The sequence below is a fragment of the Pristiophorus japonicus genome, chromosome 7 (assembly GCF_044704955.1).
Source record: "Pristiophorus japonicus isolate sPriJap1 chromosome 7, sPriJap1.hap1, whole genome shotgun sequence".
NCBI lineage: Eukaryota > Metazoa > Chordata > Chondrichthyes > Pristiophoridae > Pristiophorus > Pristiophorus japonicus.
Window position 1 is genome coordinate 169,901,973 of NC_091983.1, and position 72,089 is coordinate 169,974,061.

Genomic DNA, 72,089 nt, shown 5'->3' on the forward strand with positions numbered 1-72,089 from the left:
ATTTCCTGCACTGGTATAGCACTGCTTGGAGCCTCTGCTGCTGACTCCCATCAAGAGTATGCAGGGTCAGGGGGAGGTTCCCTGATTTGCATGCCCTCAGCAGGCTTATCTCTGGCACTCGCCCAGCCCCACAGATCAGGAAATTGGCCGACTGCAGTTGGGGTTGCCTGGTTGGTTTCCCAACTAAAAAGATGATTTTATGGCTCTCGATTCCCCGATAAAAGGAAAGAAAAAAAAAATGGTGCCTACGAGTCTTTTAAGGGCCCAGCGTAATGTCGAAATCTCGACTCTCAACATAACTGAAAACAAGTGAAACTCAGACATTAAACAGGCCCGGTAGATGTTCCTTTAATGGATTTACTTGTATACAAGGAAAAGTCTCTCAGAATCAAAGGCTCTGCGAAGACTTCTAACAGTAATACAAAAACACACGAGCTTTATACAGAAAACAGACAAAGAAGTTATGGTTCCATCATGTGTATCAGTTCTGCCCTTGCTGGTCAGCAAATACAGATAAGGAGTTCTTCAATCACCTTAATTAACATGGTTCCTTGTTTCAATTTCCTACTTATCTATACAGCCTTTATCTGGAACTTCTAAGATTCATCATTGCGACAGTTATTACTTAGGAGTATAAGACTAAAAAGAAAAGGGGCGCTCTTTCTGTTAGGGAGGATCTGTTCAAGGTTCCCTTGCTCACAGAGAGCTCCCAAGCTGCTAAATTAATTGGCCATCAATCAAGGCTAATATGTTTATACAGAGACATGCTGTCTGCTGTAGGGACTTCTGGGAGAATTGGGATTCCATTTTTTACTACAAAAGGGTACATTTAACAGAAAATGTAACTTTAAAAGTGAATTTCCACAGTAACGACTAGTATGCCTCTTTGGCATATTGGTCCCCACTTGAACACCAGGACAAGTGTGGGCAAATTCCCAGCCTGAGTCCCTGCTCTCCAGCCATGCCCTGTGACATAGGTGACCTTGTAAGGGTTTTAGGCTTTATAAGGCTCTCCCTGGATATTGGCAGTGCATGCCAGGATCTAGTATATCCAGATTCTCCCCTGTTTTCCAGCCATGCTGTCACGCTCCTGCCAGAGTTGCAGTGGGAATGCACCTTGGAATTTCTGCCCCATTGTGGATTTTTTCCCCCTGTGGGGAATCATCTAACCTCCACTCACTATTTCGCAAGAGAGCAGAAACTTAATAACATCGAGGCATTTCAGTTCTGAATTCACAACCCACCACTCTGTCACTGCGCATTGTTGTTCCATTATACTGGTTGTGCTGTCATGATCGTGGGGCCCAGGAGAGACGTGAGTTTGGGATCCAGGGGCAGCACGGGCCAACCCATACTGCGATATGTGTGCGCACTAGGTCTGTGCAGCAGAGCTGGTCTCCAGTTGTCTTGGTTAATCCTTGCCACTGGACCAAGACCTTGCTCTGTCAAGCCCATGTGGTGGCTGTTGTGCAACGGCCACCACACGTTTATATATTTAAAAAAATCCACGCACAGGTATCTTCCACCTTTCAGGATGTATTTCGGGACCTGGAATATTAGGTTATTTATTGAAACACCTGTGAACTCATCCCTTTTTGGCATGGAAGCAAGTCATCCTCGATACGAGGGACTGCCTATGATGATGATGATGATGTGCTGTCATGGTGTAAATGTATTTTAAAGGCTCCAAAGGAGTTTTCCCTATGTTGCTTCCACATAAAAATTGAAAGACAAAATTCTTGGCTTCATGTATACTTCTGCTGTTGTGACTTTGGGTATAGTACATGGAAAGAATGGTTCCACTCCATTTAATTGGCACATTAAGAAAGCCTTGCATTTCTATAACACATTTCATGACATCAGGACGTCCCAAACATTATACAGCCAATGAAGTAGTTTTGAAGTGTAGTCACTGTTGTAGGAAACGCAGCAGCCAACTTGTGCATAGCAGCTATTTTTCTCCTACTGTTGGGCCTACAAATTGTGTGTTATCTAAATGGGTTGTATTTTGGAGCCAGCAGGGGACACATTGGATTTGAATGTAAATGCCATCCAATCGATTTAAGTTTACAACTATGTAGGATGTAACATAGTTTGTCAAATTGTTTGTGAAATACTATAGTGATCATAATTTTGGATTGTCTCTCAACTTTTCCTGATTTTCTTTCAAGCTGGTAAGTTAGGTTTCTTTGTTAAATAAAGAAAACTAATTAATTTTATTATATCACTTATAGGACTTTAAAGGTCCCCTTTTGTCTGATTATGAATTTGACTGGGATCGTGTCCTCCAAAGCCAGGGAGATACTGGAGTGTTCCTGCAATACACTCATGCAAGGCTGTGTAGGTAAGGCATGCATGCGAAAGAGTCAAAAAAAACCTGTAGCAGGGTATGAAGGCGATGGAAAACAATTACCGATGCAAAGCATCTAAATGGGGAAAAATTACAGGGCTATGGGGAATGAGCAGGGGAGTAGGGCTAATTCGATAGCTCAAAGAGCTGGCACAGGCACGATGGGCCAAATAACCACCACCTGTGCTGTATCAGCGCTCCTCCATTTTGGCCTCTTGTGCATGCACAATTTTAATCACTCCACCATTGCCGGCCATGCCTTCTGCTGACGAGGCTCTAAGCTTTGGAATTCCCTCCCTAAACCTTTCCGCCCCTCTACCTCTTTCCTCTTTTTAAAACGCTCCTTAAAACCTACCTCTTTGACCAAGCTTTTTTTCATCGGTCCTGATATCTCCTTACGTGGCTCGGTGTCAAATTTTGTTTGATAACGGTCCTGTGAAGCGCCTTGGGATGTTTTGCTATGTTAAAGATGCTATATAAATGCAAGTTGTTGATAGGAGCAAAATCCTCAACTATAAATATAGCTAATGAAATTTTTAAAATTGCACAGTACTGTTTCCGATAGTACTTCAATAATGGCTACCATTTGATACCACCTACACCCGTTACTCTGGGTATGGCACCTATACAGCGGTAATATTGAATACTCCAACTCCCTTGATTTCAGAGGAAATGAGGAATGTTTTATTGAATACAGCCATGCTACCTCCAAAGAATTTCCACTGGTTTTGCTATAGTCTATTTAGTCATTCTTCTTCCTGACTAATTATGAAAGACAACCACTTATGGTTTTAATGGAGGCAGGTCAGGTGGGTGGCAGGCGACCAATCTGATCTCACGAGACTGGTTGGTCACTCAAATCTTTTAAGCAAGCTGCGGCCTCCAATTTCACAAGTTTTTTTTTTAACTGATGAACAACATGTTCAGACAGTCTGGCCTCAATTTTAACACCCCTCCTGACTGGAGGGAGAGGGTTGGCTCAGGTAGTGGTGGGGGGTTCAAATATTAGGATCGGGCAACCTGACCTCATTCCCGCCCCTTTTAAATTTTGAAGTGCATAACTCGAGGCACGGATGAGGTTCCTACAAAAGGCAGGGGGTGACCTAATTACCATATCAAAGTCGCGACCTGGTGACATCATCGGTGCAGCACTTAAATTTAACAAAAGGGAGGTGTTCCAAGCTGTGGGATTCCCAGCTGCTGAACTGAGGTGGGAGCTGCTGGCTCACTAAGGTAAGTGGCTCTTTCAGCACTCCTGATGGGCCAGGAGGAGCATGATCCCTCTCGAGGAAGCCTTCGGCCTCTCCCATCCCTGTACCTCACCCCACAGCCGACCGAAGCTTCCTCCCACCCCCCCACCTCCGATTAAAAGACACAAAAGGCAATTCGGTGGATAAATGCAACTATGCTATTGTGAGACGTGTAACTTTTTTTTTATTTTTAAACTCTTATTTTAGAAATTGTAAGTTACTGAGGAATGAAAATGGCAGATGGAAAAAAAAATTCAGTTAGCATAATTGAGCAACTCGTGGGAACCCAGTGGCCTGATTGCTACACTCACACTATAAAATAGTTGCTATGTGTCACACAGGCATGGCAGGCAGCCCTGACACCGTTAACATTGAGAGATCTTACAGTGCCAGCCGCAGGTACTTCAGGTATTTATAATAAGTTTTCAATTAAATGTACGGCCATGCATTGAATTTAATATATAATAGACCATATATTGGGTTCAATTTTCCCCAGTGCTGTTTTTTGGTGTATTTGAAGAGTTACGCCCTTTTTTTGGGGCCCGACTACGCCAAAAAAACAAGTTGAAAGTTTCCCCGTTTTAACTTGTGAATGTGACCCGGCGCACATTGACCTTAAAATCTGTGGGTGGAGCCTAAGATGTGTGCCAAAAAGATCGGGTTGCCAGAGTAACGCGGGACACACTGCGGGCTGAAGCTGGAAAGTGAAATATACAAGATATTCTGGCTAGCTCACAGCAACCTGCACAAGCACCTTGCACATTGCAGCTTACCAACATGAAAATATTAGAGTCTTTGTGCCAGAAGTCTACTGTATAAATTGAATTGGAAAGGTCCCCCTGCCTTGCCAGTGCCTGGTGCCACTCCTAGCCCGGGCCAAAAGGCCTCCCTCTACCCCCAGAACCGCTACCGCTCCGAGCCTGGGCCGACAGGGTGGACAGACCAGACCAAAAGCCCTAGATTAAAGTGAATTTGAGATTAAAGACAAAAAGGAGATTGTTACAATAATGGAGTTGTACTACAGAACCCGTAAGTAAAAGAGGTTATAATTACCCACTCTCTGCCACTGCTGTCCCGGCCGTGGAACTGGAACTTCTGCACCGATTCTCTTGCCTGCACTGATTTTGTTAACTGCCCAGAAGGTTTTTCAGAGCAACACATATGGCGTCTTAAGAAGAATCGTAGTTGGCCAAACTTGCATAAATAGCCAGAATTGGCTTGGGTGGCAGGTTACGCCCCCAGTGTGGTTAAAAAAAATCATAGCCTAAAAAAAATGAACCTAAGTGAATTACCGCTGGCGCAGAAACTTTGGGGAAACTTGGAGATTTTAATTTATTCCAAAAAAAAATGATGCACACCAAAAAAACGGCACACACTAAAAATACGGCGCAAATAATTGGGGAAAATTGAGCCCATTATATATTCAATATATATTGAAAACTGATGGAGAATTATGAAGTAATGTATTTTGGGAGGTAATGCAAGGAATGTGAGTTATGCATTCAATGGAGAGATACTGAAGGGAGTGGATGAAAACAAAGACCTAGAGGTTTAAGTACGTAGTTCCTTGTAAGTGCAGGTAGATGAAGCCATAAAAAGGACAATAGGATTTTATAAATAGGAACAAACTCCACAAAAGCCAAGAGGTAATTATATATTTGATACCAGGGATGAAAACCTATAGTTATGAGCTTGAGATACTAGGATTATTTCCACTGAAGCAGAGAAAGCTAAGAGGAGATTTAGTAGAGATTTTTGAAAAACAAAATTATATCTACTTGCATCTACATAAAAGGTAAACCTGTACAAAAGTAAAATATTGTGGATGTTGGAAAATTGAAATAAAAACAGAAAATGCTGGAAATACTCAGCAGGTCAGGCAGCATCAGTGGAGAGAGAAACAGAGTTTATGGACCCAAGTTTCCACACGCGCCTAGAACGGTGCAGTCCTGACCTGGACGCCCGTTTTTCGCGCCACAAAGTGCGCCTAAAAAAATCCTCTATTCTCCACCTACCTGCAGGTCCTCTGGTCCTCTGGCCCTCGGCGCAGCGCAGCACGAGCTGTGGGGGGGCGGAGCCAGGTCCCTGCGCTGAAAACAGTGCCGGGACCTCTGCACATGTGCGCAACAGTGGGCACACATGTGCAGTAGCTCCAGGCGCCGAACTGTGTGGGAGGGGCCAGAAGCACGCAGCCCCTAGCCCTGGCTGAATGGCCTCACTGGGGCTGCGTGAATAAGGCTCCTCCCCCCGGACCCAGACCCGACACCCGCTCCCCTCCCCTGCCTCCGGACCAGATCCGATACCCGCTCCCGCTCTCTTTCCCCCCCCCTCCTGCCCCCCCCGACTGGACCCGACCCGACCCACGCTCCTGTTCCTGCTCCCCGCCCCCCCCCCCCCCGACTGGACACAACCCGACCCGCTCTCGCTCTCTCTCTCTCTCTCTCTCTCTCTCTCTCTCTCTCTCTCTCTCTCTCTCTCTCTCTCTCTCTCTCTCTCTCTCTCTCTCTCTCTTTCTTTCTCTTTCTCTTTCTCTTTCCCCCCCTCCCCCGACCCGACCCAACCCAGCGCCACCTACCTGTAAATCTGGAGCTGGGGACGGGCCCTGCCCGAAGTCTCGGGACGGCCCGTTCAGCCTTCGGTCCCGAAAGGCCTGCCTGAAGCACTTTCACACAGGTAGGAAGATGGTTTATTTAATCTTTTCTTTGCTTATAAATGTTTATTCAGGTTGGATTTATTTGTATAAGTATAAATAAGGATTTATTATAGAATTTAATGACTTCCCCCCCCCCCCCCCCCCCCCCACCTCGTTCTGGACGCCTAATTTGTAACCTACGCCTGATTTTTTAATGTGTAGAACAGGTTTTTTCAGTTCTACAAAAATCTTCACTTGCTCCATTCTACTTTAGTTTGGAGTACGTTTTCACTGTGGAAACTTTCAAATCAGGCGTCAGTGGCCGGACACGCCCCCTTTTGAAGAAAAAAATTCTGTTCCAAAGTAGAACTGTTCTACCTGACTAGAACTGCAGAAAAAAAAATGTGGAGAATTGCGATTTCTAAGATAGTCCGTTCTCCACCAGTTGCTCCGAAAAATCAGGCGCAAATCATGTGGAAACTTGGGCCCAATGTTTCAGGTCGATGATCCTTCAACAGAATAGTTTTGACGAAGGGTCATCGATTTGAAATGTTAACTCTGTTTCTCTCTCCATAGATGCTGCCTGATCTGAGTATTTCCAGCATTTTCTGTTTTTATTATTAAAGGTAAATGTGTGGTCGTTAAAACAGATAGATTTATCTATCAGAACTATGCAAATAACAAAACAACTATCTAAATGCGACAATGGTATTAACTACACAAGAGGCCTTGGAGATTTAGGCTGTCTTCTTGACGTTCTAAAGATGCTGACTGTTTCAGCAAATTTGTGAAGAGATCATCTTTAGCCACAAAATGGAGTCCTGAACATAAAATTGATTATTTAATACAACCTTTCGTGCTAGCATTCCTAGCACACTCTAGTAAAGGCAATTAAGGCCAAATAGCCTCCCTCTGCTGCAAATATGTATAATGGTAAAGAGGCTTTTAAAGAATGAAGTAGTTCTTGTCCACCATGAAATCTACATTACAGCACGGAACCTGTTGAGATTGGATTGTAAGTGTCAGTAGATCCGTAGATTATATGGACCTGTTTTCAAACTAATATTTGACACTGGAGATTGTTATTAAATGACCAGCAAATTGGGAAAATTAAAATGCACGATCTGGTCAATGAGTTCTTGCAAAACTGAGTTCAGTAACTGAGACTGATCAATGGCTTCATTGATGCTATCTGCAATGCTAAAGTATCCTCTACTGCCTGTTCTACTAGATATATTTACAAATGCAATTTTTCTTTTAAATTTAGTTTACAGAGAATATGTGAAGATGGAGCACAGACACCGTTCAACCCAAGTTATTTACAAGATCCTCAGGCAATTGCTTTACTACAGCATCTCCTAAGGTACAAAGATGACAACAGACGCAGTTGTTTATTTTTTCATTGGGGATTCTATAATTGTATAATTCCTGATTGTTTTATAGATGTGAGTGATGGCTCCCTCTACTACCTGTTAGTGAAAGTTCTTTCTCTTCTAAGATCCACCTCTGATCGTTTGTACACTATACAATAGGTGGAAATCTTTTGTACTTTAAATTTACACAGCAATCTCGATCATTTTGCTTATTCTGTTCTATAAAAAGAAATGCTTTTAAAAATTATTTTTCTTAAAATTCAGTGCAATATTATGCCACATTCAGTCTGACATAGATTTAAAGGAAATGATAGAGCACTTGAGTGCACTGACTTGAATGGTGCCGGTGGAGGTCTAGGATTAGTTTGCCTGGGGGAGGGGAATGGAGAGGACATTCAAACTTCAGCAAAACTTTTAGACATTTATACACAAAAAAAAAACCCTGTAAAAACATCAACTTTTATTTTTAGAAGTTAGGATCCAAATTAATGTTGTTAAATTGGACATTTCATTAAGGGTTTCCGCCGTGGCTTAGTGGTTGTTGTGGGTTCAATTCCCGTTCCAGGACTTGAACCCATAATCTATGTTGATACTCCCAATGCAGTACTGAGGGAGTGCTGTGCTGTCTGAGGTGCCGTCTTTCTGAAGAGACGTTAAACCGAGGTTCCGTTTGCCCTCTTGGGTGCATGTAAAAGATCCCATAGTACTATTTTGAAGAAGAGCAGGGTAGTTTTCCCCAGTGAACCAGTCAATATTTATCCCTCAACCAACATCACTAAAACAGATGATTCTGGCCATTATGTTGTTGTTTGTGGGAACTTGCTGTGTACAAATTGGCTGCTGCGTTTCCTACATTACAACAGTGACCACACTTCAAAAGTACTTCATTAGCTGTAAAGCGCTTTGAGAGTCCTTGAGGGCATGACACGTGCTATATAAATGCAAGTCTTATGAATTAGTTTTTCAAAAATTCCCAAATAGCATATGGTTTTAGGCGCCTTGTGCTTGAATTGGATTGAGCTGTAATACCGGAGGCTGCCTAGACCCAAGAAGGAGGCCGGTGGGAGTAGGAATGCAGAGGTCAAGGAGATTGAAAGACCAGGGAGAATGAGGTGAAAAAGACAAGACTGCAAACAAAATTGGAATTCTATCTGGGGAACAGGAACTTGTCAGCTGGCACAGGCAGCAAAGACCGATTAAATATTACTTGTTGACCTTTTTTGATGGCGTGTCTGAGAACAGTTCAAACCAGAACCCTCTTTAGGTACAGTTGGAAGAGAATTCCACAGAAAATTGTGTAAGTTGACTCACCTGACTTTTAGGTAAAAATCAGTTTTGTAAAATTGGCAGTTATTTTAAAATACAGGAATTTGAGGAAAATCGGTAAAAGCTGAAAACGAGTGACAAACTATATTCCATATAGGCGCAACCATCAAAAAAATGACACGATTCACCCAGCCAATATGTAAAGGAAAAGCCTCTCATGCACTCATTCATTCTCACAAAGACAAGTGCTCTTACTCTCTCAATGCATGCACTCGCTCCTTTGCTTTCTTTTCCCATCCAAAGCATTTTTGGTATGTGCTTCTTATCTTGCCAAGAGCAAGATATTCTGGTCCTCCAACTGGTTGGAAAAATTATGTGCGCACAAAATTCACATTTTTGGGTCAAATAAAAATGCTTAATCTTTAATCCGGGTCGGTGTCACAGCTGCCAGTCCCTAGATTAATGGTTGGGCCCCAGCCAAATGCTGAACCCATCGGGAAGGTCAAGAATCTGTACAAAAGAGAACCTGGGAGAGAATGGAGTACTGTGCATGGATAGGAGGCCGTTATAAAGATAGTAGACATTTACATCAGAAAACACCCTGGCGAGGTACTTAATGATGGTGCTAAAGCTTCTGGGTGAAGGTGTTAATTGTGCAATGAGAAAGGGTTAATTAATAGCCTTTGGGGAAGAATGACCATAATAGGATAACATTTTTTATTGAGTTTGAAAGTGAATTAGTTAAATCTGAAACTACGATCTTAAATCTAAACAAAGCAAACTACGTAGGTATGAGGGACGAGTTGGCTAAGGTACATTGGGAAACTACATTAAATTTATGATGATCGACAAGCAATGACTAACATTTAAAGAATGAATACATAATTTACAACAAACATACATTTCTTTCAAGACACAAAAACCTCACAGGAAAAATGGTCCAACCGTGGCTAACAAGATAAGTTAATAATATTAGATCAAAGGATTGGGAGGATTTTAGAATTCAGCAAAGGAGGACCAACAAATTGATAAAGAAAGGGAAAATAGAATCTGAGAGTAAACTATGAGGTAGCTAATGTAATCCCGCTGTTTAAGAAAGGAGTAACGCCGCTATTTAAGAAAGGAGGGAGAGAGAAAATGGGGAACTACAGACCAGTTAGTCTGACATCAGTAGTAGGGAAAATGCTAGAATTTATTATTAAGGACATGGTAATAGGGCACTTAGAAAATAATAATAGGATTGGGCAGAGTCAACATGGATTTATGAAAGGGCTATCATGTTTGACAAATCTTAGTTCTTTGAGTTTGTAACTAGTAGAATAGATAAGGGGGAACCAGTGAATGTGGTGCAGTTGGATTTTCAGAAGACATTCGATAAGGTGCCACACGAGATTATTAAATAAAATTAGAGCTCATGAGATTGGGGGTAATATACTAGCATGGATTGAGGATTAAAGATTAACGGGCAGAAAACAGAGTCTCGGAATAAACGGGTCGTTTTCGGGTTGGTAGACTGTAACTAGTGGGGTGCCGCAAGGATCGGTGCTTGGGCCACAGCTATTCACAATCTATATCAATGATTTGGATGAGGGGACCAAATGTAATATATCCAAGTTTGCTAATGATACAAAGCTGGGTGGGAATGTAAGTTATGAGGAGGATGCACAGAGGCTTCAAGGGGATATAGATAGGCTAAGTGAATGGGCAATAACATGGCAAATGGAATATAATGTGGAGAAATGTGAAGTTACCACTTTAGTAGGAAAAATAGAAAAGCAGAATATTTTTTAAATGGTGAGTGATTTGGAAATGTTGGTGTTCAGAGGGACCTGTTGGTGTTCAGTGTACACAAATCACTGAAAGTTAACATGAAGATACAGCAAGCAATTAAGAAAGTAAATGGCATGTTGGCCTTGATTACAAGAGGATTTGAGTACAAGAGTAAAGACACATTACAATTATATGGGGCCCTGGTGAGACCGCACCTGGAGTATTGTGTACAGTTTTGGTCTCCTTACCCAAGGAAGGATATACTTGCCATAGAGGGAGCGCAACAAAGATTCACCAGACTGATTCCTGGGATGAAGGGATTGTTTTAAGAGGAGAGATTGAGCAGACTAGGCCTATATTCTCTAGAGTTTAGAAGAATTAGAGGTGACTTCATTGAAATGTAAAACATTCTTACAGGGCTAGACAGGGTAGATGCAGGGAGGATGTTTCCTTTGGCTGGGGAGTCTAGAACCAAGGGTCACAGTCTCAGAATAAGGGGTCAGCTCTTTAGGACTGAGATGAGGAGAAATTTCTTCACTTAGAGGGTGATGAACCTTTGGAATTCTCTACCCCAGAAGGTTGTGGAGGCTCAGTCTTTTGACTATATTCAAGACCGAGATCGATAGAATTTTGAATATTAAAGGAATCAAGAGATATGGTTATAGTGGAGTTGAGGTACACAGAGTTGAGAGTCTGTGGAATGCACTACTGGGGTTCGTAATTGAAGCAGAGACCATGTAAACACATAATTGGTCTGATAGATGGTTTAAGGAAACTGGAATAAAGAGATAATGGAAAAGGGTGAACAAACGAGATTAGAGACTGCTACTCATGGAGGATAAACACCAAGTCAGACAGCTTGGGCTGAATGACCTTTCCCCATGTAATTCCAGTACTATATAATTCTACGTAGTGGGGGAGGGTGAGAGAAACTCGACAAGGTACCGAAGGAGTCAAAGCCTCAACTAAACTAAAATTAATGTAAACAACTACAATGAGGTCTTGGTCATTCATAAATTTGAGAAAATAAATTCTTAGTGGGAATAAATTAAATGGAGAATGACCTTGACAGGTGGAGAGATGGGTCTGCAGCCCTCTGTTTGCCCTGGATATTGCTTTGAATATTGTTTGTAATCTTGGATTTACAACAATAACAACTTGTATTTATATAGCGCCTTTAACTTAGCAAAACATCCCAAGACATCTCACAGGAGTATTAGAAGAAAAAAAAATTGACACCAAGCCACATAAGGAGAAATTAGCGTAGGTGACCAAAAGTTTGGTGAAAGAAGTAGGTTTTAAGGAGTGTTTTAAAAGGAGGAAAGAGAAGTGGAGAGGTTTAGGCAGAGAATTCCAGCGCTTGGAGCCTAGGCAACAGAAGGCACGACCATCAGTGATTGAGTGATTATATTCAGGGATGCTCAAGAGGGCAGAATTACAGGAGCACAGATATCTCTGAGGAAGAGGTGGCGGGCGGGTGGTTGTGGGGGCTGGAGGAGCTTACAGAGATGGGGGGGGGGGGGTGGCGGGGCAAAGCAATGGAGGGATTTGAAAACAAGGATGAGAATTTTAGAATCAAGGCATGGCTTAACCGGGAGCCAATGTAAGTCAATGAATACTGGGGTGATGGATGAATGGGACTTAGTGCAAGTTAGGACATGGGCAGCTGAGTTTTGGATGACCAAGTTTACGTATGGTGGAACATGGGAGACCAGCCAGGAGTGTGTTGGAATAGTCCAATCTAGAGTCACTTTAACAGAGGCCTTGATGCTATTCATATGGAAAATGTATTTGACAAAAATTAGAAAAGAACCATATGTCATTTATGTAAGCAAGTGATGTTTTTTGATGACTATTTGTGTTCTTACATTTAGTTGAAAAAAAATTGACAACTTTAATGAAGGACAATGCTTGAAAGAGTGCTATGAAATGTTATGGCAAGGAGTTCAGATATGTGGTCTGTTTTTTTTTTAAGATATGATGAAGTTCTGTACCAAGTTTCAGAGGATCTCCAACCTAAACATCTTGTTAACTACCTGATAATGTTGAGGTAAAGACTCTTGCTGTATCAATAATTTTTGTCTCCATGCCTCAAGCTTCATATCTGTGGAATACAATTTTTCTGAAAATTCCTTCAAAATTTCCTTAAAAATCTATATCAAAATCAGATATAATGATGTGGATTTATATTATATTATCATTGGGTTTCATGATATCTTGACAAACCTAAAATGGGCACCTAACAATTACTGGCCAGTAGCAATATGCCATGTTTTTTTCCTGACCACACAAAATGGCCATTTATACTTTTTAATTGTTGAGGATGCAATTAAAATGATTGCTATTCTGCGATGCGCAGATGAACACGCTGCACAAAGTCATCAGAGTAGTTCACAGAATCGCCACCAGATGCAGGCAGGCTCTGAAATGCTGCCACAGCTTGGATTTGGTTTCATTAAATCAACCTGGTTGTTTAGTTTTATTTTCAGGGTGTGGGTGATCCTGGAAAGGCAGCATTTTTTACCCATTCCTAGTTTCACTATGAATGAAAGGCTTATTGTTTGAGAGATTTTCAGAGGCCAGCATTTTACATGCTGTGTTAGAACACAAGGCTCTTCTCCCAAATGACTTTGACTTCATGATTATGGTGCTTAAATTGATTGCCTGAGTCCTTTTGAAGATTTGCCACTTTTAATTTTAAAAAAACATCGAGACTGTAAGTTGGTTGTTTAGTTTTCTCCACCTTTCCTTCTATCCTGAAAAGACTCATACTGAGGTATGGTTCAGTGCACAGCAATAGCTCTCTAGTGTCTCATCCATGAGCTGAGGTGAGCTTTTTGATTGGAGGGTATCGCAACCAATTCTGATTCACCCCTTACCCAACATTCATACTTGAGCACTTTCCAGTTAGCTTGGCCGATTAGTGATCTAGAATAGAAGTCCTGCCTGACTCTCTCTCTCTCCTGCTCGGAAGCCCAGGGAAATCATTGTGTAGGGCTCTACCAAACTGTAAAAAATTAATGCAATAGCTTTGTTTCTCAATACCTTGTTGAACTATAAATGTGCTGAAATATTTCTCTTTTTGCAGCCGTCTTGCTTCTATAGCTCATCGGACTCTGCACGTTAAGGGCAGCTTACCTGAAGTAGCAACAGTTAGTATAACCTATCAAATCTATTCAGCTATTAGAAGATATTATTGCCATGTGTATATATATTTTTTTAAATACTCTATAAACTTAAGGCCGCATGTTTGAATCCTGTGGCTGTGTGCTGCTCTAATTCTCCAGCCATAGTCTTTTTTTAAAAAACTAACTCTTGATTAGAGTACCCAACGGCAATGGATGTATTTCATCACTGGGATTAGCTAGTTGTTATTCAGTACCTTGTAGAGCTAAAATGAGTATTGGTGATGGTGGTTAAGAAGGTCTTCCTGGTCGAGATAGATTGTATGGAGAGGGTAAAGCCTTTTAGAAAATTGGAGCATGGCAAAAAAATAACCTTTAAAATTGGTATAAGTAGCCTGGTGCCATGTGGATGTATCTAAGAGCTAAACTGGATTGGAATGTCCAGAATGGCATTCCAGCTCTTCACTACCATTCTCCAATGTGGTTAGTGTATTTCTCACTACTGCTACAGGTTGCGGCAGTACCGTGCTAAGTAAAGTGGAGTTTACTCATGCTGCTCAGTGCAAGTGTAATTGCTCAATGAGCATTAACGATTACAAAGAGTTTGGTTATCTACTGCCACGATTAACATGAAACTGGCTCCTAAAGGAGTTAGAGTTAACCCACAGTGGTCAGCAGGAGTCAAAGATATTTCAATAGTGAGGTGGGCAGCAGAGAGAGTAAGGTCTCAATGGGACTCCGAGTTCTTGCAATAAAGAGCAGAGAGGCAAAGCTAAATTCTGGTTTTGCCTCTGGCTATGTGCTGTGCTGTGTTGTGATGGAACTTGGATTCATACCCAAGATTCTCCTTGTAGTAAAGAAACCATGTGAGGAGGTGTCGAGAAGAGCCAGGACATTCACAGTTACACTCACTCTACTGGCTGATTATCAGTGTCCACACTTTTAGCCTTTAATCTATGTTAGATGTATGATGTAGCACACATGATAGAGAGGCAACTAAACAATTGAGGTGACAACATAATGTATCAAACAAATAAATCAGAGAAATTAAGTCAATGGACTCTGAACTGAGAAGCTATGGTTTGAATCACAGTCTTGATTAGCATTGCATGGATTATGTCATGGTACCCAAGAATTGTAAATGCATTAACACATACAAACTGGGTTTTATAAAAATAGCTAATTGGCGGTATCTAATTGGGAAAATCGTTTCAAAAAGGTTATCTAGAAAAACTAATAAAATGGGTACTAGTATTTATTTTTCCTCAAACCAAGAAGTATATGTTATTGCCAATTAGTTCATCCAGTATTAAATACTCCTAAGAGATGTCTCACCTCTCCATCTTTATTCTAGGCAAGATTTCTACTTTTCAAGGGAACCTCCTCTGTACTCGCCAATGGAATGAAGCTGCTCGGTATAACTCCAGTGGAGAAGATGTGATTAAACATCTGCTTTTATGTTCTAGCCAATGTAATGAGACTACTCATCATAACTTAAGTAAAGATGTGATTAAATGCACTCGTTTACAATAGCTGATTAAACCAAAAATAAACTTTGCTTTTATACGAGTACCCACAAGGAAGAAGGGGAAACAAGATGGAAGAGTCGCCCTGAAGCTGCCCTCGTACGGCATTCAGCTCAGAGCGGTTGTCCCTCTAACTCGGCTGCAGGCAATGCATTACCCATGGTCCAGAGGGGAGAAAAATGAAGAGTAGAGGAAAACCTGCCTGGTTTCAGACAGTCTATTTCAACAGAAATAACCTTTTGTTAAGTTTCCAGTTGAATTGCGTAATATGTGAGATCATGTACTAGTGAATCAATAATTCAAATTATTACTCTGGGTGTAGTGGGCCAGCCAGGACTGAATTCTTAACATTGAGCAGTATAGTGCTGATGAAGATTAGATCATGATAGTTAGGCTAAGTGAGATCTTGAATATTCAGTCAACACCGAGCTCTGCAAGCAACTTGCTTTAAAAAGCCTTTGAGGTGCTCTTTTTTTTTTTTCTACCCGTTGCACGGTGGCTGTCTAGATGATCCTCTACCATGGATTTCTACCACAGAGGGAATATGGCCAAAGCAGCTTGCAACACCTAGTCAACATTTGTGGTAAGCGTTCTGTTTGTAATTGTGTGATTAGAGATGTTAAGTCAGTTGAGACTAGACGTGGTATACCAAGAATACTACAATCATGCACTCTTTCAAAAAGAAACACACTCCAGTTTTTACTTTCTGCCCTGTCGCACTGATGGGGGACAGCAGGTGACTTGGTCCCAGGCTACTGCCAATGTCGTTCTATAACTGGATGCTGGAGGGTGAATGGAATCAGCCCATGATAGTTCACCTTCCATGTCTTGGAGGGGGGTTGATCTTGACCTCCAGTCTGCATTGTAATCAAGATTGGGATCGTGCATGAAAAGTCAAAGACATGAACCTGCACAGCATGCCGCATGATATTTGGTTTCATTGTAATTATTCAGTATTGCTCATTATGAGAGGTAATACTTCAGTATACCGTCCATTTAGCTCTGCAACCTGGACTTGAATCCGACCCAGATTTCTGGGATAAAATCGCCTCTGAATGAACTTGGCCAGTATTTAGGAGGCACAGGTTTACAGGCTCAAAACAGAATGTTCACAAATGGCAATCAAACCGACCATAAAAATAGCTGGTGTGAAAAATGGTCAGAACTCTTTGGAGGTTGATGTGGGGTTACAGCAGAAGAAAGGAGCTTTTACTCTGCATCTGTCCGTCCTATAGCTGATCTGGGAGTACAATGCAGGAAAGAATAATCAATATTAATTGGACTGGGTGAAAAAATGAGTTGCAGGCATTACCTCTGTAAGCAATAATCTGTTGATCGATTTTTTTTTTTCCTGACCTAATAACGCTCTGTTCTATACAGGATGAGAGTGCAAGGTCTCTCTTTCCACTCCCACCCCAAATTATCTTATCAGACAATAGTTTGCGGGTGCATTTACTGTGAGTTTGTACCCAAGGTCCAAGGAAACTGATTTCTGGTACACTCCAGTATAAAAGTGGTAATATTACTCAGGTTTTATGTCCAGTCTGATTGATGAATGCACGAAAGCCAAGCAGCATCAGAGCCCATGCAGAAAGCCATTTTATGCTGGATGTGGTATAATTATAACTGGTATCATTATAACTTTTTGAAAACGACAATTTGTAAACTATTATTTTCCATGTTTTTAATGCTAGTCGAGAAGTGGTATCCCCTCCTGAGCTCTCCTAACATTAAAGAATAGTCACCGAGAGAGCAGAGCTCTGAATGTACCAAATACAAAATGAAGGGCACCTTTGTGACTGACCTCCATGCATACCAGTTTGCAATATTACACAGGAGTGTTGACTGAATCTCGTACTCATACTCCACAGATAGGGGTCTAACACCAGTAGCTGTGGCTCTAGACAGAACAACAGTACTGAAATTTTGTATTGCTTGTAAAGCTATGGGCTTGCATATTATGGGTTGCTGATGCTGTTTGGCTAGTTTTATACACTTTGCAGTGGTCATAAGGGCTGCTGGGTTTAACTGTAAACCATTAAAAAAGCATAAAAGTAATAGAGCTGGCAGTGGCTGCTTTCCTTCTTTGAGGTTGTCTCTACCACTTGTTTCATTGTATGTTTCTAATTGGGACCGATATCCAGTTCTGTGGTCTGACTGCTCCCCATCACTAACCAAAATGATTGGTCTTGATTTTGAATGCCACCTTAGGAGTTTTGGGGCTCCCCATATTGGATCATTTTCTTTGGAGATTCTGTTTGGAGGTAGACTGCTGTCAGGAGCTTTCTTTCTTGCTCATCACAAGCTGCTATGACCTATCTCTTATGTAAAAAGAAATTCTGTATCTGGAATGGCATGGAAATAGATGATCCTATTTCTCTAACCTTAGTCAGATTTGATAGTCACATTGGGAGGAGATGGATGTGATGGGACTGATGGTTGGGCTGTGGTGCCCGGTCTGCTGCGATATTTGCTTTTGACTATAGTTTTTCAAGGAGGTTGGGAAGGGGGAGCAGAGAGACAGACGAAATCTGGATTCTGATAAAGTTAAATGCCTTGAAGACTCATCGGGGGTGAAATTGCCCCGCACCCCATTTGGGGTGCATAATTCAAAGTGAAGAAAAATGTATCGCTCAGCGAAAACAGAACCTAAATTTCCCGGAATTGGGGTCTTGGTGCATGAAAAAACATCCGGGCGCTATCGGAGATGCTCTGCGCCTCCACAGGGCAAGAGAGGGGCGGATGCGAGGCGATGTCACTCAGCTGACACTTCACAACATACTTTCCCCTTCTCTTAAAGGGGAGGGCCGCTGCGAACTCTGCAACTGGACCATCAGGGAGGATTTCGGCCAGGCCTGTTGGGGGTTCGGCCGACCCAGTGGCCGCTATTGTCGTGCCGATTGAAAAGTCAGCCGACAAAACAAAAGATGGTAGCCACGATGCAAGGCCCTCCCCTTTAAAAGTGGACAGGGCACCCCAGCCACCACAGCTTTGTGACCCACAAAGTTGTCGTTGGCATCGCCCCGTGCCAATCTCCTGCGGAGCAATTTCTCCCGCGGGGCAATAAGGGATCGGCGCGCACACCGGTTACACCATCGTGTGCGCTGCCACTCGGGGCGAAAACTACGGGGGCAATTCCGGGCGGATCACTTCTGCCGCCTGCCCCAGGGCAAACAGTCCTTATCGCCCCGTTACTGCCTAAAGGGGCAATTTCAGCCCTATCCTCTTTGTCCATGAAATGTTTCTCCCAGCAAAGTAGGTTCTTGTGTTGAGCAAGGTCAGGTAGCAAAGGGTGGGTACGTCTACGTTTTTAGGGGTGTGTTCCAGACATCGCAGCGCTTTTGAAAAAAGAATTGTTCTCTGAATAGGGGTGATGCTAGCAAGGCTACATTTATTGCCTATTCCTGAAAGAGTGGCGGGAGATAGTCCTACTCTTTGAACCATCCTTGGACATATATTGTCATTTCCTCATCACCACTGGATGAAAATTCTAGAATTTCCACCTTGCGGGAATTCTAGAATTTTCACCCACTGGTGAAGATGAAATGGAAATATATGTCCAATGGTTTGAGACTTTGCGGTAATGGTGTTTCCATGATATTGCTGCTCTGGTCCTTCTTGTTGGTACAGGTTGTGGAGCTGGGAGGAGATGATGAAGCAAGCTTAGCGCGTCTCTGCAGTTTATGTTCAATGTTGGTCCCAAAAAATAGTTTCAACAATTTGCTAAAAAGATTTTGATTAATACGCTGCTGTCCAACTGGTGAGAGTTCACATCTTACAAATTATGGTGCAATTACTTGAAATGTAGCAGTAAAAACAAATTACTAACAAATTCCAGAGAAAAAGCATTCATTTTATTTGTGCTGCAAAGCTGAATGCAGGGTGTTGATTACTCCCTTGTGATAAACGCACCAATAAATTTTACAATACATAATTATATAAATCCAACTTTAAACACTTTGCAAGAGTTTACAACAGTGGTAGCTTCCCCATGTATGTGGCTGATGCCCAGCTCTACTTTTCCATCTCTCTTCCTCCCCCAACCCCCCCTGGCCTCTGGTGTTCCACTGCCCCATGTTAAAACAGTGGGAAGACCAAAGCAATCATCTTCAGTACTAATTCGCCACTGACTACACCCCCTCTCCAGCTACCATCTCAGGCTGAACAAGACTGTTCATAACTTCAGTGACTTAGTTGAGCCCAAGCTGTGAGGTTCAGGACTTCCATCCTTGCCATCATATAATAAAAAAAACCCACCTACTTTTATCTCCATAATAATCAGCCACCTCTGCCCATACTTCAACCCTTCTGCACTGAAACCCTCATCCATGTCTTTGTCACTTCGATACCTGATTATTCCAATGTTCCTGGCCGGCCTCCCATCTGTGTACTTGATCCCATTCCAAAATTTTGCTACCCATATCCCATCCCACATGAAGTCCTGCTCACTGTCGCCACTGACCCTTTTAATCTCCAGCTCCCCCCAATGCCCCAAATTTAAAATGTGTTTAAATCCATCCATGGCCCAACTCCTGCCCTCTTCCACCCTCCCTCTCTGTTCTTCTGAAGCATTCATCTGCCTGAACCCATCTGCTTCTCCACCTCTCTTAAAGCCGCCCTCCATCCAAGCTTTTGGTCGTCCTTCTAATCACTCCTCCTTTGGCCTGCCATACTTTCCCCTGCCCCACACCACTCGAGCACTGTGGGATGTTTTTCTACATTAAAGGCACTATATAAATGCAAGTTGTTGACCTTTCTTAACTATTTATTGACTCCTTGTTACTGATGAGGTAATTAAAAATTGTTATTCCATACCAATATTCCATACATTTTTGTTTTCCATTTTAATTGTTTTTGTGATGGGGACTTAGTAACATATTCTAGGATGCACAATTTTCCACTGAGAGTAGTGAATTAAAGACAGCTGAGAGGCTGCTGATGGAAAAGCAAAAAACCTAGGATCAGAGAGAAGTATGGCAGAAGAGTGTTTTGAGTAGTAATATCTGCTAAAGTGGTTTTCAATAGACATTGCCTGTGATAAAAATGTGTGTTTTACAATTTCAATAGTGGCTGATGGGAACATAAACCCTGAACCCATGTGTTATTATTTCATTGTTGCTAAGTGACAATAATTTATTGGTCAATGTACCATTGCAAAGTGTAGATGTCAATAAAAGATATGTGACAAAACAACAACCACCTGTTTTTGATCAATATTCCTTTCTAGGGCGGAAACCCAATGGGCTAAAGATCCGGGTGTTTAACGACACCCGGTACCTGCTTAATATGGCACAAAAACGGCAGCTGCCACTCTCCCGCCAGTTAGTGGTGGGACCTGTGGCGACCGCCATTGTGCAAGGGCTGGCAGCGCTGCCGGTTTGAAAACGCGGGCCCTGGAAATATAAATGGGGAGAGGCTGACGGCACATCGACTTAACGTCACCTCAGCAAACTTGGACTTTAGCGCTGGGTCCTAAGCTCGCCATGAAAATTCAGCAGACTGCCAGATGCTGTCAGCATTTCTTGACACACACATCTTTCAGGTAAGTTTGTGTCTCAGCTTTTGGACTGGATTTAAAAAAATGTTATTGAAGTAGTTGGTGACTTGCTGCAATACATGTTAAAAGTTTAAGTGTGCAGGGAGTGCTGCTGAATGTTTGGAAGGTCTCTGAGGTAAAGGAAGGCCTCTGACAGAAAATGCTGCAAGTACTCAGCAGGTCAGGCAACATAAGTGGAAAGAGAAACAGTTTTAAAGTCTCTGCTCGAGATGCTGCCTGATCTCCTGAATATTACTAGCATTTTATGCTTTTGTTTCAGATTTACAGCATCTGCTCAGAGGGAAGACGAAGACGTAGAAAAAAGGATGCAACCCAGACAGCCCCTTGCTGGCCGGGATGTAATCATCCACCTGTGGATCCAGTGACCACAACCCCAATTCCCCTTTCAGCATTTGTCCCATACCTTCCCTTCCCTCTTGTTACTGATCTTCACAGTGTCCTCTTGGCCAACTTTATACATCTATTCAATATGACATCAACAAATCAACTCATCACTCTTGTGCATTCTCTGAGTGACTGTCTTGTGTGTGCCTTTGCTTATCCTACTGCTGTCAAGCACTACCCCAGTGACTGTAGCATGGCTAGTGGAAGGCTGCTGAAGACACTGCAAATGGCCTTGTTGGTTGACCTTGAGGAGCTGGTGGCTGGGAGTGTAAAATCAAGTGACAGTGTTTCGTTTCTTCTCTCCTTCTTGTTGACCCACTAGCTGGGTAGGCTGCATTTCTTGGGTGTGTGAAATGGGGACGGCACATGGGTGGAATTGTAGTGAGGAGGGCAAGAAGCAAGAGGTGTATGCGAGGAGGATAACCTAGGATACAAGATGTTGGTATCCTCATTTCAGCCCTTCTGCCTGCCAAGGGCTCAGCCATGCCCCTACCAAGAATGGCCAGCACAGTCTTCTCCAAGGGGGTGAAATGAAGCTAAGAATGGGAGGTGTGCTGCATATTTGGTACAGATCGTTGGTAGGTGGGGTAAAAGAGAGAAGAGTCGTGCATTGAAGAGTGTGTGAGGCTAGTGATGGGGTTGGTAGGAAATGGCTTTTGAAGATGCATTCACTGACGACCACTGATCTGAGGTCATGAAGCTTCTTTGGGCACTGGAGCCAGGTGGTGAGGGTGACTGTGATGGCCTTGGTGATGTGGTCCCACGTTGTTCTTTCTGGAGGGCTTCCTGGCCCCTGTGAATAGAGAATCCCTCTTGCCGTGCTGAACACAGCCGAGCTGCAAGTGTTGAAAACTGCCTATTTTTAAATTTTTAGTTTTATCGTTTCAGAAGGTATTACCCTTTTAGAAAACGGCAATGCTTTGCGAAATCGCAGCCTTGCTTTCAGAGGCTGTTGGAAGCTGCAGCCTGGATTGTGGATGCCACATTGGGGCTTAATGCTGGGAATGCCACCAGGAGGGCATTACAGGTGATCAGCGCTGGGCTAATAATCATTAGTCCCCAGTGCCGATTTTTCAGTCCTACCAGCGCCCTCTATTTCGGCATCCGCAATGGCACTGGTAGCTTTTTGTTTCCCACTCGAATTTTTAAGCCTATGTTTTTCTCTCTCGACAGATGCTGCCTGCCCCGCTGAGTGTTTTTCAGAATTTTCTGATTTTTATTTCAGATTTGCTTGTGCTTTATTATTAGTAAAGTCCTGGGAATAGGTTGCCTGCCTGTCTAAACTCTTAGTCTGGCAATGAAGAGTACTTATACGAGGAGGCAAACTTATCCATTAATTTAATCATTGTTGTCTGGGTCCGTGATGAATTGTCACTTTTGTACATTTTGATTAGGTGAACATAGAATCTGAAGTGTCAGTTATGGATTGTTCGGCTGTCTCATTTCATAAATCCAACCAAAACTGGCTTTTTATAGATGAAAAATATATCCCAATGTGTTATATCTTTTATTGTTCAACTTGGTTTTGTTATCCTTAATCTACACTGTCCATAATGCTTTAACTCAACATTTTCTTCAAATGATAGTGTTGAGATTTTAGAGCAGCAAAAAATCCTAACAGGAAATTGCTAAAACTGCAAGTAAAACTGTCAGGGAAAGGAGGGGAAGACAGGGAAGGGAGATTTCCAGGAAAGCTGAGAAAATAAATTGAAACGATGATGAAAGAAAGCGCTTGAGGCATTCAAAGAGAAAATAGGTAGAGACATAATTACAAGAGGAGTTTTGTTTGGTCCAGGAACAAGGGAAATTCATATTTAACTAACTTGTACTGGCTGGCATCTTCTTAATTCGTCACTGTTGTGGGAAAAAGCATCAGCCAATTTTCACACAGCAAGGTTCCACAAACAGCACTGTAATAATGACCAGATAATCTGTTTTAATATTGGCCAGGACACCAGGGAGAACACACCCCTTCTATTTGAAATAGTTCTGTGGGATCTTTTATTTCCACCTGAGGGGTGGACTGGGCCTCGGTTTAACGTCTCATTAGAAAGACGGCACATCCAACAGTGCAGCACTCCTTCAGTACTGCACTGAAGTGTCAGCCTAGCTTATGGAAATTCATTTTGACATTAATAACATCACCTTCAATACATTTGGAGCAGTAAATTGTGGGGTTAAAGTGAAAGGAAGTATATCCTATATGGGGAGAGGAGGAGAGAGAAAGGAAGAGTTGGAAGAGAGCGAGCGATCCAGGAATCTTGAGCAGTGAGAAAATGCCAATAGGATTCTGGGTTTATATATAGGGGCATAAATTATAAAAGGCTGAAATTGTCCAAGACATTTGTTAAGCCACAATTAGTGTAGCATGCACCCCCCCCCCCCCCTCCCCCTTCATAAGGACATTAGAATTATGGAATGGATATAGCAAAGATTCATGAGAATACCAGTAATGAGAAGGTATAATTAGAGAGAAAAGTTTACACAAAATGAGGCTTTATTCATTGAAACAGAAAGGGGTCACAATTAGCCCTAACAGGTTTTCAAAATGATGAATGGTTCTGAGAAAGTAACCAGTGAAAGACTGTTTCTGCTGTTTGGCAAATTGGTAATAAGGGGGTGTAGAATGAGGATTATCATTAAATGAATGAAGTAATGAGTTAGAAGGTTCTTCACATAAATGGTCAGGAGGACATGGAATGTCTTTATTACAAGAGGATTTGAGTATAAGAGTAAAGATGTCTTACTGCAATTATAGAGGGCCCCAGTGAGACCACATCTGGAGTATGGTGTACAGTTTTGGTCTCCTTATCATAGAGGAAGTGCAACAAAGGTTCACCAGCCTGATTCCTGGCATTATTCTTGGAGAGATGGAGTAGACTAGGCTTATATTTAAGTTTAAAAGAATGAGAGATGATCTCATTGAAACATACAAAATTCTTAGTGCTTGACAGAGGATGTTTCCCCTGGCTGGGGAGTCTACTACCAGGGGTCACCGTCTGAGAATAAGGGATTGGCCATATAGGACTGAGATGAGGAGACATTTCTTCACTGAGGGTGGTGAATCTTTGGAATCATCTACCCCAGAGGGCTGTGGAGGCTGAGTCACTGAGTATATTCAAGACAGAGTGATAATTTTTTGAATATTGAAGGAATCCAGGGAAATGGGGATAGTGCAAGAAAGTGGAGTTGAGGTAGATAATCAGCCATGATATTGAATGGCAGAGCAGGCTCAAGGGGCCAAATGGCCTACTCCTATTTCTTTTGTTATGAATGCTTTTCTACAAGTATTTATGAAAGCAGATGGTAAGACAGATGGACAGCAGTCCAAGAGCACACTAACAATAGTAAACTTTAAGATTTAATTCATAATAATCAAAATGAAGCACATCAAGTGCCACGTACAGCAGAATAAAATTTTCTTCCAAGCATAAGTCATAAATCATTCCATGAATTAAGTTACATTTTATATTCTAAATGTGGAAATGTTGTATTTTGTAAATGTGTTGAGTCACCGTTCCCCTTCGAGGCTTCAACACAGTTGCAAGATGACCAGTTTTGCTAAAAAAGGGATTTATTTTCTACAATAAGTCCAAAACAAATTGACATTCAAAAGAACAGTAGTGAATTCTTCTATGACCACATTGCACCATAAAGATTTTCACATTGAGTTTGGCGCACAAATTATAGATTAACGGGGTTTGTCTTTATTAACACACCAACATGTAACAAGCTTACATTTACAGTACTAAAATATCACACACTTGCTTTTCCTTGCTGCCAACCAACAAACTTGTATCACAGCAATGAATGGAACTTGTACTTGGATTCTGAGGCAATGGTTTTAAAGTTAACCATTTTTACTGTACTAGATAATTTGACTACATTCAAAATAATGGTTTAAAATATTTTACAATAGAAAAGTGCCCATTCAATCTGTTAGTTTGCTATAAAGGTTCAGAACTCCATACAGTACAGCATTTTACAAATATTTGTACAAGTACCCACATTACAAATTAACATGTACAGTAACTCAAGGAATTTTCCTCAGCATGAGTATCTGAGGTAACTAGTACTGTTGAAGGCACTGAAACAGTCAGTGAATAAATATCTTCCAACTTCATTCAAGAGAATAGTTTCATGAAAATAAAGCCCAAGTTGAACTGAATCGGGTTGGAGAAAGTTTAAAGCCAGTACATTGGTACAAAAGTGAATCAGACATTTCTTAAAAGGAGTAAGAAAATCATTGATCAGACTGACCACCAGAAAATAGCAGGACTTCATCCATTATACTTCATTATGGTCTATATTATATTCATATGCAGGTATTTTTTTTAATTGAACTATTTCATGGAGACAAAAAGGGGTAAGGTCTAAAAGTTGAGGTTCTCATGTCACATCAGTTTCTTCTTGAATATCTCGGTTCAAATTGAATATGAGCAGATGCTTTCAGTATTCACTAATCTGACATTGTTTGACAAGGCCAGTCACAAAGGGCTCAGCTGCATTGTGAAAATCATGCAGCAGTAGAATAAAACTTGTAGAGAACTCCGTGTACAGTGACAGCCATCAGCCACTATAGCTTACATATTTACCTTGCTTTTTAATTAATGCACCATTTTATCCCAGTTATAGCAATCCTAAGTGACCATGGGGGAAAAATGGATTAGAATAGGTGAAGACCAACAGTCAACTAAATGGCTGTTAGCTTGAATAGTTGTGCCATCATCTTCCCCAAGGGCAGAAAAAATAGCATTTTATTTTCTCTCAACCTGCTAATCTATTAAAATTAGAACTTTTCTTTAACCTGTGAAGTGTCTGCTGTAAATTTAAGTTTGCTGTTGAAATTTTAGCATTTTATTTAAAAAAGGGTTAATGTAATAAGAGGCAGACGGTATTGGAGTACCATTGCATTACAAGGGTGCAATTCACTGCAGGCCAAATTTCAAATCTCAACTATATCCCTATGATGAGGTTCCAAAGGGAGACCAAGCAATTTCACATAGCGAAGATAAAAATGGGGTAATTTTTTTGTCTTCAATGCTAGTGGTGCAGAGCTTTGCGTACTTTGGAATGTATATTCGCACCAAGTCGCGTTCACCCATCACCCTACATTGGCTCCCGGTAAATCAACACCTCGATTTCAAAATTCTCATCCTGGTTTACAAATCCCTCCCTATCTCTAATCTTCAGCCTAACAACCCTGACATAGCTGTGCTCCTCAAATTCTGCCCTCTTGAGCATCCCTGATTATAACTGCTCAACCATCGGTGACTGTGCCTTCAGCTGCTGGGGCCCTAAGCTCAAACTCCCTCCCTAAACCTCTCCCCACCTCACTCTCCTCCTTTAAGATGTGACTTTAAACCTACCTCTAACCAAGCTTTTGGTCATCTGCCATAATTTCTTATGTGGCTTGGTGTCAAACTTTTGTGTGTCTTGTGAAATTTTACTACAGTAAAGGTGCTATATAAATACAAGTTATATTGGAAATTCAAGTGCAGACCCCCCCCCCCCCCACCCAAAGTTTATAAGAATTAGGAACAGGAGTAGGCCATCTAGACCCTCGAGCCTGCTCCGCCATTCAATAAGATCATGGCTGATCTGGCCGTGGACTCAGCTCCACTTACCCGCCCACTCCCCATAACCCTTAATGGTTAAAAATCTATCTATCTGTGACTTGAATACATTCAATGAGCTAGCCTCAACTGCTTCCTTAGGCAGAGAATTCCACAGATTCACAACCCTCTGGGAGAAGAAATTCCTTCTCAACTCGGTTTTAAATTGGCTCCCCTGTATTTTGAGGCTATGCCCCCTAGTTCTAGTCGCCCCGACCAGTGGAAACAACCTCTCTGCCTCTATCTTGTCTATCCCTTTCATTATTTTTAAATGTTTCTATAAGATCACCCCTCATCCTTCTGAACTCCAACGAGTAAAGACCCAGTCTACTCAATCTATCATAAGGTAACCCCCTCATCTCTGGAATCGTTTCTGTACCCTCTCCAAAGCTAGTATATCCTTCCTTAAGAAAGGTGACAAAACTGCACGCAGTACTCTAGGTACAGCCTCACTAATACCCTATCCTGCTCTGCACTCCTATCACGCAAAGGTCTGCACTGGAAGCACTAAAAAATGAAAACACACATTAAAAATGTAAAGAGCAATCATAAACAGACTTTGTTTCAACACAGTTCTCAGTGGAAGACGGCAGAGACAGAGGATGGGAGGCATGAATCAACATGCAATAACTTACAATCACCCTTCAATTTACAACTGCAAGCAAATGCTGTTAATACCTACCCCTTTTCTAAATAAGGAATGTCTGTACTTGGATGAACACTTTATCCACTTTGGGGGCATGAATACATCAAACGCTCTCTTGTCGATTTATAGGGTGATTTAAAGTTACCTCTGTTCTTCCCTGACAATGTGCCTCAAGTAAAGAGGACGAACTTGCATTTATAAATATCAGAAGAACCCTACCGTACATCATAAGCAGGACTGCTAACCTACATCAAACTGTAGAGTTTTGCACTAAGTCCACAAGAACAGGGCTTAAACTCGGACAGTCAGCCTGGCCTGGTTCTAAATCTGGAAATGGAAGACAGCTTGCAGTGTTCAAACCCATCATCCCACTACTGCAGTAAAATCACATTTTTCCTCATGTGTCAAACATGTATTAATGAATATAGTGAATTGATGTACATTCATTCTCACTCAAAAAAATCAATTGCAACAGAGGCCTTTAATATGTTAACCGTTTGTTATTTTTAATCATTTGTTAAACTGTTTACCAAAAGCTACAATCATATTCTTCTCTACAATTTTTGTTTCCTCCCTCTTTCGGCACAACAGCTATGCAATTCCTAATCTGAGGGATGTACGAGTATCTGACTTTTACCAACATTATTTCCTAGAGGGGAAGCACCTAATCACTCCAAAAGCCCCAATTCAATAGTTGCTATTGTTTTTTTGCAGAGGGAGAGAGAGTATTTACTGTGTCCTCTCATATTCACCAACCTCTTAAATTAGAAAATCATATCTGTTTTCACTGCAATCACTCCCGTTTCCCACAACAGCGTTATTTCATAGCCATTAAATTTAAATTGGATGACTAGTAGATTTTATTGTATGGATTAATTTCTGCAACAACAAAAAATATCTGGCTGGAAGAGTTAGTGAAGGTTACAGAGATAAAAGAACAAAGTGGGTCAATGGCTCTTGGGATGGTGGGTAGATAGAGAAGTAACTAGCAACTGAAGTGCAAGAATGAGATTTTTTTGGGTGGGAGAGAGGGGGTTTTGCTCAATTACATTTTTAGGAATTGGGAGAAATCGCACCCACCTTTCCCATAGGTAATTCAAGAGATGTGTCACAACAAAATGCGCAGCACAAAGGGCGTGGAAGGAACAGGTTGGACAGGGTGAATGGAATGCTTTGTCAATTGCTTTGTTTTCTTCACTGCCAGGAAAGTTTCAGAATTCACAGAATAACTCCCAACACCAAAATCTGACTTGTAACACCAATTACAATTTTCTAGGCTATACCACAGCTGAATTAACGAGAATGTTATCACAATGTGACTTACCTGGGGTATTGTATTAACAGCACCACCTTGTAACTATTGTAATAAGAAATGATTTCCATATACCTTGATAAATAACTTGTGCGTGTTCCTATATTGCCACTTTGCACCACAAACATTCCTCCATCCAGCTGGCCACAAAGTGCAATAAAATGCATCAATAACCTATGGAGAAGCTATTTTTACATAATGTCATTTCCCTCCAATAGCTGGTTTGAGAGAAGATGCAGATAAGGAGGTTGTTTTTTTGGCCTTTTCTGAATAAAGTGTTCAATGTTCACACGCTCACCAGTGGTTGTTTGGACTTCTCTGTTTCAACCTGCTCAAGTGTGGCTGTATTTTGCTTCGGTAAACCATAATAGTATATTGAAACACAGACGAGAATGGATCCAGACATAAAGCTTTGAGCTGAAATTAAACAGAAACAAAATAAAGTATTTCGCTAGCATTAGAAAGATACTGTCTAATATTTGCATTGGTACAACATAGGAAAAATTCATAAATGCACTATTCTTTAGCCATGTCCTCTGTAATTAGAGTATCTTGCTCGTAGTTATTTTCCTCATAAGTGTGGATTGATACCTCTACCACATAATGGGCTCAAGACTGGAAGCACACCAGGGGCAATTTTCAACGGCTCCTTCCAGCACTAAAGAGCCTCCGAGTTGGCCACGGTGGGGTCTCAAGCCACTTAGTCTGCGTTTAGCACAAGATGCCATCTTGGGAAAGGAGTTGACGCTCACTCTAGGAACAGCTGCAAGGAGAATTGTAGGGGGCTGATTGCCACTTAAATTGCCTGCTAATGCTCCTTAACAAGGGCTCCATGGCATTTTGGGGGATAGTGCTTGACCTAATGCCCTCTCCTAAAAGTGACCAGCTGAAAAGGGGTAAATCATTGCTGAGGACTTCAAGCTCCACCGATACGCTTGCGGCCTTCCGCGAGAGGTGGGCGCCGGAGGGACTGGAGTGCATAGTTACCCTCGGCAACCAAATTTTAATTTGATTTTATATGTTTTAAAGTTTAATTTGCTTTAATTGCCGGATTTTTAGTATCCCCCTCCCCTTTTATAGGGGATGGTTTTAATGGCCCCCCAAAAAAAAATCTCAAAAAAACCCCACCAAAAAAACATTAAAAAAAACATTTATTTAAAAAAAGGGGCAGTTAAGTGTCTGGAGTGTCCCCCAGATCGGGGGGCACTTGATCTAACGTTTATTTTGTTCCCACCCAAAAGAGTTGAGGACTTCAAGCGCTACTTAAAGATATATCACTTTTTACTGTTCACTTGCTGCTGGAGGTTTGAAGAGGACTTCTGAAACACATCAGGGGACATTTTGTCAAGAATTCTACACTATCAACATTTATTCTGGAAATTCTGTGAGGACTTCACCTAAAAAGAGTGAGTGCTGTGCTACTCTACTTTGTGAGTCACCAGGAGAAAGGGAGTGCTTGGTCATGGACATCTTGCTAGGGGTCCCCCTTGGTCTACAGGAGGAATGGGAGAAGGACATGAGGCCAGGCAGAGTAGCACCAGCTGCTACTGCAGGAGAGAGGGACAGGAGGGCAAGGTGAACTCCTTCCCGCTCCCCCCGCCCGCAGGTACAGGACATCCCTCCTCCACCAAGACCTCTAGTGCCGCGCCTGAGAACTTGTGCGATCTCTCACTCGGTCCCTAAGCCATCCTGAAACCTGCAGCTGCTTGTCAGTCAGCACACTCCAGACCTTCAGTGGAAGTGGGTGCGTGGAGCCCACATATACTTCTGAAATTGTGTCGAATCAGCACCCAAGTGCTAAACGTGCAGATATCTGTTTTAGCACCTCCAGGCAAATTCAAATTGTGGTAATCAGCAATTAGGAGCAAAATTGCATGCTAAAGCCAGATTTCAAACAGGCGTGTCTTATTAGCACAGCTTTCACCCCTTCATCAAGATAACCCCCACTGTGCAGCAAAGCTGCGCTCAAGTAAACAAATCCGACTCACTTGAGACCCCTAGCACATCCTTACACAGACAAGGCATGGTGTCATTCCAACAGTAGCAGCTAACTTAATGAACTTTAATACTTACTTATCTGCAAGCCAAACAGCAATACAGATGCGATTGTGGAAATAACAATTGCTGCTGCAGCTGAAAACCCCTTCATGATATTATCAGTATATTTCACAACAATGGAAGTATACAGGCCTCCAAGACTTGCTAATACTGCGGAGATGAAAGAAACGTTGTCTCAACAAAAGTGATCCACCATTATACACAGTTAACTAAGAGTTACCAAACAGTTATAGTCTAGGTATAAACAATTTAAAAAAAAAATTGAACTCAGATTGAGGGCGACACCAACAAGGCCACATTTATTGCCATTTCGAGTTGCCATGGGAAGATAGTTGGGAGGCCTTCTCCTGGAACTACTGTAGTCATTGTGCTGATGATGTTCCCACAAGGTTGTTAGCTAGCCAATGCCAGGATTTTTACCCAACCACAATGAAGCGGGGTTTTTTGCTTCTCCCAGGAGATCAAATGGTTTCGGGTGGGGTGTAGTGTATAAGTTGTGATACACAAGATATCACAATCGTGTGGGACAGGCTCGATGGACCAGATGGTCTTTACCTGTCTGTCATTGTTTGTAACAGCGATAAATGTCCAAGTCAGAATGGTATGTGGCTTGGAGGTGATAATTTGCCCCATGATCTTGCTGCTCTTGTTCTTATTGATGCTAGAGGCCATGGGGTGATGCTGTTGAAATAAGCTTGCAAGTTGCTGCACTGTATTGCGTAGCTAATACACACTACAGTGCATTGGGGGGGGGGGGGTGAACATTCAATTCAGGGGCGCAAATCAAGTGAACTGCCGAGTTACACAGTTTAGATCCACTTTTACATTACTGGCGTGCAGGTAACTGCGGGTATGTAGATTTTCCATTCATTTACTGCAGCTCACAGTGTGAGCCACTAAACTGACAGCGTCACAGATCCATGAAGATGTGGTTCTATAAAGGCTGTATCATTGTCACCCAAGGAACGTTGGATGCTAGGAACACATGCATTCCTGGCATCTGGGGTTGCTATAGCAGCAGTGGAAAGAAGTTTAAAATTTCAAAGACCACAGCAACAATTGACTACATATAAGGCATTTAAAAAAAAATCAAAAGCTCTTCCAGGCAGCCAAAGAGACTAGCAGTCGCACACTGTGCTAAGCCTTCAAGAGCTCCTACAGCCACTTCCCAATCCCAGCCCAGGCAGGCTTCCCAACGGAGGCAGGAATTCAAGTTATTTAAAGCAGAAAACTGGCCTAGATTGGAGTGGGCAGAACACCTGTCCCAACGAACATGCACTGGGATTCCACCAAAAAGGAAAATTTCACATCTCAGGATACAAGACCAAGGGCTTTTCTTGCCCAGTTTGTTTATGGCTTTATCTATTTGCACTGCTGCCTTTAAAGACTTGCGTGTCTGCACACAAACTGTTCCTTTAAAACCTCACAACTGAAGGATATTTTGTTTTCCCAAAAGTATTACTTTACAATTTTCTAGATTGAACTATATCTGTCACTCATCTAGCCTATCTAGATCTAACTGCAGTCTTTCACAAATTTGTTTTGCTTTTCCAAAATGGAGACTGGGTACATCACTGGAGAGTTTCACCATAGCATTAATTACTGCTTTTTAAAAAAATCTAATTTATACACAAGATCCCATAACTATTAGGTTTTCTATCTGGTCTATCAATTTCCGTTGTACTGGGGAGATCACGTCCTGATGTGGAATACAGGGGGACGGCATGGGAGAGCGACAGACAAAAGTCACCTTTCCAAAAGAATACAAAATCCTGAAAGTATAAAAAGGACCTTAGGCCATTTAAGGCTGATTAAGCTTATTCTATGAATGAGTTTTCTCATTTATTCAGCGCACAGGAAACAATTTAATGTCTAGAGTTCTCAGAGATTCCTAATTTTATCATTTATATTTAAAAAAATTAAATGCAGGAAAACCTTTACACTTGTATATGCTTACTACATTAGGAAGATAATAGTACTCACATATAACAAACCAGACCCAGTGGGTGTATCCAAAGAAAAAGCCCTTCTCCAACACTTGGGCACCATCACTCGCATAAACTCCAATTGCAGTTACCACAATGCCAGAGATATACATCTGTATGTTCCGCACCCATAGAGAGGTATCAGAACTTTTCAAAACCTTCTCAAAGTAAACACCTACAATTGAGAAAAATGAACTTGATTTGCTGAACAAGAAAGAACAAGTATGAAGTTAGACTCTCACTGTCAGATACTAATGCACCAGATTAGTCAGCGTCTAAAATTCCAACCACTTTCAACTCAGGGTTACACTTTTACACTTATACCTGGGGTGACATGGAGCTCAGCCCAAAGTCAGCAGACCTGCCATATCATCAGGGATAATGGGCTTAAAAAAATTGTAATCTGCCCTTTGTGCATTTTATGCCCTGATGTCCAGCACGTTGAATGTTGTTCACTACTTATAGCAATTCTTTACAATACTCCTGACAAACAACTAACTTCTGGAACATTTGCAGTTCCTATGCCACAACTGTTTTCAATTCTATTGCTGTAAAATCCTTCAATAGACTATTGCGCTGCACAGCCTCAAGATACAAAGGGGCCGAAATTGCCCCTTTCTATAAGAGCCTCAAAGAGGCTCCATGGGTCAGTAAGCACTCACCACTTGGTCGGCATGGAGGGGCCGCCATTTTGAAAATTGCCGTGGATTTCCCTGGCGGAGAATGTTTAAGCTCCGTCCATGTTGCCGCCCCATTGAGCCCTTACCGACCGATGGCAACCCCCTTTCCGCCCCGCGTGGGAAATTGCCCCATGGAAGCGGATCAGCCGCCACTTGGTGCCCCCGACAGCTTTCCCCGGTGAGAAGCTTCTTGTGGCTGGGCAGCGCGTAAACCCTTAAAAATATTTTAATTGACGGCCGACTGCTAGGTCACCCCGCTCCAAAAAAAAACTAAGGGCTGAATTTCCACGGACTGTCCACCCCATGCATTGGGGCGGACGGAACACTTAAAGATCGGTAAGTGCGCCCCTTTTCGGGCGGAGGGCAATCTCGGCCCCAAAGTCTCCACAGATTGGTGTCGGTCCATTTAGTCCCAGCTAGTTCTGTAATATTTAATCTACATGGGCTTTCTTATTCATTTGTCTATTCGTTTGAGAAATTGCATGCAGGTAATCCTCTGCCTTTTCGCACATTTCCAAAAGGTTCTAAGCCACTCAGCACCCCACTAACTTGTTACTGTCCCTTGTTTGTATTGTGAAAGCCTTTGCTTCTGTAAAATTTTCACAATCAATATCTGGCACAATTTGCTGTGCTGAAGCTACCTTTGTCAGAGGTTTAAGTTAACTATACAAAATATCTCTGGTTGAACATTTAAATTGTTATCCAGTAATGCATCCCATTAAAAATATTTTCATAACTTGCACCACACATTCAGACATCCAACAGCAACAGTTTAGCATTATTTTAGCGAAGGGTAATCTTTCTGTACTCTTGTAGCTAGGCCTCAATTTTACCCTTGGGGATGGAACACCTATTCAAATCAAGAGTTTACATAGCAATATAATATGCACAATCAGGAAACAACTTATTTTTTTGGCATGGAAATATCTTAATCAAATGGGAAGGAGAAGGTTACATCAACTTACCAGCAAATCCAGAACACAATACAGCAATGGCTAGGGCAACAAATCCCAAAAATGGATTCTGTTCAACCTGCAATATCAGAATAAACATGCTGTAAAGATTGACCCTCTTATTGTACATGAATTATACACAGCTAATTCATGTATCAGGAATACTCAGCTGAGTACTTTAGCAAAGTGTGTGTGCAAAACAGAAACACAAGTTTTTTTTTTAAAAACACCTTCACATTATCAGTTACTTTTGCTTATTCAGAAAAAGTTATGATTGGATTCACTTAATTCAATCAATACAACGTACCTTTGCATAATAATACAAAATAAATACTCTACCCTACCCACATCAGAGAGTCATCTTACTTGACTTAAGCATGATTACTTCTAACTGCCCTCCAGCATTTCTATTTCCCAGTATCTTTACATGAGCCTGCACAGTGAGAGTCAACAATTACAGACAGCCCTAATTCTGTCCTCACCCGACATTCACACACATACTTTCATCAATGGTTATTAGATAGTATGCCACTCATGATGGTGAAAGCAGATCTTAAGCATCATATATATATGTAATGTTAATCAATACCAAAGCAAAATACTGCGGATGGTGGAATCTGAAATAAAAACAGAAAATGTTGGAAATCTCAGCAGGTCAGGCAGCATCTGTGGAGAGAAACAAGAGTTAATATCTCAGGTCTGTGACCCTTCATCAAAATTCTGCTGAAAGGTCACAGACCTGAAATATTGACCCTGTTTCTCTGCAGAGATGCTGCTTGAACTGCTGAGATTTCCAGCATCTTCTGTTTTTATAACATAAATCAATACTGCTGTGGCATAGTTGACTGGCTTGCAACAAACACCACTAAAGTGGAGCTCTTGTACAAATGCCAGTAAAAACATGCACCAAACAAATGGCTTGTTGTGTGAAAATGTTGACACAGATTGATTTTAATGTAAAAAACTTTTATTCTGCAAGAGGTTAAATTACATAAAATATACAGAACAGAAACAGGCCAATTGGCCCAACCAGCTCATGCCAGCATTTATGCTCCACTTGAGCCACCTCCCAAACTGCAATTACTTACTTGCACCTTTGTAGTTTCCGCAGGCCTCCACTGGACTAACGTTACCCCAGCACACAGCATTAACACAGAGGCCCACTGCAGTTTGGTGAGTGAACGGTTCAGCATAAGGACTGTGCACAGTGCTGTACATGGGATCTTTAGTTGGTAGGTCACCTTCAAAAAAAATTAAATACAAAAATAATTACAAATAGAAGCTTTAGTCTTTCAAATTGGCCTTGCTGGAAAACTGGTGTGTTAAATTATTTTGGTGATTAACTATCACTTCTCGGGCATCTCCGAATAGCCACCTCCACCTCAAGACCCAAATGCAGACCATTTACTCAGCCAGTGGCAATGAATCGTAAAAATTTACAGCACAAAATGAGGCCATTTTCCAAAGCATTTATGCTGCCTCTCTGAAAGAGCTATCCACTTAGCCCCATTCTGCTGTATGTTCCCCATATGCTTTTAATTTTTAATGCATTAAATAGTAATGAATCATATTTCTCAAAAAAGTTATACATACACCACCCACCCCCACAGGACTATAACACAAATTGTTTCATAAAGACATGATGATTAGAGTACCCAGATATTCATTACCTGATACACTGCTGCATCCAAATTACTAAGTGCCACAAAAGCCATATTGTTCTGAACAGCGTACACTAAAGATGGAACGCTGAGCTTCAACATTTCTCTGGGACTCCTGAGTACATGCTCATGCAACGCTGACAGCATCCTACTCAAACTTCCTGTGTCCCTTAGGAAAATAATAAAAGTATTACAACATGTTAAATCATCGCAAATAACTAAAAAAAGGTACTGGCTGAGGCTTTCTGGTCCCATCCCTGCAGATCTGTGGTAAAAGGGGCTAGAAATGTGGCTTGGGGGTGTGCTCTGCTGTACCACAGCTTCCCTTTTCCAGAGGCCAGACCCAAAGGCATGCGATGCACCAAATTTTATGGGCACCTGCAAATCACAGGAGTCTGAAGAAAAGGCCCCGTATTTGCTCAGTTTGAACGGTAAATGCAATGGCCGACATTTGGGCACCAAGGTGCAGCATTCAAAGGTTGACAGAAGCGGCTTCAATAAAATGGAGCAGACTCAGAGGCTGGCCACATACAAGCCTCATCAGCAAAAGCAGACATTTGCAGGCAAAGACATTTTTCTTCAGGCAGTCCAGCGGCAGCCCCTCCCTCCTACTGCCCTTGAGGCCCACCTCAGCAGGCCGCCTGCCCCAGTCTGCTGTGACTCCCAGTGAATGCCAACACCCGCTTACTAATTACCCTGGGGAAGGATGGAAATCCCAGCCTGCCAGAGCTGCCCATCCAACCAAAGTCCAGTCCACTTTGATTCATATATGTTGGTCAAGTGCAAGAGAATTATAAATAAAGCCATGTGTGGGCCATGTGCCTGATGCTCCATATGTGAACACTCCCTGCATTCACTTGGAATCACTTTCAGTATTTTGTTCCATTACTGGAAACTGCAATAAATCAGCCAAAAATATCAAGAACTAATAAGAATTAGTATTTTAAATATCCCCAAATTACCTTGACTCTCTAAAGCAGTTCTTCTGACCTTGAATTATGGATGCACAAATAGCATGTGATGTATCAATATCTAAATACGGACCGCAGCAAAATCTATTTTGAAAGTAAGGGGCCTTCAAATCAACAGGTCTTTAGCCACTTAGTCCACCGCAGACCATGCACTGCAGAAGAATTAGCGACCACATACCATACGCTGTTAATATAGCATTTGGCTCACCTTTTATCACTACCAACTCCTGAAGGTTGTTAGTTCAAGCCCCACTCTGGGCGTTCAGTGCATAAACTAGACTGACCCTCCGGTGCAATGGTGAAAGAATACTGCATTATATATAGTGTTAAACTGCTTGCCTGTTCCAGTGGTTCATGAGGATGTCAAAGATCCTATGACATTACTTAAAGAGCAGGGAGTTCTCCCAATATTCTGGGCTACATTCCTCTCTTAAATCATTGCCAAAAACAGGTAATTAATTTCACTGCTGTTTGTGCAATCTTCCTGTGTGCAACAACCTTGCTACATTTGCCTACATAGCAACAGTCACTGCATTTCAGTCATTTATTGTTTGTGCAGCACTGAGATGGTTCCCTCCCAGAGCTGTAATACGGTGCTCTATAAATGCACGTCTTTGTTTCATACCATCACTCGGAGATCGGAGGCGGGAACTCGAGTTGCGTGGTGAGGCCTATAAAGGCCCAGCGGCTGCGGCAGATCGGAGGCGGGAGCTCAAGGTGCGTGTAGAGGCCTATAGAGGCCCAGCGGCTGCGGCAGATCGGAGGCGGGAGCTCAAGGTGCGTGTAGAGGCCTATAGAGGCCCAGCGGCTGCAGATCGGAGGCGCCAGTTCGAGGTGCGGGGTGAGGCCTACAAAAGGCCCAGCGGCTCCGAGAGGCAGCGGCAGATCGGAGGCGGGAGCTCGAGGTGCGGGGTGAGGCCTACAAAAGGTGAGCTTGTGCAGCTCCAGCCGGGAGAAAAAGCAAAAAAGTAGAAAGAAATCAAAAGGTAACGTCACAGCCAAAGGGGTAAGTGATTGGCAAGTAGCTTTTCTTTTTCTTTTTTATATCAGTAAGTAACCTGTGAACAGTGTTGTCGCCAAATTAAGTGTATCTAAGGGTTAAGTCATGGCAGGAGAGCTCGGTCACGTGATATGCTTCTCCTGTACCATGTGGGAACTCAGGGACGACTCCAGTGTCCCTGACGACTACGTGTGCGGAAAGTGTATCCGCCTCCAGCTCCTGACGGACCGCGTTGCGGAGTTGGAGCTGAGGGTGAATTCACTCTGGAGCATCCACGATGCTGAGAATGACGTGAGTAGCACGTGTAGCGAGTTGGTCTTACCGCAGGTGAAGGGTCCACAGCCAGCTAGGGAATGGAAGACCAGCAGGAAGAGCAATGCAAGGAAGGTAGTGCAGGGGTCCCCTGCGGTCATCTCCCTGCAAAACAGATACACCGCTTTGAGTACTGTTGAGGGGGATGACTCATCAGGAGAGGGCAGCAGCAGCCAAGTTCATGGCACTGTGGCTGGCTCTGTTGCACAGGAGGGCAGGAAAAAGAGTGGGAGAGTGATAGTGATAGGGGATTTAATTGTAAGGAGAATAGATAGGCATTTCTGGGGCCGCAACCGAGACTCCAGGATGGTAAGTTGCCTCCCTGGTGCAAGGGTCAAGGATGTCTCGGAGCGGGTGCAGGACATTCTAAAAAGGGAGGGAGAACAGCCAGTTGTCGAGGTGCACATTGGTACCAACGACAAAGGTAAAAAAAGGGATGAGGTCCTACGAGACGAATTTAAGGAGCTAGGAGCTAAATTAAAAAGTAAGACCTCAAAAGTAGTAATCTCGGGATTGCTATCAGTGCCACGTGCTAGACAGAGTAGGAATCGCAGGATAGCGCAGATGAATACGTGGCTTGAGCAGTGGTGCAGCAAGGAGGGATTCAAATTCCTGGGGCATTGGAACCGGTTCTGGGGGAGGTGGGACCAGTACAAACCGGACGGTCTGCACCTAGGCAGGACCGGAACCAATGTCCGAGGGGGAGTGTTTGCTAGTGCTGTTGGGGAGGAGTTAAACTAATATGGCAGGGGGATGGGAACCAATGCAGGGAGACAGAGGGAAACAAAATGGAGACAGAAGCAAAAGACAGAAAGGAGATGAGTAAAAGTGGAGGCCAGAGAAACCCAAGGCAAAAAACAAAAAGGGCCAATGTACAGCAAAATTCTAAAGGGTCAAAGTAATAAAAAGGCAAGCCTGAAAGTTCGGTGCCTCAATGCGAGGAGTATTCGGAACCCAGGAGAGGACTCTGAGCTAGTTAGAGTGGGTGAGAGCGCAGATGAACAGGACCCCAAGAAAGAATGCAAAAGGCAGGAGTCAACAGAGCAGAGTAGCACTGGGGTAAGTGTAAACCACAAGGTGATAGGAAGGGACAATATGTATGAATATAAAGGGGCTGCAGGAGGGGTCAAAACTAAAAATTATGGTTTAAAAACTAGTATTAAAACACTCTACCTAAACGCACGCAGCATTCGAAATAAAGTAAATGAGTTGACGGCACAAATCATTACAAATGGGTATGATTTGGTGGCCATTACAGAAACGTGGTTGCAGGGTGGCCAAGACTGGGAATTAAACATACAGGGGTATCTGACGATTCGGAAGGGTAGACAAGAAGGGAAAGGAGGTGGGGTATCTCTGTTAATAAAGGATGATATCAGGGCAGTTGTGAGAGATGATATTGGCTTTAATGAACAAAATGTTGAATCATTGTGGGTGGAGATTAGAGATAGTAAGGGGAAAAAGTCACTGGTGGGCGTAGTTTATAGGCCCCCAAATAATAACTTCACGGTGCGGCGGACAATAATCAAGGGAATAATAGAGGCATGTGAAAAAGGAATGGCAGTAATCATGGGGGATTTTAACCTACATATCGATTGGTCAAATCAAATCACACGGGGTAGCCTGGAGGAGGAATTCATAGAATGCATACGGGATTGTTTCTTAGAACAGTATGTTACAGGACCTACAAAGGAGAAAGCTATCTTAGATCTGGTCCTGTGCAATGAGACAGGAATAATAAACGATCTCCTAGTAAAAGATCCTCTCGGAATGAGTGATCACAGTATGGTTGAATTTGTAATACAGATTGAGTGTGAGGAAGTAGTGTCTCAAACGAGCGTACTATGCTTAAACAAAGGGGACTACAGTGGGATGAGGGCAGAGTTAGCTAAAGTAGACTGGGAACACAGACTAAACGGTGGCACAATTGAGGAACAGTGGAGGACTTTTAAGGAGCTCTTTCATAGTGCGCAACAAAAATATATTCCAGTGAAAAAGAAGGGCGGTAAGAGAAGAGATAACCAGCCATGGATAACCAAGGAAATAAAGGAGTGTATCAAATTAAAAACCAATGCGTATAAGGTAGCCAAGGTTAGTGGGAAACTAGAAGATTGGGAAAATTTTAAACGACAGCAAAGAATGACTAAGGAAGCAATAAAGAAAGGAAAGATAGATTACGAAAGTAAACTTGCGCAAAACATAAAAACAGATAGTAAAAGCCTTTACCGATATATAAAACAGAAGAGAGTGACTAAAGTAAATGTTGGTCCCTTAGAAGATGAGAAGGGGAATTTAATAATGGGAAATGTGGAAATGGCTGAGACCTTAAACAATTATTTTGCTTCGGTCTTCACAGTGGAAGACACAAAAATCATGCCAAAATTTGCTGGTCACGGGAATGTGGTAAGGGAGGACCTTGAGACAATCACTATCCCTAGGGAGATAATGCTGGACAGGCTAATGGGACTCAAGGTAGACTGGTCCTGATGAAATGCATCCCAGGGTATTAAAAGAGATGGCGGAAGTTATAGCAGATGCATTCGTTATAATCTACCAAAATTCTCTGGACTCTGGGGCGGTACCAGCGGATTGGAAAGCAGCTAATGTGATGCCTCTGTTTAAAAAAGGGGGCAGACAAAAGGCAGGTAACTATAGGCCGGTTAGTTTAACATCTGTAGTGGGGAAAATGCTTGAAGCTATCATGAAGGAAGAAATAGCGGGACATCTAGATAGGAACAGTGCAATCAAGCAGATGCAACATGGATTCATAAAGGGGAAATCATGTTTAACTAATTTACTGGAATTCTTTGAGGATATAACGAGCATGGTGGATAGAGGTGTACCGATGGATGTGGGTGTATTTAGATTTCCAAAAGGCATTCGATAAGGTGCCACACAAAAGGTTACTGCAGAAGATAAAGGTACGCGGAGTCAGAGGAAATGTATTAGAATGGATTGATAATTGCCTGGCTAACAGAAAGCAGAGAGTCGGGATAAATGGGTCCTTTTCGGGTTGGAAATCGGTGGTTAGTGGTGTACCACAGGGATCGGTGCTGGGACCACAACTGTTTACAATATACATAGATGACCTGGAAGAGGGGACAGAGTGTAGTGTAACAAAATTTGAAGATGACACAAAGATCAGTGGGAAAGCAGGTTGTGTAGAGGACACAGAGAGGCTGCAAAGAGATTTAGATAGGTTAAGCGAATGGGCTAAGGTTTGGCAGATGGAATACAATGTCGGAAAATGTGAGGTCATCCACCTTGGAAAAAAAAACACAGTAAAAGGGAATATTATTTGAATGGGGAGAAATTACAACATGCTGCGGTGCAGAGGGACCTGGGGGTCCTTGTGCATGAATCCCAAAAAGTTAGTTTGCAGGTGTAGCAGGTAATCAGGAAGGCGAATGGAATGTTGGCCTTCATTGCGAGAGGGATGGAGTACAAAAGCAGGGAGGTCCTGCTACAACTGTACAGGGTATTGGTGAGGTCGCACCTGGAGTACTGCGTGCAGTTTTGGTCACCTTACTTAAGGAAGGATATACTAGCCTTGGAGGGGGTACAGAGACGATTCACTAGGCTGATTCTGGAGATGAGGGGATTACCTTATGGTGATAAATTGAGTAGACTGGGTCTTTACTCGTTGGAGTTCAGAAGGATGATGAAAGGGATAGACAAGATAGAGGCAGAGAGGTTGTTTCCACTGGTCGGGGAGACTAGAACTAGGGGACACAGCCTCAAAATACGGGGGAGCCAATTTAAAACCGAGTTGAGAAGGAATTTCTTCTCCCAGAGGGTTGTGAATCTGTGGAATTCTCTGCCCAAGGAAGCAGTTGAGGCTAGCTCATTGAATGTATTCAAATCACAGATAGATAGATTTTTAACCAATAAGGGAATTAAGGGTTATGGGGAGCGGGCGGGTAAGTGGAGCTGAGTCCTCGGCCAGATCAGCCATGATCTTTTTGAATGGCGGAGCAGGCTCGAGGGGCTAGATGGTCTACTCCTGTTCCTAATTCTTATGTTCTTATGTTCATGTTCTCAACACAACAAATCAGGCTCCTTCAGTATAATGTTTAGAATGACAGGTAAATATTCTACACACGTGATATACAACATAGAAAATAGGTGCAAGAGTAGGCCATTCGGCACTTCGAGCCTGCACCACCATTCAATAAGATCATGGCTGATCATTCCTTCAGTACCCCTTTCCTGCTTTCTCTCCATACCCCTTGATCCCTATAGCCGTAAGGGCCGTATCTAACTCCCTCTTGAATATATCCAATGAACTGGCATCAACAATTCTCTGCGGCAGGGAATTCCATAGGTTAACAACTCTGAGTGAAGAAGTTTCTCCTCATCTCAGGATAAAGGGCAGGCCATTTAGGACTAAGACTGTGTCTCCTGGTTCTGGACTTCCCCAACATCGGGAACATTCTTCCCGCATCTAACCTGTCCTGTCCCGTCCCGTCAGAATCTTATACGTTTCGAGGAGAACCCCTCTCATCCTTCTGAACTCCAGTGAATAAAGGCCCAGTTGATCCAGTCTCTCCTCATATGTCAATCCAGCCATCCCGGGAATCAGTCTGGTGAACCTTCGCTGCACTCCCTCAATAGCAAGAACGTCCTTCCTTAGATTAGGAGACCAAAACTGAACACAATATTCCAGGTGGGGCCTCACCAAAGCCCTGCACAACAGCAGTAAGACTTCCCTGCTCCAAAACAAAAGCATTACTGACCTTTCTATTCACAGATCAGTATTAAAATATAGGTACAACAGTTGCTGTGCAAATATGAGCGAATAGACTTCACACATACCTTGTTAACATACCTAGACTCAGAAATAGTTTGATGACTTCGGTGAGGCAAACGGCAGTGGTTGCAAAATACATCTCTGTTAAGACTGTCCTCGTGTACCGCAGTAACACTGTGTAGGTGGCAGCCACAAGTGTCATTACGGTCAAGCAGTACACTTTAAACAGCAAGCTGACATTCTCTGAAAGATAAAGGAAGGAAGTCAAAACAAAAATCTTTAGCAGAAACCCGTGTGAAACTTAAGCATCTTTTGAGTGGTAAATCATTAAATACTAAGTTTTGGCAGATTTCAGTTTTCTTTTACCCAGCATTAAGTTCTCCCAATTCTTTAGTTTACTGGACTCATAACTCTACTGTATAAATGTCAGTGTTATGGTGCCACATTAAAAAATTAACATAGCACCAGTTCCAAGTCGTTTAGAGTTACTTCAAACAGTGCTCTTCCAATGAAATGCAACCCTGTGAAGTAAATATAGTTTGTGTTGTTGCACTGAAATTTAAGAATAGCTGATTAATACTTTCCTAAAAACTGCTACCACAAGCTCCCCAATTTTTAGTTCGATCTCTTGCTGTGAACCTTATAGTCGACAATATCTAGCATAAAATGGTTTGCCATGCAGTAATTGCCTAGGCCCTAATTGCCAGTCATGTGGACGCCTCAACCCAGGGATAATTAGTGTCACGCAGCAGTCTTAAACAGTAACTATCCTATTGAACAGTGAGCATTTATCTACAATGGAAACAGTTGCTAAACAATGAAGAAGTCTCCCATCCTGAGAATAGTCATAAAGCTAAAGTTTATTTCGTAAAATCTGAAACTAAAAACTGATATTTTGTGAATCGAATAGCATTTAAAAATGGCAGATATCGCTACAATAGTCATCCTTCAGTATAGAGATCAGCACTCACGAGTACCATCACCAGCTACTCTACAAATATTAAATGCTACATGGATGGTCCTGCAGTGCCTCTATTTTAAAATTCTCATCCTGGTGTTCAAATTCCTCCATGGCCTCGCCTCTCCCCATCTCTGTAACCTCCTCCAGCCCCCAGCCCTACAACCCTGTGAGATCACGGTGCTCCTCCAATTTTAGCCTCTTGAACATCCCCGATTTTAACTGCTCCCCCACTGCCTTCAGCTGCCTAGGCCCCAAGCTCTAGAATTGCCTCCCTAAATCTCTCCGCCTCTCTACTTCCCTCTCAACTCCTTTAAGACACTCCTTAAAACCTTCTCCTTTGACCAAGCGTTTGGTCATCTGTTCTCATATCTCATGTGGCTATGTAAAATTTTGTTTGAGAAGCACCTTGGGATGTTTTACTACGTTGTAAGGCGCTATATAAATGCAAGTTGTTGTTGTGATTTAAAGTCAGTATTCTCATCTGAATTCTGAGTTTTAAATTTTGTTGCAGCAAACAAAATAACAAATATGCAACTTTTGAAATTTGTCCCTACTCTGAACACAAGCTGGTAGGAAACTAAAGCACAATCCTCAGTGAATCATTGCCGTCATTGGCCTGGATTTTACGTTAAGAATAAGAGAGAGATTATCAACGCTCATTGCTATTTTGGAGTAAATTTGACAGCAACTTCCAGAGTCCACACATGCGCAGGTAAATGCAGAAATACAGACATTGCAGTCTGATTTACTCTGCTCCTCCACAAGGTGCATAATAACAGTACCTCGATCAATAGAGTCAGCACTGAAATCAATGTAATGGCGTGAAGATGCGATCATCATCATCATCATCATAGGCAGTCCCTCGGAATCGAGGAAGACTTGCTTCCACTCTTAAAATGAGTCCTTTGGAGCTGAACAGTCCAATACGAGAGCCACAGACTGTCACAAGTGGGACAGATAGTCGTTGAGGGAAGGGGTGGGTGGGACTGGTTTGCCGCATGCTCTTTCCGCTGCCTGCGCTCGATTTCTGCACGCTTTCGGCATTGAGACTCGAGGTGCTCAGCGCCCTCTCGGATGCACTTCCTCCACTTATGGCGGTCTTGGACCAGGGACTCCCAGGTGTCAGTGGGATTGTCGCACTTTATCAAGGAGGCTTTGAGGGTGTCCTTGTAACATTTCCGCTGTCCACCTTTGGCTCGTTTGCCGTGAAGGAGCAATTGTTTTGGGAGTCTCGGGTCTGGCATGCGAACTATATGGCCTGCCCAGCGGAGCTGATCGAATATGGTCAGTGTTTCAATGCTGGGGATGTTGGCCTGGACGAGGACGCTGATGTTGGTGCACTTGTCCCAGGGGATTTGTAGGATCATGCACAGACATCGTTGGTGATATTTCTCCAGCGACTTGAGGTGTCTGCTGTACATGGTCCATGTCTCTGAGCCATACAGGAGGGCGGGTATTACTACAGCCCTGTAGACCATGAGCTTGGTGACAGTTTTGAGGGCCTGGTCTTCAAACACTCTTTTCCTCCGGAGGTCGAAGGCTGAACTGACGCACTGCAGACAGTGTTGGATCTCGTCGTCGATGCCTGCTCTTGTTGATAGGAGGCTCCCGAGATTATGCGAAGTGGTCTACGGTGTCCAGGGCCACACCGTGAATCTTGATGACTGGGGGGGGGGGGGGGGGGGCAGTGCTGTGCAGTGAGGATAGGCTGGTGGAGGACCTTTATCTTACAGATGTTTAGCAGAAGGCCCATGCTTTTGTACGCCTCAGTAAATATGTCGACTATGTCCTGGAGTTCAGCCTCTATATGTGCTCAGACGCAGGCGTCGTCCACGTACTGTAGCTCGGCGACAGAGGTTGGGGTGGTCTTGGACCTAGCCTGGAAATGGCGCAAGTTGAACAGGTTCCCACTGGTTTTGTAGTTTAGTTCCAGCGGGGAGCTTGTTGACTGTGAGGTGGAGCATGGCAGCGAGAAAGATTGAGAAGAGGGTTGGGGCGATGACAGCCCTGTTTGACCCCGGTCCGACATGGATTGGGTCGGTCATGGATCCGCTGGTAAGGATCACGGCCTGCATGTCGTCGTGGAGCAGGCGGAGGATGTTGACGAACATTTGGGAGCATCTGAAACGGAGGACGACGCTCCATAGACTCGCGCGGTTGACAGTGTCAAAGGCCTTTGTACGGTCGAAGGCGGCCATGTATAAGGGCTGGCGTTGTTCCTTGCAATTTTCCTGTAGCTGTCGTGCTGCAAAAATCATGTCCGTTGTGCCCCGTAGGGGACGAAATCCGCACTGTGACTCCGGGAGGAGCTCCTCAGCCATGGGAAGACGACGGTTGAGGAGGACTCTAACGACGACTTTCCCAGTTGCTGATAGCAGGGAGATTCCTCTGTAGTTGCTGGTTGGACATGTCCCCTTTTTTTAAAAGATGGTCATGATTACTGCATCTCTGATCTCCCCCGGCATGCTCTCCTCCCTCCAGATGAGAGATGAAGCCATGTATTCGCGCAAGCAGTGCCTCAACGAATTATATTTCAATGCCTCAGCAGGGATTCCATCCGCACCCGTAGCCTTGTTGTTTTTAAGCTGTCTTATGGCTTTTTCTACCTCGTGCAGTGTTGGGGTCTCACTGAGATGGTGGCGGGTAGCAAGCTGCGGGATGGAGTAGAGAACACACGAGTCAAAGGCAGACTCTCAATTGAGGAGATCTTCGAAGTGCTCCTTCTAGCAGGCCCTGATTGCCTTGGTGTCCTTGATGTTTCCCCGTTCTTGGCCAGCAGTGGGGTGGGGCCTTGGATGTTTGGCCCGTAGGTGGTCTTGACTGCTGATAAGCTCATAATAAAGGATGAAACTGAGCACTGTGAGCAATGAGTAAGTGTGACCTTAGCTCCTTTAATAAGACTCGAGAGTGCAGGTACAGCGTGGTAGGCCTGTTTATATACAGTGCTCCCAAGGGATGCTAGGATCCCTTGGGACTCCAACAGGTAGGCCCTCTGGTGGTGGTGTGATACAGGTTGCCAAGGGTGATATACATAACATCACTCCCTCATAAAGTCAACAGTACACTTATTTACAGGGCGAGACGATCTGGGGCTTTTCGCACCCTTGTCGATTGGCTCGGTACAAATGCAGGTGTGGGCGAGTTGGTTGGTTCTTCGCTGGGCAGCCGGCCTTGCCGGACTGCTGGGGGATGGGGAGTTCGGCTTCGTGGTCAACCATGATATCGGTTGCCACTTGTGTGTGTGTGTGTGTGTGTGTGTGTGTGTGTGTGTGCGTGCGGGGGGGAGGGTCAAAGTTGGCAGTGTCTTCTTCGGGTTGTTCGTGGCTGTTAGTGAACTCCAATTTGATTTGATCCAAATGCTTTCTGCATGTTAGTCCATTGGCCAATTTGACCTGAAACACCCCACTCCCTTCTTTGGCTATGACCGTGCCAGCGAGCCATTTGGGACCATGTCCATAATTGTGTACAAACACAGAATCATTGACCTCAATATCACATGACAAATTTGCACGGTCATGGTACATACTTTGTTGATGCCGCCTGCCCTCTACGTGATCATGGAGATCAGGGTGGACAAGAAACAGCCTTGTTTTGAGCGCCCTTTTCATGAGCAGCTCGGCTGGGGGAACCCCGGTGAGCGAGTGGAGTCTGGGGCGGTAAATGAGCAGCACTCGGGACAGCCGGGTCTGCAGGGAGCCTTCCGACACACGTTTCAAGCTTTGCTTGATGGTCCGAACTGCCCGTTCTGCCTGGCCGCTGGCTTGAACGGGGCAGATGTGATGTGCTTGATCCCATTGCGGGTCATGAATTTCTTGAATTCAGCACTGGTGAAACATGGCCCATTGTCGCTGACTAGGATATTAGGCAGGCCGTGTGTGGCAAACATGGCTCATAGGCTTTCATTGGTGGCCGTGGATGTGCTTACAGACATTATTACATATTCAATCCATTTTGAATAAGCATCCACGACAACCAAGAACATTTTGCCTAGAAATGGGCCCGCATAGTCAACGTGGATCCTAGACCACAGTTTGAAGGGCCACGATCACAAACTTAGCGGTGATTCTCTGGGTGCATTGCTCAGTTGAGAGCAAGTGTTGCAATGGCACACACATGACTCTAAATTTGAGTCAATGCCAGGCCACCACAAATGGGATCTGGCTATGGCTTTCATCATTACAATGCCTGGGTGGATGCTGTGTAGGTCACGAATGAACGTTTCTCTGCCTTTCTTGGGCAAGACCACGCGATTACCCCACAACAGACAGTCCGCCTGCAAAGACATTCCGTCTTTGCGCCTGTGGAATGGCTTAATCGCCTCCTGCATCTCCGCTGGGACGCTGGACCAACTCCCATGGAGGATAGAGTTTTTTTTAAACAAGGACAGTAAAGGATCCTGGCTAGTCCAGGTCCTGATCTGGCGGGCCGTAACGTGAGACTTTTCGTTTTCGAATGCATCCATTACCATGAGCAAGTCTGCATGCAGTCTGTGCCATTTCCACCCGGGTGGTGGGAATTGGTAGCCGACAGCGCATCTGCGCAGTTCTCTACGCCCAGTCTGTGGCGGATTACATAATTGTATGCCGACAGCATGAGCACCCATCTTTGGATGCGGGCAGAGGCATTGGTGTTAATCCCTTTGCTCTCTGAGAATAGCGACATGAGCGGTTTATGGTCAGTTTCAAGCTCAAACTTGAAGCCAAACAAGTACTGGTGCATTTTTTTCACCCTATAAATGTACACCAGAACCTATTTTTCAATCATGCTGTAGGCCCTTTCGGCCTTGGACAGACTCCTGGAGGCATAAGCGACCGGTTGTGAAATCCCCGATTCATTAGCCTGTTGTAACACACACCCGACCCCGTATGACGACGCATCACAAGCTAGCACTAATCGTTTACAAGGGTTATACAGAACAAGCAGTTTGTTTGAACACAACAGATTTCTGGCTTTCTCAAAGGCAGCCTCTTGTGAATTCCCCCATACCAGTCATCTCCCTTGCGCAGTAGCACATGTCGGGGTTCTAGCAAGGTGCTTAACCCGGGTAGGAAGTTACCGAAATAGTTGAGGAGTCCCAGGAACGACCACAGCTGTGTCACGTTCTGTGGTCTCGGCGCGTTCTTGATGGCCTCTGTCTTGGCGCCGGTGGATCTGATGCCGTCTGCTGCGATTCTTCTTCCCAAGAACTCGACCTCCGGCGCCAAGAAAACATATGTCGAGCGTTTCAACCAGAGTCCCACGCGATCCAACCGACTAAGAACCTCTTCCAGATTCTTCAAGTGTTTGATGGTGTCTCGACCTGTAACCAGTATGTCGTCCTGGAAAACCACGGTGTGTGGAACCGACTTTAACAGGCTCTCCATGTTCCGTTGGAAGATTGCTGCGGCTGACCGAATCCCAAATGGGCATCTGTTATAGATGGACAGACCTTTGTGCGTGTTGATGCAGGTGAGGCCTTTCGAAGATTCCTCCAGCTCCTGCGTCATGTAGGCAGAGGTCAGGTCCAACTTGGTGAACGTCTTCCCTCCTGCCAGCGTCGCAAATAGGTCATCTGCCTTGGGTAGCGGGTACTGGTCCTGTAGCGAAAAACGGCTAATCGTTACTTTATAGTCCCCACAAATTCTAACCGTGCCATCCTCTAAGTTCCGGGACAATCGGACTAGCCCACCCGTTGAATTCCACAGGCGCAATGATGCCTTCTCGCTGCAGTCTGTCCAGCTTAATTTCCACTTTCACTCGCATCATATACGGTATCGCCTGTGCCTTGTGGTGGATGGGTCATGTACCGGGAACCAAATGGATCTGCACTTTCTCCCCCGAGAAGCTTCCAATGCCTGGCTCGAACGACGATGGAAATCTGCTCAGAACCTGGGCACATGAGGCGTCGTCGATGGAAGAAAGTGCTCGGATGTCGTCCCAGTTCCAGCAGATTTTTCCCAGCCAGCTTCTGCCAGTGTGGGGCCATCCCCTGGCACAATCCATAGTAGGAGTTCGTGCACTGCTCCATCATAGGAGACTTTGACTTCTGCACTGCCCATTACAGGGATCAGTTTCTTGGTGTAAGTTCTTAGCTTGGTGTAAGTTCTTAGCTTGGGCCTGTGTGCCTTGTTGCACCACAGCCTGTCGAAGGCCTTTTTACTCATTATGGACTGACTCACACCCATGTCTAGTTCCATGGATACTGGAATTCCTTTCAGTTCAACTTTTAACATTATCGGTGGACACTTCGTGGTGAAGGTGTGTACCCCGTACACTTCTGCCTCCTCGTTTGGAGTCTCTAGTTCAGCCTGATCCACCATGGATCGATCTTCCTCTGCAACGTGGGGGGTTTGCAGGATTTGTGGGGTTTACAGCTCATCTTCACATTCGCTGGAGGTGTCCCATTGTTCTGCAGCCGTTGCACGCACAGTGCTTAAAGCGGCATTGATGGGCCCGATGAGCACCTCCACAACGCCAACAGGGTGTGAACTGCCTTGCATTAACGATTGATGGTGGACTCTGGGTCATCTGAGGCCGTGCAGCAGCCGGCGTGTACGTTCCGCCATGTATATTCCTGCTCGAAAACATTACTTTGTGCACAGTACTGGTCGAAACCTCTGTATGCTGCGAAATTTGTTTGGTGTTGTCGCTGGTGGACATAAATACCTGGACTATCGTTATGGCTTTGCTCAGATTCGATGTTTCAACAGTCAATAGTTTGCGAAGGATTACCTTATGGCCAATGCCAAGCACAAAAAAGTCTCTCAACATTTGTTCTAGGGATCCATCAAATTCGCAATGTCCTGCGAGGTGCCTTAGTTCAGCGACATAGCTCGCCGCTTCCTGGCCCTCCGATCGTTGACACGTGTAGAACCGATATCTCGCCATCAAAACGCTTTCCTTAGGATTTAGGTGCTCCCGGACCAGTGTACACAATTCTTCATAGGATTTGGTTGTTGGTTTCACCGGAGCTAGAAGATTCTTCATGAGGCCATAGGTTGTTGCCTCACAGACAGTAAGGAGGATCACCCTTCATTCGGCAGCATTCTCGTCCCCTTCCAGCTCGTTGGCCACGAAGTATTGGTCGAGTCTCTCCACGAAGACCTCCCAATCGTCCCCTTCTGAGAACTTCTCCAGGATACCAACTATTCTTTGCATTTTCGTGCGGTTGTTCGTTATCTCGTCGCCAATAGATAGTTTCATCCTTGTATTATGAGCCTGAGTACTGTGAGCAATGAGTAAGTGTGACCTTAGCTCTTTTAATAAGACTCCAGAGTGCAGGTACCGTGTGGGTGGCCTGCTTATATACAGTGCTCCCAAGGGATGCTGGGATCCCTTGGGACTCCAACAGATAGGCCCTCTGGTGGTGGTGTGATACAGGTTGCCAAGGGTTACATACATAACAACTGCGATGAAGAATCCTCGCACATCATGATTCTCAGCCAGCTGCTGTATCTCCTGTGCTTTCTCCATCCCATCACCTGTTCTTTAGATCCCAGGTTTTTTGTTGGACCTCAGCCTTGAGCTGTCTGTAATGTTGTTTTGCTGCTCCCGCGTTGGGTTGTTGTTTAAGGCTTAGAAATGACCTGTGCTTGCGATCTATTAGCTCTTGGATCTCCTGATCATTCTCATCAAACCAGTCCTGGTGTTTCCTGGTTGAGTGACCGAGCTTCTCTTTGCAGGCACTGGTTATGGAGGCCTGGTGAGCAGACCAAGTGTTGTGGGCATTCTGCGTCTTGGGGTCATCAAGGCACGCCAGGTTAGCTGTGAGGCGCTGACTGTATAGGGCTCTCTTAGCTGGGTCCTTGAGTGCCCCGGCATTGACTTTTTTGCGGCACTGCTTCTGCTGCCCCCTCCGCTTTGGGGCTATGTTGATGTCGATGATGGATCACATTAGGCGGTGGTCCGTCCAGCAGTCATCAGCTCCTGTCATGGCGCGGGTGATACGCACATCCTTGTGATCCCTGGCTCGGCCGATGACATCGTCGAGCAGGTGCCAATGCTTGGAACGAGGGTGTTGACACGATGCCTTGTATTTGTCCCTCTGGCGGAACAAGCTGTTGATGATGACAAGTTCGTGTTCTAGACATTTTGTCAGGGGTAGGGTACCGTTGGAGTTGGCTTTCCCTACCCCCTCTCTGCCAATCACACCACCCCAGAGGGCTGTGTCCTTGCCGACCCTGGCGTTGAAGTCACCGAAGAGGATCAGTTTGTCACCCATGGGGACGCAGGTCAGGGATTTTGAGAGGTTGGAGTAAAAACCCTCTTTGGCCTCATCAGTTGCATCGAGTGTTGGGGCGTACGCTCTGATAACTGTGACACATTGGTTCCGGGATAGGGTGAGTCGAAGAGTCATGCGGCATTCGTTAGCCCCGCAGGGGGAGTCTTTAAGGCGGTCAACCAGCTCGTTTTTGATGGCGGAGCCGACTCCGTGGAGGCAGCGTTCTTCCTCTGGTTTCCCTGTCCAGACGAAGGTGTAACCTCCACCTTGTCCCTTGAGCTGGCCTTCCCCTGCCCATCAGGTCTTGCTCAGGGCGGCGATGTCGATATCAAAGCGTCTCAGTTCCCGGGCAACTATGGTGGTGCGGCGTTCCAGCCTGTCACGAGGTGCACACTAACAGTACCTCGATCAATAGAGTCAGCACTAAAATCAATGTAATGGCATGAAGTTGCAGTACTTACCCTCCAGTTACACACTAAACATGGCAGAAAGGTTAGGGCTGGTGCATTCGGGTGTAAGTGCATTTTTAATGGCATGATAAATCTTAATTACTGCCAAACAACCTCTCTGGTCCTGAAAATTTAATTTTGCCAGTGTGGAGTCTCATTCCTTCAGAATTTAATTAGTTTTAGAGATTAATTAATTTTTTACTTTTTCAGTCTGTATTTTAGCTCTCTGCTTCAAGTTCATCTTTTGTTCCCGCGCTTTATTTCATTTTCTGTACATGATTTAAATCTAATTTATATTTCCTAGTTTAGACTCTGCAGTGAGGATTCTTTAATCTTCAGCGAGGTTGCTTTCCTGCTCACACATGCCACAGATCCCCAGTAGAGGGCGCTGCACTGGCTCAGAAGCCCAGTGACAGCAACTCTATGCTCAAAAGCCCGTGAAAACTTTGTGGGCAGCTATCAGTGTAGTGAGCTGCAAGTGCCGTTAACGGATATGATGTAATTGGCCTCACGGAGACATGGCTCCAGGGTGACCAAGGCTGGGAACTCAACATCCAGGGGTATTCAACATTCAGGAAGGATAGACAGAAAGGAAAAGGAAGGGGGGTGACGTTGCTGGTTAAAGAGGAAATTAACGCAATAGTAAGGAAGGACATTAGCTTGGATGATGTGGAATCGGTACGGTGGAGCTGCGGAATACCAAAGAGCAGAAAACGCTAGTGGAAATTGTGTACAGACCACCAAACAGTAGTAGTGAGGTTGGGGACAGCATCAAACAAGAAATTAGGGATGCGTGCAATAAAGGTACAGCAGTTATCATAGGCGACTTTAATCTACATATTGATTGGGCTAACCAAACTGGTAGCAATGCGGTGGAGGAGGATTTCCTGGAGTGTATTAGGGATGGTTTTCTAGACCAATATGTCGAGGAACCAACTAGGGGGCTGGCCATTCTAGACTGGATGATGTGTAATGAGAAAGGACTAATTAGCAATCTTGTTGTGCAAGGCCTCGCAGGGCAAAGTGACCATAATATGGTAGAATTCTTTATTAAGATGGAGAGTAACACAGTTAATTCAGAGACTAGGGTCCTGAACTTAAGGAAAGGTAACTTTGATGGTATGAGACATGAATTGGCTAGAATAGACTGGCAAATGATACTTAAAGGGTTGATGGTGGATAGGCAATGGCAGACATTTAAAGATCACATGGATGAACTTCAACAATTGTACATCCCTGTCTGGAGTAAAAATAAAACGGGGAAGGTGGCTCAACCGTGGCTAACAAGGGAAATTAAGGATAGTGTTAAATCCAAGAAAGAGGCAGATAAATTGGCCAGAAAAAGTAGCAAACCGGAGGACTGGGAGAATTTTATAATTCAGCAGAGGAGGACAGAGAGTTTAATTAGGAGAGGGAAAATAGAGTATGAGAGGAAGCTTGCTGGGAACATAAAAACTGACTGCAAAAGCTATAGATATGTGAAGAGAAAAAGATTAGTGAAGACAAACGTAGGTCCCTTGCAGTCAGATTCAGGTGACTTTATAATGGGAAACAAAGAAATGGCGGACCAGTTAAACAAATACTTTGGTTCTGTCTTCACGAAGGAAGACACAAATAACCTTCTGGAAATACTAGAGGACCGAGGGTCTAGTGAGAAGGAGGAACTGAAGGAAATCCTTATTAGGCGGGAAATTGTGTTAGGAAAATTGATGTGATTGAAGGCCGAAAAATCTCCAGGGCCAGATAGTCTGCATCCCAGAGTACTTAAGGAATGGCCCTAGAAATAGTGGATGCATTGGTGATCATTTTCCAATAGTCTATCGACTCTGGATCAGTTCCTATGGACTGGAGGGTAGCTAATGTAACACCACTTTTTAAGAAAGGAGGGAGAGAGAAAACGGGTAATTATAGACCGGTTAGCCTGACATCAGTAATGGGGAAAATGTTGGAATCAATTATTAAAGATGAAATAGCGGCGCATTTGGAAAGCAGTGACAGGATCGGTCCAAGTCAGCATGGATTTATGAAAGGGAAAACATGCTTGACAAATCTTCTGGAATTTTTTGAGGATGTAACTGGTAGAGTGGACAAGGGTGAACCAGTGGATGTGGTGTATTTGGACTTTCAAAGGCTTTTGACAAGGTCCCACACAAGAGATTGGTGTGCAAAATCAAAGCACATGTTATTGTGTGTAATGTACCTTCATGGATAGAGAACTGGTTGGCAGACAGTCGAGATAAACGATCCTTTTCAGAATGGCAGGCAGTGACTAGTGGGGTGCCGCAGGGCTCAGTGCTGGAACCCCAGCTATTTACAATATACATTAATGATTTGGATGAGGGAATTGAGTGTAATATCTCCAAGTTTGCAGATGACACTAAGCTGGGTGGTGGTGTGAGCTGTGAGGAGGACGCTAAAAGGCTGCAGGGTGACTTGGACAGGTTAGGTGAGTGGGCAAACGCGTGGCAGATGCAGTATAATGTGGATAAATGTGAGGTTATCCACTTTGGTGGCAAAAACACAAAGGCAGAATATTATCTGAATGGTGACAGATTAGGAAAAGGGGAGGTGCAACGAGACCGGGGTGTCATGGTACATCAGTCATGTTGGCATGCAGGTACATCAGGCAGTGAAGAAGGCAAATGGTATGTTGGCCTTCATAGCTAGGGGATTTGAGTAGAGGAGCAGGGAGGTCTTACTCCAGTTGTACAGGGTCTTAGTTGAGGCCTCACCTGGAATATTGTGTTCAGTTTTGGTCTCCTAATCTGAGGAAGGACGTTCTTGCTATTGAGGGAGTACAGCGAAGGTTCACCAGACTGATTCCCGGGATGGCAGGACTGACATATGAGGAGAGGCTGGATCGACTGGGCTTGTATTCACTGGAGTTTAGAAGGATGAGAGGGGATCTCATAGAAACGTCTAAAATTCTGACGGGACTGGACAAGTCAGATGCAGGAAGAATGTTCCCGATGTTGGGGAAGTCCAGAACCAGGGGGCATAGTCTAAGGATAAGGGGTAAGCCATTTAGGACGGAGATGAGGAGAAACTTCTTCACTCAGAGAGTTGTTAACCTGTGGCATTCCCTGCCGCAGAGAGTTGTTGATGCCAGTTCACTGGATATATTCAAGAGGGAGTTAGATATGGCCCTTATGGCTAAAGGGATCAAGGGGTATGGAGAGAAAGCAGGAAAGGTGTATTGAAGGAATGATCAGCCATGATCTTATTGAATGGCGGTGCAGGCTTGAAGGGCCAAATGGCCTACTCCTGCACCTATTTTCTATGTTTCTATGTTTCTTCGCCGCTGACTGCAAAATCCAGGCCATTGTATTACAGATATAACGTCCCGAAACCGGAAATCTCAGGACCGAGGCCATTCATGTTTTCTGGTTTTTCTGGATTCCGGAGAAGAAATCCGAAGTCCCAAATTCGAAAACCCTTGGGCCGACTTTCGGGTATTTCCGGATTTCAGAGCCGAAAATCCAATGGCCCGAATGCGGAAACCTCGTGGACGATTTTCGGGTATTTCCGGATTTCGAAGACAATCAGACATCCTGAATCCGGAAAGCCTTGGGCTGACTTTCATGAATTGCCAGATTTTGGAGCATTACATCCGACGGCAACCTCGAGGCCGGGCTGGGCTGTGTATTTTTTTGGATTCCTGCTTGGAGAAAGGCATGTACCTGTACAGCTTAAAAGTCCGGTTTTTGGGAAATATTTCCCGATTCTGGACATCGACTCTTGAAATCTTGCACAATGTCCGGTTTTCGGACAATTACGGTTTTTAGAACTCCGGACGTTCTACCTGTACTTAGATTTAAATTGCTGAACCTCAAAAAAAGTGGATATCCAGTTGTAAATGTGGAGGTATTAGGATTTTTGTTTATATTTTGTTTAAAGTAAGATTTGCAGTAAAATAGCACAAATCAACTTCTGATAAACTCAAGATTCCAAATCACAACATCTAGCAGCTCCTTAATTACAGCAAGCTTTACATTTTTTTGAATGTTATCTCCTACTAAAGGCATACACCCAGCCCTACCTCACGTGGTCTCGCCTTTCTGGTTCTGGTTCCCCCATTCAGCCTAACCCAGTTCATCCATCCAGCATTGTGACACCTACAGAAGTACCCCCATCTGTTTTGAACTAACTCCGGGGATTTTTCCTCCTCCTGCCTACCCATTCCACGTGGTGATCATTCTTGTTGCAGCTTTTCCATTCTGTTCACTATCATATACCTTTAAGAGATCTCCTCTTAAAAATGTTTTTGAGGCTGAATGATCCAAGATTTTTTTGGCCTGCTCTTTTCTCATAAATCACTCTGCTTCTCCACAATGCCTGCAGGATTGAAATGTCTCCCTCTGTCTCAGTAGCTAAAAGTGGACATTGTACTCAAGGTCCAGTCTGGCCTGACACGGCACGGTTTTCACAGGAGTTTCTCCAACTTTACCGTACTATTTTGGCTACATAGTCCAGCATTTTATTTGTTTTGTTGTAAGCACTTTGGGACGTTTTACTACATTAAAAGCACTTGTATAAATGCAAGTTGTTGTTGCTGCTGTTCCACAGTGACTGAACATATTAAGCACTAAATTAGGGGTATGGTAGCATAGTGGTGTAATGTATGTATGCCTGGGTTTACCCACCACCAGGGGGAGCGACCATCAGAGGTTTTTGGGCCACAGACCCACACGTGCAGCCCTTGTATCTAAAGAAAGCCTTCATGTTTAATCCTCACTTTGAGAGCTAATAAAGTAGTCAGGTTGCACCTGATTGAGTTCACGGTACCAAGCCTATTGAGTTATTACATATGCAACAAGTGATTGTGTTACTGAACTAGTAATCCAGAGAACGATAAGTTCAAACATCACCACGGCAATTTGAGAATGTGAATTTGAAAAACAAAATATGGGAACAAAAAAAAACTAGCATCAGTAAAAGTGACCATGAAACAGTTGGATTGTTCGAAAAACCCAACTAATTACCTTCGGAGGGAACGAAACCTGCCTCCTTACCCAGTCGAGCCTACATGTAACTTCAGTCCCACACCAGCTTGACTGTATTAAGGTTGAGCAACAAATGCCATGCCTGCACTGTTTATTAACTTGTAAAGAAATGTACATGTATTCCCAGCCGTTCCGTGTACTGCTTTCACCTGCATAGTGCTACATGTAACATGATTCGTGATCGGTATTGAAATGTATCCTGGAATGTAATGTAAACATGTTCTTATCTGCTCCATGTAACACCCTTATTTGCACAGTATTACATGTAACGTGATTTGCGGATTGTACTAAACTGTACCTTGAAATGAAATGAAATGTACAGAAGTGTATTATATGGAACTGCTGTCAGCATCCAAACGAATTGTATGGAATTGCTGACCGCAATGTACTGAACTATTTTCAAATGTATTGTGAAAATTTTATATGAATAAAGAATATTTTTGGAAAAAAAACACAAATGCTAGCCTTGCCCATATCCCAAGAACATATCTTTAAATTACTTTGACAATAAATTACTTGGCAATTTAAGTCGACTCCTCACTTTTAGCCCTTGATCAATGCACAGGAGCACCCCAATGATTCAGCATCACCCAATTTTCCCCTCTCCCACGGGGGGATCCCGAACCTGTGTTCAGTACCTTCCCAAAGCGGTACAACCTCAAATCAACTTGGGAACTCCAGCGGGAAAAGTGAGCCAGCTTCCCGACACTAAGTGGCATCATATATCGGTGCTCAATTGTACTGTGCCTCCTCAATGCTTTCGGTAATAACCTGAACAAAAAAAATACAACCACATACAACACCACCACGTAACACGGCTCACAGAATAGCATTTGCGAGTTTGCACTGGCCAAGTTGACTCGCTTTGTTCAGCGTGCAGTGTCGCCTTGGGGCATCGTTCCTCAAAATACTTCCGTTGACATTGACCTCAACGGCTGTGCGGATCACTCGTAAAAGAAATAAAAAGGGGACGTGAATGAAAGCTGTCAGGTCGGTCTGCTTACCGGTAGCCATCTTCTTCGGCCGCTGAGCTGCACGAAGCCCTGGGGGTATGTGTGCGGTGAGCAGATCTAGTGGCGAGCTGCCGGCACTGAAAGCCCCAGAATCCTGGCGCAATGGAACAAGGCGCGGACGGAGAGACAATTGAAAAGAATCCGAATGATCCGGGCGACGTTCCAAAAGAGAACCCCCGACCAAACTCCTCGAGCCCAGCATCCACCGCGCGCGCACACCCGCCCACGCACCCGTCAGTGCGCAATGTCCCATGGCCGTGCTGCGAACCAGTTCTGCTTCATTCTCTCTCACTGTCTCATTCACCCACCCTTTTGGCCCTGACATTTGTTTTCCACTTCCACGTCTCTTTCTGTTAGTAAGCTGCCTGTGGTAAAATTGACTCCAATTTCGGCCTATTGTGCAACATCATTTTTTTTAATCCAGCAAACAGCCGGGCTATGGTGGAAGGTAACAGTTTGCTTTAGGTTGCCGACTCTGGTTGGGGGCATTCCTGGAGGTTCGATCAGGTGATATTATGACCACATGACATCTGCAAATGCACCACCACTGATCGAGCTGGCCGAGTCCTGAAGGGCACAGCTGCCAGACTCGGCTTGCTGCAGGTGGTGAGAGGACCAACATAAGGGAATAACCTACTTGATCGAGTCCTCACTAATCTACCTGTTGCAGAAGCAACTGTCCATAACGGCATAGTAGAAGTAACCACCGCACAGTTCTTGTGGCGAGCAAGTCCCATCTTCACACTGAGCACACCCTCTATTTTCACACTGAGCACACCCTCTATCGTGTTGTGTGGCACTATCATCGTGTTAAGTGGGATAGATTAAGAACAGATCTAGCAGATCAAAATTGTGGCATCCATGAGGCCCACATGCAGCAAGACCTGAACAACACGCAGACTTGGGCTTTTTGGACTGTAAATTAAAATATTTCCATCACATAACAATTTGCCTTTGTTAGACTTGCCTTCCTTCGTTGTTAAATTGTGGACAAATTTCCTAATAAATATGGCTATAGTTTGATACATTGGATAATGGGCAAGAAATATTGGTGCTACACAAGTGCCAGGCAATTACCATCTCCAACAAGAGTGAGTCAAACCACCTCCCCATGGCATTACTATCATTGAAACCCACACCATCAACATTCTGGGAGTCACCATACACCAGAGATTGAATTGGACCCACCAACTGAATGCATGGCTACTAGAGCAGATCACACTAAGAATTTTGCTCAACTCCTGACTCCCCAAAACCTCTCCACAATAAAAAAAATCCAAGCCAGAAGTGTGATGGAATATTCTCCAATTTGCTTGGATGGATGCAGCTGCAATAACATTCAAGCATCTCGACACCATCTGGAAAAATAAGGTCAGCTTGATTCGCAGCCCATCCACCACCTTAAACAACCACTGCATCTACCAAGGAGTTAAGTGTAATATCTCCAAGTTTGCAGATGACACTAAACTGGGTGGCGATGTAAACTGTGAGGGGGTCACTAGGAGGGTGACTTGGACAAGTTAGGTGAGTGGGCAAATGCATGGCAGATGCAGTATAATGTGGATAAATGTGAGGTTATCTACTTTGGGGGCAAAAACACAAAGGCAGAATATTATCTGAATGGCGGCAGATTAGGAAAAGGGGAGGTGCAGCGAGACCTGGGTGTCATGGTTCATCAGTCATTGAAAGTTGGCATGCAGGTACAGCAGGCGGTGAAGAAGGCAAATGGTATGTTGGCCTTCATAGCTAGGGGATTTGAGTATAGGAGCAGGGAGGTCTTACTGCAGTTGTAAGGGCCTTGGTGAGGCCTCACCTGGAATATTGTGTTCAGTTTTGGTCTCCTAATCTGAGGAAGGACGTTCTTGCTATTGAGGGAGTGCAGCGAAGATTCACCAGATTAATTCCAGGGATGGCTGGACTGACATATGAGGAGAGACTGGATCAACTGGGCCTTTATTCACTGGAGTTCAGAAGGATGAGAGGGGATCTCATAGAAACGTTTAAGATTCTGACGGGACTGGACAGGTTTGATGCGGGAAGAATGTTCCCAATGTTGGGGAAGTCCAGAACCAGGGGACATAGTCTTTGGATGAAGGCTAGGCCATTAAGGACTGAGATGAGGAGAAACTTCTTCACTCAGAGAGTTGTTAACCTGTGGAATTCTCTGCCACATAGAGTTGTTGATGCCAGTTCATTGGATATATTCAAGAGGGTGTTAGATATGGCCCTTACGGCTAAAGAGATCAAGGGGTATGGAGAGAAAGCAGGAAAGGGGTACTGAGGGAATGATCAGCCATGATCTTATTGAATGGCGGTGCAGGCTCGAAGGGCCGAATGGCCTACTGCTGCACGTATTTTCTGTGTTTCAATGTTTCTATGTTTGCTGACAGTAGGCTCCCGAGGTATGGAAAATGGTCCACATTGTCCAAGGCCTTGTCATGGATTTTGATAACCGGGGAGCAGTGTTGTGTGGCGGGGTCAGGTTGGTAGAGGACCTTTGTCTTATGAATGTTTAGTGTAAGGCCCATGCTCTCATACGCCTCGGTGAAGGTGTTGACGTTGGCTTGGAGTTCGGTTTTCGAGTGTGCGCAGACGCAAGTGTTGTCTGCATACTGTAGTTCAATGACAAGAGGATGGGACGACTTTGGATCTGGCCTGGACATTGAGCAGATTCCCATTTGTTCTATAATTTAGATCCACTCCAACGGGGAGCTTGCTAAGGGTGAGATGGAGCATTGCAGCAAGGAAGATCGAGAAGAGGGTTGCTGCGATGATGCAGCCTTGCTTGACCTCTGTCCTGACGTGGATTGGGTCTGTAGTGGATCTGTTGGTCAGGATCACCACCTCCAAGTCACACACAATCCCAACTTGGACATATATCGCCGTTCATTCATCATCTGTGAGTCAAAATCCTGGAATGCCCTACCTAATAGCACTGTGGCAGTATCTTCACTACATGGACTGCAGCAGTTCAAAAAGAACATAAGAACATAAGAAATAGGAGCAGGAGTAGGCCATTTGGCCCCTTCGAGCATGCTCCACCATTCAATAAGATCTGATCCTGGCCTCTGTTATACTCATAATAAATGGTGAGACTGAGTACTGTGTGTAATGAGCAAGTGTGACCTTAGCTTCTTTATTCAGGTTCCAGAGTGCAGGTACCTCGTGGGTGGCCTGCTTATATACTGTGCTCCCAAGGGATGCTGGGATCCCTTGGGACTTCAACAGGTGGACCCTCTAGTGGTAAGGTGTGATGCAGGTTACAAGGGGTTAAATGCATATCATCACTCCCCCATGAAGTCAACAGTACACTTATTTACAAGGTGAGACGATCTGGGACTTTGTGCTCCCTTGACGATCGTCTCGGTACAAATGCTGGTGTGAATGCTGGTCAGTTCTTCACTGAGCTGTTGGGCAGCTGGCCTTGCCAGGCTGCTGGGGATGGTAAGTCCAGTTTCGTGGTCAACCCTAATGTCAGTTGCCACTTGTGTGTGTGGGGGGGAGGGTCAAAGTTGGTGGTGTCCTCTTCGGGTTGTTCGTAGCTGTTGGTGAACCGCAATTTGATTTGGTCCAAATGTTTTCTATGTGTTTGTCCATTGGTCAGTTTGACCTGAAACACCGTACTCACGTCTTTGGCTGTGACCGTGCCAGCGAACCATTTGGGACCATGTCCATAATTGAGCAAAACACAGGATCATTGATCTCAATATCGCATGACAAATTTGCGCGGTCATGGTACACAATTTGTTGATGCCGCTTGCCCTCCACTTGAGCATGGAGATCAGGGTGGACAAGAGAGAGCCTTGTTTTAAGCACCCTTTTCATGAGCAGCTCAGCTGGGGGAATCCCAGTGAGTGAGTGGGGTCTGATGCGATAGCTGAGCAGCACTCGGGAAAACCGGGTCTGCAGGGAGCCTTCTGACACACATTTCAAGCTTTGTTTGATGGTCTGAACTGCCCATTCCGCCTGGCCCTTGGATGCGGGCTTGAACGGGGCAGATGTAACATGCTCCACCCCGTTGCGGGTCATGAATTCCTTGAATTCAGCACTGGTGAAGCATGGCCCATTGTCGCCGACGAGGACATCAGGCAAGCCGTGCGTGGCAAACATGGCTCGTAGGCTTTCAATGGTGGCTGTGGATGTGCTTACAGACATTATTGTCATGTATTCAACTATCATTGTAACCCATGTATAAGCTGACCTAAGTTGTACACCTTGAGAACATTGACCACAAGGGGGTGAACTTGTGGGAGACACTCCTAACCTGGACTTTCAGGTATAAAAGGGGAAGCTCCACTCACCTTCATCACTTGAGGTCTTGGTAGTAAAAGGAACTGGTCACAGAGAGACCTTCTCTCAAGTATGGGCCTCGTTTGCATTTATACTGTATAGTAAGGATATATCATTGGCGACGAAAAACTGGGATTTAAACTACGCGAGTATGGCCACTGGCAGCACAGAAGAGAGGTACTGTGTTGGTGATGATTGGGACAACTTTATTGAGAGACCACAGCAAAGTTTGTCACTTAGGAATGGCTGGGACAGGATTTGGCCGACAAACGCAGGACTCACCTCCTGACGGTTTGTGGATCCAGAACGTACTCCCTGATGAAGGACCTTCTAGCGCCAGAGAAGCCGGCGGACAAGACGTTCGAAGAGCTCAGTAAGTTGATCGGGGAACACCTTAAACCGGCAAGCAGCATGCACATGGCGAGACACCGGTTTTACACGCACCGGCTGCGAGAAGGGCAAAGCGTTCCAGACTTCGTGGCAGACCTCCGGCGACTGGCGAGCCTATGTAAGTTCCCAGATGCATGCTGAGCGGAGATGCTGCGAGACTTTTTTATTGAGGGCAACGGGCATGCTGGGGTTTTCAGGAAACTGACTGAGACCAAAGACTTGACCTTGGAAGCGGCGGCTCTGATAGCCCAGACATTTATCTCAGGGGAGGAAGAGACCAGAATGATGTATGACAAAAATCTTGGCACAAATGCGGCAAACGATCAGGGAGTCAACATTGTTAACGCGGCACACAGTTCTCGAGGCAGACAAGGGCAATCGGATATGCCCCAACATGTAGTCGAACCCAAAGGGGGAATTCAACAGAGACAATGGCTAGCTGAATGGCGATTCATACCATCGCAATGGACAATGTGGCCAGTAATGGGGCCATTAACACCTGTTAATGGTGCGCTTAGGGACAGTTACAGAGACAGTCAGAGACGACCGACTGGTAATGGACTTTTGTTTCCAACAATGGCTCATGCTGGAGGTGTGGAGGCAAACACCCAGCCAGAGCTTTCAGGTATCAGCACTATATCTGCAGAAACTACAACATCAGCGGTCACTTGGCGCGTATGTGCAGGAAGCCTGCAGCCAGGTTGATGTACGAGGAGGACGGGCCCGATGTAAGCCCGACGAGGCCAAATGAATACTGGGGGAAATCGCTGGAAGCTGAAGTTCAGCGAGTTCATGTGGAGCACATATACAGTTCATATACCAGGACGCCACCGATAATGATGAAAGCGCTCCTCAATGGCATCCCAGTATTAATGGAGCTAGACACGGAGTATCAAACAGTTCGAAAGGGTGTGAGTGTCCAAGGCCAGGAGGCCAAAATTATTGCCGATTGACGCACAGCTACGGACATATACAAAGGAGATCATCCCGGTGCTAGGCAGCGCCACGGTAGTTGTGACCCACAAAGATTCGGAGAACAGGTTGCCACTCTGGATTGTCCCAGGGGACGGTCCCGCACTACTGGGGAGGAGTTGGCTTGCTGTCATGAACTGGAAATGGGGCGATGTCAATGCAATTTCTTCTGTGGAGCGAGTATCATGCTTACAGGTCCTGGACAAATTTGACTCACTATTTCAACCCGGCATCGGCACTTTCATGGGAGCGAAGGTAGTGATTCACATAAACCCGGACGCCTGGCCAGTGCACTGTGGAAATGTATTTTTTTAAGTTGCATTACCCTATTTGCCATAAAACAAAATGGAGTCCAGGACCTGCTAGAAACTTCTGCAACAGACAGTCTGTTTGCATAAACATGCTAATAGCATGCTAATAACCCTGATAGCTGATTAATAGCCACCAGACAACATTAAGACTGTCTTGCTGAGATAAGTACCACCCATTCTGCTCCCCTGTATTATCAATTCACCCCCGAAGAGATACTCAAGTTACCAGCCATTATCTCTTGTACAGAACTCATCCATAATATGCAAGAGGTCAAGTAACCAATCAACCACTATGGAAATCATGGGCCCAAGTAACTGACCAGGAAACTGGACAATCCTAAAACAATGAAAAATCGGTAATAGCACATTATCACACCCTAATCGAGTCATTGCTGTCTGGCCCACCAAAATCACTCACAAAAGAGACATTTGAGAAAAATGTAAAGACAAGGATGTGGTAATCATTAACTCTTTATCTGTTTTCACTGACTGCAAAGGCAGAACCAATACACAGGATGGAACCATAACTTGTTTTTTACTATATAAATACTTTGTGAAACTGTATCATTTTGGGAGTCATGGCTTAGCCTTTGACTGAGTGAGACTCTTCCTTGCTGCAAGTAAAAATTAAAGGAACATCTACCGGAGCTGATTGTGTTAGAGTCGTGTAATGAGAGTCGAGATTTCGACAACACCACAAGGCCAGAGCGGTGCCGTACGTGATGTGGGAAAAGATAGAATGCGAATTGGACCGCTTGCTGAGGGAAGGCATCATCTTGCCAGTCGAATTAAGTGACTGGGCGAGCCCGATCATGCCAGTGCTCAAGGCAGATGGGTCGGTCAGGATATGTGGTGATTACAAGGCCACCACCAATCGGGTATCACTCCAAGACCAGTACCCACTACCGAGAGCGGAGGACCTCTTTGCGACGCTATCCGGTGGCAAACTTTTTTCAAAATTGGACCTGACCTCAGCTTACATGACCCAGGAGCTGGCGAGTGAGTCGAAGAAGCTGACCACCATCACGACACACAAGGGGTTGTTTGAGTATAACAGATGTCCGTTCGGGATTTGTTCAGCCACCACGATCTTTCAATGAAATATGGAAAGCCTCCTCAAGTCGATTCCAAGGACAGTGGTTTTTCAAGACGACATCCTCATCATGGGTCGCGATACTGAAGAACACCTCCACAACCTGGAGGAGGTGCTACGCAGACTGGACCGGATAGGGCTGCGACTGAAAAAGGCAAAGTGCGTCTTCTTAGCTCCAGAGGTAGAATTCCAGAGGAGGGTAGCAGCAGACGGAATCAGACCTACTGCATCCAAAACAGAAGTGATCCAGAGAGCACCCAGACATCATAACACGATGGAGCTGTGTTCGTTCCTGGGGCTCCTGAACTATTTTGGTAACTTTTTTCCTAAATTGAGCACGCTGTTAGAGCCGCTACACGTGCTCCTATGCAAAGGTCATGATTGGGTCTGGGGGGACAGCCAGGAAAGGGCTTTTGATAGAGCACGCAATTTGTTATGCCCCAACAAACTGTTAACGTTACATGACCCGTGTAAGAAACTTGTTTTAACGTGCGATGCGTCGTCCTATGGGGTCAGGTGTGTGTTGCAGCATGTGAATGCCAATGGTCAGTTACAGCTGGTAGCTTATGCCTCCAGAAGTCTGTCCCAGGCAGAAAGGGGCTACGGGATGGTAGAAAAGGAAGCGCTAGCATGTGTATATGCAGTAAAAAAAATGCACCAGTACCTGTTTGGCAGGAAATTTGAGCTGGAGACAGATCACAAACCCCTAACGTCCCTTTTAGCCGACAACAAGGCCACAAATGCGAATGCATCGGCCCGCAAACAGAGGTGGGCACTCACGTTAGCCGCCTATGACTACACAACTTGGCACAGACCGGGAACTGAAAACTGCACCGATGCACTCAGCAGACTCCCACTAGCCACCACTGAGGGGGCAACTGAGCATGATGCTGAGATGGTCATGGCTGTTGAAGCTTTCAAAAGCGAAGGCTCACCTGTGACAGCTCATCAGATTAAAGTCTGGAGAAATAAAGACCCGCTACTGTCTTTAGTTAAGAAATGTGTCCTGAATGGGAACTGGGCAGCCACGTACAGGGCATGACCTGAGGAATTTAAACCATTTCATAGGCGCAAGGATGAACTCTCGATTCTGGCCGATTGCCTACTGTGGGGAAACCGAGTAGTCATGTCCCAGATGGGCAGAGAGGTGTTTATCAGAGAACTTCACAATGAGCACCTGGGCATTGTCATGATGAAGGCAATTGCCAGGTCACACGTTTGGTGGCCAGGGGTAGATGCAGATCTGGAACTTTGTGTTCGCAGGTGCAACATGTGTGCTCAGCTGGGCAACGCACCCAGGGAAGCCCCCCCTTAGCCCCTGGTCTTGGCCTGCCAAACCATGGTCACGCATCCATATGGATTACGCAGGTCCTTTCATGGGAAAAATGTTTTTGGTTGTAGTAGACGCCTACTCCAAATGGATTGTGCCATTTTAAATTCAAGCACATCCTCTGCCACGGTAGAAAGTCTATGGGCAATGTTCGCCGCCCATGGTCGACCGGACATCTTGGTCAGCGACAATGGCCCGTGCTTCACAAGCACTGAATTCCAGGACTTCATGGCAGGCAATGGAATCAACCATGTCAGAACGGCACCGTTCAAGCCGGCCTCAAACGGCCAGGCGGAACGGACAGTGGTGATAATCAAACAGGGGATGCTCAGAATCCAAGGGGGTTCCCTACAAAGCCGCTTATCACGCCTCCTGTTGGTCTACAGATCCCGACCACACTCGCTCACAGGGGTTCGACTCGCAGAGTTGCTAATGAAAAGGACGCTCAAAACCAGGTTATCCCTTATACACCCCACTATGAAAGAAATTGTTGAGAGCAGGCGTCAGTCACACTGTGACTACCATGACAGGAATGCGAGCGCGCGATGTATTGCTGTCAATGACCCTGTTTTTGTCTTTAAATACGCTGAAGGGCCCAAATGGCTTGCAGGCACTGTGATTGCCAAAGAGGGGAATAGGGTTTTGGTAGTGAAACTTACCGATGGACAAATATGCCGCAAACACGTGGATCAAACTAAAAGGAGGTTCAGTAACCCCATAGAAGAAGCAAAGGAAAAACACGACATAGAGTTTACTCCACCACAGGTGACCGAACACCGGAATCAAGTGGAGGAGAGCACAGTCACTGTGGGCAGTCCGGACAGGCCTGAGGCACCGGAAACAGCAGACATTCAGGCCAGCACCCAACAACCGGAGCCCCAACTCAAGCGCTCCACAAGGGAGCGTAAACCACCACTTAACCTGTGATCCCAATAAGACTTTGGGGAGGAGGTGATGTCATGTATTCAACTATCATTGTAACGCATGTATAAGCTGACCTAAGTTGTACACCTTAAGAACATTGACCACAAGGGGGTGAACTTGTGGGAGACACTCCTAACCTGGACTTTCAGGTATAAAAGGGGAAGCTCCATCCACCTTCATCACTTGAGGTATTGGTAATAAAGGTAACTGGTCACAGAGTGACCTTCTCTCAAGTATGGGCCTCGTGTGCATTTATACTGTATAGTAAGGACATATCAGCTCCTTTATTAAGGTTCCAGAGGGCAGGTACCTCGTGGGTGGCCTGCTTATATACTGTGCTCCCAAGGGATGCTGGGATCCCTTGGGACTCAAACAGGTGGGTCCTCTGGTAGTCAGGTGTGATGCAGGTTACAAGGGGTTAAATACATAACATCCTCAACTCCACTTCCCTGCCTGTTCCCCATAAACCTTGACTCCCTTATCATTCAAAAATCTGTCTATCTCCACCTTAAATATATTCAAAGACCCAGCCTCCACAGCTCTCTGGGGCAGAGAATTCCAATGATACACGACACTCCGAGAGAAGAAATTCCTTCTCATTTCTGTCTTAAATGGGTGACCCCTTATTCTGAAACTATGCCCCCTAGTTCTAGATTCCTCAATGAGGGGCAACATCCTCTCTGCAGCTGCCCTGTCAAGCCCCCTCAGAATTGTATACGTTTCAATAAGATCAACTCTCATTCCTCTAAACTCCAATGAGTACAGGCCCAACCTGCTCAACCTTTCTTCATATGACAACCCCTTCATCACAGGAATCAACCTCGTGAACCTTCTCTGAACTGCCTCCAATGCAAGTATATCCTTCCTTAAATAAGGAGACCAAAACTGTATGCAGTACTCCAGATATGGTCTTACCAATGCCCTAGAGTTGGTACAGTTGCAGCAGGACTTCCCTGCTTTTATACTCCATCCTGCTTGCAATAAAGGTCAACATTCCATCTGCCTTCCTGATTACTTGCTGTACCTGCATGCTAACTTTTTGTGTTTCATGTGCAAGAACCCTCAGATCCCTCTGTACTGCAGCATTTTGTAATCTCTCCCCATTTAAATAGTAATTTGCTTTTTTATTTTTAGGTGATGGCTCACCATCACTTTCTCCAAGGCAGCAAGAGATAGCCGCCAAACCTCCCAACCTCGAGATGGTATTTGACTAAGCCACTGAATTTATCAGCAACATAAATCACCCTACAAGGGGCCTCACCATGGAGCAGGCAGATGACAACCTGAACCAAAATCCATAACACATATCTTTAGGCTTTAGGCAGGCTCAATTGGAAGAAACCATGTGGTCATTTTGACTTTGGGTGATTGTGTAAAACGGACGCTATCGATTCAGCTGCGCGTTACACAGCTCTCCCGATTTTCATTTCCATTGACTTCAAAACTAAAATGAGGGTCGTGCGTCTATTTCAGGACCCATTTTCTAAATTTGTTTAAACTAGGCAGACCCTGTACTGCGCAAGTTCGACCTAGATTTTCAATTCAGCAGCGGCCTAACGAGATGTCCATAACGGGGTCGCTGGAGACCTCCAAAGAAACTGGCAGATCAGCAAGGTTCCATTTTTTTCCCGTGCATGGGGCCCTTTAACTGGCTGCATGGCTCATTCAAATCTTTGTGCATGCATGGTTATTCCCTTTGAAAAACTGGTGAGCAGCCTGCGCGGGAGCTCCAGACCACTTAACGGGAATGCTGCAGGTAAGTCTTTTTTTTTTAAAGTACTTTATTGTGGAGCCAGAGAGAGCAAGAATGCTCTTCCTGCCTTCACATTAATACTGCAGGCCACTGTTGGCCTGCGCTCACACCCCTCTTGTTTGTCACCCTCTCTCGCCAGGACTGGCAAACTGCATTGGAGCACCCAAATGGGTCTCACAGCATTTGTTCATCATCATAGGCGGTCCCTCGAAATGAGGATGACTTGCTTCCACGCCAAAAAAGGATGAGTTCACAAGTGTTTAAATGAAGGACTCGAACTACATCCTGAAGGATGGAAGATGCCTGTGCGAGCATTTTTTTAACGTGTGGTGACCGTTGCACACCAACCACCACACGGGCTTGACAGAGCTAGGTCTTGGTCCAGTGACAAGGGTTAGCCAAGATGACTAAAGACCTACTCTGCTGCACGGACCTAGTGCGCACATATATTGCAGTGTGAGCTGGCCCGTGCTGCCCCTGGGCTCCTGGCCCCGAACTCAAACCTCCCCTGGGCCCCGATCTCGTCCCTCCACAGTCTCGCGCCGCTCCTTCACCCCGATCTCGCCGCTCCTGCTGTATCTGCCCACCCTCCAATCACCAACCTGGACCTTGATGACATCACTCTTCGCTGCCGTCACCCTCCTGCACCAGAAGACTCGAGGACCAATTTAAGATGATGCTCGGGCCTCTCTCTTTGGGTGCACGAGTTCAGCGCGTCGACCCTGTCGATGCCCGTTATGAGGTGCTATGGAATTTAGGTCCCGGTAATTCCAAAATTCCTCAAGTGGTTTTGCTGCATGCTTGAATGTAATAGAGCCAGGCTGTGGCTGACATCATCAATATCCACAAGTTTAATCAATTTTATTCAAAGCCACATAAATTTGTGCTGCTGCTTGTCAGGGTAACTTACATGCTGCAAAAATATCTACCATACAATAACAGGAATTAACACAGAATTATAGCTACAAATGTGCCATCTCTAACCTTAACATTTAAAAAAAAAATTGGGGGACAATTTTTATAGTTTAATACTAAATTTGATAGTTGAAACTAACACAAAAATTTACTTAGAAAGACTGATTAATTAAACTTTCATTTTTACGAAGTAAGTTCAGTTTTAGGTTTCATCTATAGCTCTTGTTAAATTGAATTTGACCACATGAGTAGGTGCTGTAATTTTTCCTCCACGCAAGCCAGCATAGAAAACCTGTGGTCTGGGCCTATAGCTGGAATTATCTTGTTTTGTTTGTACTGCTTTGTTCTTTGGAAGGTAGACTTGGGAAGTGTTGTCTCTTCTCATATGGCTGAGGTTTGTCTGCATATAACGAGTGACCTTCTGGCGCAGGTTTGCCTTGAGAAATTGAAGAATTCAAAATGCCATTAATCTGTAGTCTAATTACATTCAGTGCCAACCACAATTTTGTTAACAGTATTTTCTGTGGAGACAAAATTTGCCCAATAAATGCACATCACTTGTGTGATGAATGAAACAAAAAAAAGTCATATTCAATAGCTTGCAGCTGGTCATTTCACATCAGTCATTGCCCACAGTATTCCTGCTTGCTAATTTAAATAATGCTTATCTATTAAGTTCTGATTTATGAATATTAAATTTGAGCCAATCAGGTGAAAGTAATGTCGGTGTATACAAATGGATCTTCCGTGACAGTGCTCCTAGTAAATCAGAAGGTACGTTGTTTTATAACAGTTGGGCTGTTACAAAGTATGACAGGGAAAGTGTTGCAGGAAGTAAGTGTGACACTTACAATAGGAAGTGATACTATAGGCAAGACTTTTAGGGGGCGAAATTGCCCCATCTATAAGGCCCGTGGCTGCCTGAAAGCGGCAGCCATGGGTCGGTGCGGACTGGCCGCCGAGTCGCCGTGGAGGAGCCGCCATTTTGTATATTGTCTCCTTTAGTTTTGGAGCGATGTAGGGGACTGCTCCGTCTGTTTTCCCACCACATCGTGAATGTGCCCTTACTGACTGGCAGTGACTCCCTTTCCGAAATAGCCTGTGGGAAATTGCTCCGTTCGGAAACTGCCCTGCGGGAGCGGCGCCGCCGTTAGGGTCGGTGCCACTGACAGCTTTTTCTGTCGGTACCCTTTTAATGGCTCGGCGGCGCGGTTGCCCTTAAAGGAGAGGTGGCGCTGCCGGTGACTCCATTTTATTTTTGATTGTCGGCAGACTGACAACAGGCAGCCTGGCACCCCCTCTTGGATGC

At 44.5% G+C, this 72,089-nt stretch overlaps 3 protein-coding genes across 7 annotated transcripts in view; 1 reads left to right on the top strand and 2 right to left on the bottom strand.

Moving 5' to 3' along the window:
• The window catches only part of rars2 (arginyl-tRNA synthetase 2, mitochondrial), a 110,482-nt gene extending 90,011 nt beyond the window's left edge, over positions 1-20,471 (top strand). Inside the window, exons 16-20 of one of the 2 annotated variants that reach the window (XM_070885557.1) lie at positions 2,235-2,344; positions 7,500-7,595; positions 12,617-12,691; positions 13,730-13,793; positions 15,121-20,471. In XM_070885557.1, the coding sequence (XP_070741658.1) occupies positions 2,235-2,344; positions 7,500-7,595; positions 12,617-12,691; positions 13,730-13,793; positions 15,121-15,207 (432 nt within the window). In that variant the 3' untranslated portion in view covers positions 15,208-20,471. Of the gene's footprint in view, positions 1-2,234; positions 2,345-3,941; positions 4,009-7,499; positions 7,596-12,616; positions 12,692-13,729; positions 13,794-15,120 lie in introns of those variants that run through there. The other variant, XM_070885558.1, reaches the window with a different exon arrangement.
• A 6,378-nt stretch (positions 20,472-26,849) lies between these two features.
• On the bottom strand, positions 26,850-59,270 carry slc35a1 (solute carrier family 35 member A1). Its single transcript, XM_070885559.1, has 8 exons — positions 58,794-59,270; positions 43,242-43,419; positions 36,153-36,312; positions 35,571-35,723; positions 34,495-34,561; positions 32,848-33,024; positions 30,880-31,014; positions 26,850-29,223 (listed from the first exon to the last, which is right to left on the bottom strand). Exons 1-8 carry the CDS (start codon positions 59,125-59,127, stop codon positions 29,093-29,095), a joined length of 1,335 nt encoding a protein of 444 aa, XP_070741660.1. The 5' UTR covers positions 59,128-59,270; the 3' UTR covers positions 26,850-29,092.
• Positions 59,271-70,714: 11,444 nt separating this feature from the next.
• The window catches only part of cfap206 (cilia and flagella associated protein 206), a 97,389-nt gene continuing 96,014 nt past the window's right edge, over positions 70,715-72,089 (bottom strand). For all 4 annotated transcript variants that reach the window (XM_070885565.1, XM_070885568.1, XM_070885564.1 and 1 more), the window contains exon 13: positions 70,715-71,216. In XM_070885565.1, the coding sequence (XP_070741666.1) occupies positions 70,983-71,216 (234 nt within the window). In that variant the 3' untranslated portion in view covers positions 70,715-70,982. The remainder of the gene's footprint in view (positions 71,217-72,089) is intronic.

Bases quoted from the DNA above. Each gene is read 5' to 3' on its own strand.
- slc35a1 (XM_070885559.1), bottom strand. From the start codon at position 59,127: ATGTCAGGGCCAAAAGGGTGGGTGAATGAGACAGTGAGAGAGAATGAA. The intron at 35,724-36,152 runs GTAATGAATATC...TTTTTTTTGAAG, and splicing joins TGGATGCAGCAGTGTATCAG to GTGACCTACCAACTAAAGAT. The intron at 31,015-32,847 runs GTGAGTACTATT...TCATCTCCGCAG, and splicing joins CTGGGTCTGGTTTGTTATAT to TATTAGCAAGTCTTGGAGGC.